Raw genomic sequence first — 60,948 nt, forward strand, 5'->3', positions numbered from 1 at the left:
TTTGTCAAAATCCTAACTATATTTGTAAGTACGGTGTCCAGTAGAGGTCAGTGTTTGAAAGCCGCTTGGAATCGGAGGAATCAAAAGAAAGCACTGGAACCACGGCAAAATCTGTGGGATCTCGCATTTTGCAACACAAGGTTTGAAAAAGCACGTGATCAAACAAAGCTTCGGATGTCATTGATTACGTACTTCTGATAAAGTGATACACGCATCGGCACACTGATTAGAAGTTAACTGCTTAGCCATTTCGACGCATGCCTCGGCGCTTTGGTATCAAACGGAACATCACTACTATCCACCAGAAATGGCTGCAAGAACTCACTCCACTTCTCCAATAACAGCACTGAAACATTTAACTTGCTTAACAACCCTGGCGTTGCAAGCGCCATACTCTACCAACTGAGCTACAGGGGACCAGGAGACGTGCAGTACTATCATAAGGAGAGTTATACTTGGAATACGGAGGAGGTATGGAAGGAAAAAGAGGCAGAGGAGGTCTAAGAGAGAGAGGGAGGGTGAGCTTGAGTCAGTTAAAAATGTCGGGAGAAAGGGAGATGGTTTGTTAAAGAAGAATGGTAGAAAGTGTAAACAGAGTGAGTTGAAGACAGGAGGAGAAATGGAAGTGAATGAGGGCGAAGTATCGGAGGTGGTAGGTGTGGTGAAGTTCTCTGAGCCTGAGGTTTGCACCGAGGGTCAGGATAAAGATGAGTCTGTGACAGTAGGAGTGAAGTTTTGGGAAAAAGTGGACCCTTGCCTTTTGGCTGATCCATTTGTGGTTTCAGGATGGTTGTTGTGAAATCGGTGAGGGTAACCAGAAGTGGTCTAGTGATAATTGTTTGTGTTTCTGCTGGTCAGAGGGAGCAGGCGCTCCGTGTTAAACGAATGGGGGCAAGAGATGTGAATTGTTTTGTTCTCAGGAAAAGGGTGCCATTGAAAGGAATGATTACTGGGGTAGCGGTAAATGTGAAAGCTGACCACTGAAGGGGAAGATTCCCGGTGTTTGTGATGCTCGTCGTTTGGTGCGACGCAGACAGGGTGGCGTGAGTGGAGAAACAGAAGAGTCATTGTCTGCTCTTTTGAGTTTTGATGTTGAGTCTTTGCCCGACAAAGTGATGTTAGGATATATAAGTTATCCTGTACGAGCTTTTGTGACGAATACATTACGTTGTTACAGGTGTCAAGCTTATGGGCATGTGGCAGCAGTGTGTAGGAGGGAGGTTCCTAGGTGTGAGAATTGTGCAGAAGGGCATGAGACAAAGGAATGTGTAGCATTGGGGAAAGTAGTGGTATGTGTTAATTGTAGGGGTGCCCATGGGGCTGGGGATCCGAAATGTCTGGTGCGAGAGAGGCAGGTTGAAGTTTCCAGGGTTAGAGTAGTGCAGAAGTTGTCATATGCTGAGGCAGTGAAGAAAGTAGAGGAAGATGGGTAAAGGGGGAGGTATCCTGAGAGGAATGGTGTGAGTAGTAGAGATGTACCAGTACAGAGGGATAAACCAACAAGTGATATATGTATCAGTAAGATTGGATTTTTGGCATTTATAGCAATGGTTATCAACTGTACTAAAGTCGCAGAAAATAGAGGTTGTGGTGGCAGCTGCAGAGAGGTATTTGGGTGTGCGAGACTTGACATCAGAAGAGTTACAGGGTGTGTTAAGTGGTGGTGTCTCATCCCTTCAGGCTGTTGGCCTGCAGTAGTAATACATCGATTTAAATAGTGGAGTATGGTAGTTATAAATATTGTGTTTTTTTTTTGTTAGTGTAGTATTAGATGGTAGGGTATTTGTTGTATTTTTTAAAAAAATGTAAGCAAAGTATAAGGGAGTTATACTCCAGTCTAGTAGGTGGCGGTAATTTAACATTTATTGGATGCCAACCGCCGTTAAACCTCATCGAAGAAGAAGCTATGATATCATAGAAGAAGTCAACGTAGATGAGGACCTGAACACGTGTGGGGAAAAAGGAATCAACGCTTGCTGAGAGGCCACACTTAAGTAGGTAAAGTTATTGTTATTTATATAATCCGATATGGCAAAAATATCTGGTGAATATTGAAACGTAGGTATATAACTATAGTTTGTATGGGTACCAGCCAGTGATCTTGGATTTTCTTAAAATGTTGGTTAGCAAACGTTACTCAATTTGGCTAGCTAGCTAAATTGCCAACGTTGGCTAACTATCTGTATGGATCGCGTAGTAATGTATTGCAATGAAACAGTTGTCATGTTTGTATGGACCATTGTAGTAATACAGCCGTCGGTAGCCACTAAATCTTATAAGAAGCTAATTTGTCAGTCTGGGCTAACTGAGACGGCTAGCTCGCTTGGCTAGTACTAGTAGAAACTATTGATAGTTAACTAACGGTAAACGTTAGCTAGTTAGGAAGTGCGTAATCTTCACATCCATTTTCTTTTGTTTAAGAAAAGTTCTGCCTCAACTGTAAAACTTCAACATGGCTGTCAGGGCATCTTTCGAGAAGAACAACGAAATAGGCTGCTTCGCCAAATTAACAAACACATACTGCCTAGTTGCAATTGGCGGGTCAGAGAACTTCTACAGGTAAGCGAGATGTGGCATCTTTTATCGAGAACAGCATCTACCATTAACGTTAGCGAAGACGGGTATCTCGTCGCGGAACGCTATATTCCAGTACTCCGCAAAATATGTTACGTTATCAGTCCTCTTAACGTTTTTCGACAGAAACCGTTTACGCCAAACGGAAAGCGGTTTGTAACGAAAACGAGAGTTTATCCCCCCATACATAAACATTTATGCACGCATGACTGTAAGTCGCTTTGGATAAAAGCGTCTGCTAAATGGCTTATTATTATTATATTGGACAAATTCAGGTATGCCCCTCTCCGTTCCGTTTGGTTCTTAAACCGTTTCAGTTTCAAGATGTAATGAATACCTGTTTCCAGTCACCTAATCCGGAAAGCTTTACCAGTCAGTACGGGTTGTAAAATGTGTAAACAACTAAAATAAACTTTTAAATCTCAATTTTCCGACGCTCACTCCCTAGGACATACTCGGTAGTAGTTGCCACGCGAGATTACCGAGTGATCCGAGATGGCGGCGGACTTTAGGGAGATACAGTATGAATTGAATTCGGTGAGCTCTGGAAAAGTTGTATTTCAATGTTTGTTCATTTTTAGTGGTTCACACATTTAACAACCTCTATTGACTGGTAAAGCATTCCGGATTATAGATGTGCCTTTGACGCGAAACGTTTTTCGGAAACAGGTAAACCAGTGGGCTGGTATATATTTTGTGGGGTATTTTTTTTAAATGTAACCTTTTATTTAACTAGTCTAAGGTATGAGGATATAGTGTTCAGCGACAGGAGACCAATATAATGGTCTACCAAGCATTGAGGCTAATCGGCACTACATTTTGAGAATGTTTATGACATGAGTAGAATGGTAGATGACTGAAGTTATGTAATACCACAAGTGTTCCTGGTGTGATTGTATGACACTAACAAAGTGGGGACTACTGGCAACTAGAGGGCTGCTGATGTCAGATCCCAGGTGCAATTGCCTACCGTTGTGCCCTTGAGTAAGGCACTTAACCCCATAACTAGCTGCATGGGTGCTGCACTGTGGCTGACCCTGTGTTCTTCTCAGTGTGTGTGTCTGATTGAAAACAGAGCATAAGAGTAAAGTTGTATTGAAAGCTTACATACTTACATACAGTAATGTCAGCCTTCTCTGGGGAGTGTTTGTTATAAAATCAGCATTGTTGTCATGGTAACATGCCATTTATGATTACAGTGTCTTTGAAGGCGAGTTGTCCGAAACCATCCCAGTTGTACATGCCTCAATAGCAGGATGTCGGATAATTGGAAGAATGTGTGTGGGTGAGTATGGCTCTGTAACAGATTAACATTGTAGGTCAAACAGCTAGAGACTGTGCAAGTGCACAAAGAAACACAAAGCAACGTCATCAGTTCAACAGGAGAATGGAATACTTAACCTTTTCACGCGTGAGTTCCAAATATCTCTAACGTTCCCCCCAGCGTGAATTATTTTCTGCTTGTGATGACCGAATGCACTCGCTGTTCCAAAATGTGATTTGTTATGCAGCAGGACAGTTACCTGAGCTGCCCTCAAACCAAGGCACGCTATTTTCTAACAACAGTTTGAATTGAGGTGTGTTCCGCCTCCTCGTTAATTCAAATAAGAAGTAGCCCATTTCACTGTTACAGACAATTTATGATTGAGGCTTTACTGAGCCGGACAAACTTCTCTCTTCGACAAGAGCCCAAGCACTTCCCCAGTGTTTCCCCAGATCAAGTATGAAGACATTTTTATTTTTTATTTTTTTTATTTCACCTTTATTTAACCAGGTAAGCCAGTTGAGAACAGGTTCTCATTTACAACTGCGACCTGGCCAAGATAAAGCATAGTAGTGCAATAAAACAACAACACAGTTACATATGGGGTAAAAAACATAAAGTCAGAAATACAACAGAAAATATATATACAGTGTGTGCAAATGTAGCAAGTTATGGAGGTAAGGCAATAAATAGGCTATAGTGCAGAATAATTACAATAGTATTAACACTGGAATGCTAGATGTGCAAGAGATTATGTGCAAATGAGCAAAATAAATAACAATATAGGGATGAGGTAGTTGGGTGGGCTAATACATTGCACATCTCTAGTCAGAATAGGCCTTTCACAAACTTTTCCCCCCTGCCGCATTGCCTTTGTTGTTTTCCTTACAAATAATAACTTTGGACATGTGTACGTTCATATCAAAGTAAGTGCCTTATTTTCTGTATATCGCGTTGTCGTTTCTACTGTAGCATACCGTATGTATGGAGCATAATGTATTTGCTGTTTTATTCAAGTTTTCAAGTACTGGTGACAAATCAAGCATTCCGATTCTTGCATAGATTGTAATGGACACATGATGTCTGTAAAATACTTTTTAGAAGGTTGTATCGATTATGACGAGCTAAGCTATTTGCCAGCTATGTGTGGCGCCATGTTTGTTGACATACAATGCATTCTGGTTGTCACGTAAGCGTCTGTCAGACCAAAGATGTTGTAAAAAGATGAGGTAGAGGGATAGTTCACTCGACTGATTTATGCTGCTTTCAAGACAACTGGGAACTCTGAAAAATACGAGGTCAAATCATGACGTCAGTGATCTTCAGGTCGGAATGTCGGAGCTCTAGAAAGAGGCCTGAGTTCCCGAGTTGGATGACCGTTCAAAGATTTTTTCCAGTCTGAGCTAGTTTTTTTCCCCCAGAGTTCCCAGTTGTCTTGAACGCTTGGAAGTCTGAGATTTCCCAGTTGTTTTGAATGCGGCATCAGATTATAACTATGGTATCTCAGGGTTGCCAGCTCAGATCCAGTGGTTTTATTTGTATTTGGCGTATAAACCTCTGCAGCGTATTTCCTGCATCATATCCCCCAACGATACCTTCCCCCATTTCTACCCTCCATGGGCGGCAGGTAGCTTAGTGGTTAAGAGCATTGTGCCAGTAACCGAAAGGTCGCTGGTTCTAATCCCCGAGCCGACTAGGTGAAAAATCTGTCTATGTGCCCTTGAGCAAGGCGCTTAACCTTAATTGCTCCTGTAAGTCGCTCTGGATAAGAGCGTCTGCTAAATGACTAATTATTATTATTTATTTGAAAATCCCCCACAAATGAAATGAACATTTTATTTGCTTTGTGATTGGTCAAACGGTAAACGACTTGTAAAGTCATGTGCTCCGGTTCATGTATACACTGTAACAAGTACATTGAAGATTTGTAATATGCTGAAAAGTGGCCAAACTAAGTTCATATTTTTCAGGCAATGAGCAAAGCCGTCTTTTACTTTGTTTATTTGCGTCTTATAGTGAATGGCATTCTGGAATTGGAGTTTTTCGCTTGTCAAACATAAACAAACATGGCTGCCATCATAAAGAATTTAGCTGCTGTTAGCTTAGCTGACACGCATCTCTTTTCTAAACAATATTACATTTTCCCCTTGTGCTCACCAGAGAGATTGTAAACAAGTCTAGCTGTTAGGTCTCTAACTTACGTTTTGTTTTGTCAGCGCAACCTGTTCTTTAGACTGGTTTATGGAATGTGTTTGGCTGTGGATGTGTTCCGTGTGATGTTTTGGATGATCAAGTTCGCATTTATCTTTTACAATAAAAGGTGAAATTGAGGAATAAAGTTGTGGACTTATTTCCCATCAGTACAAAACATTGTCTAGATGCTTTTCAGACGCGAATGTTGCATCATATGTTCTGTTGCCACTGTTCCAATCACATATTTGCGATGGTACGCTGCAGGGACCACTCAACAATGCTCATAAATGTTATCGTATGCGCCCAAGGGTTATTTACGCTTTATGCAATAGACTAGGACTGTACTTGATATTTTATGAAAATATTTTAGGTAATTGACTGTTGTGATAAATACAAATGTACAGCGAACACTCAACTACTTCTAATTGTAACTTTGCGCACCAGGGAATCGTCATGGACTCCTGGTGCCCAACAACACCACGGACCAGGAGCTGCAGCACATTAGGAATTGTCTCCCAGACACAGTCAAGATCCAGAGGGTAGAGGAGAGGCTCTCAGCACTGGGGAATGTCATTGCCTGTAATGACTATGTGGCCCTGGTGCATCCTGACCTGGACAGGGTGAGGGGAAACGATGCGTGATTGCCTGGATGTCTAAACATTGTCCTGGGCTAGTAAAAGTTATGAGTGGATAACCAGTCTGACTAGCTGCTATATACCTTAATTCGTCAGTTATATTTCCCTTGTTTGTATTCGATTACAATGAGTACTCTACATTTTCAAAAGCTAATATTTAACAGGTTAAATTTATGACAATGTCAAACCAAAAGATGTGTTTGGAGTGCAGTGCAAATATTTTATGTTTTGAGTTGTATCAGAACAGCCATTCATTGGAACATACAGCATACTCCTAACTTTGCCTTCAGCCAGCCACATTTCACATTTTTTAAATGAAATGATTTTCATGAGTACTCTTAACACAAATTATTTCAAATGCCCATCCCTAGGACATTGTCTGACATAGGGGATGTTAACACACTTCCCATGTTTGTTTAGGAGACAGAGGAGATCCTGGCAGACAGTCTGAAGGTGGAGGTGTTCCGTCAGACAGTAGCAGAGCAAGTTCTAGTGGGGAGCTACTGTGCCTTCAGCAATCAGGGGGGACTGGTACACCCCAAGACATCCATAGAAGACCAGGATGAGCTCTCCTCCCTACTCCAAGTGCCTCTGGTGGTGAGTGATAGTGGTCATGGTGCTGCTTATGGTCATTTCTACTATGTTCCTATCCCATACTACAAGGCTTTTTATGTAGATCTAAATCAATCGGATATGTATAAGCAATGTGATAATACGTCTACCTTGCCCTCTGATAGGTTAGGTGGACAGTTCTCCACATTGTTTACATTTTTAGATCTACTGAAGTGCCAAGGGGGGGGGGGCACATTGCATCAAGTTGGTGATGAGTGCTTGAGTTACTCCCAACTCTCCCTGTCCGCACTCCACAGGCAGGAACGGTGAACCGTGGTAGCGAGGTCATCGCCGCGGGGATGGTGGTAAACGACTGGTGCGCCTTCACTGGGCTGGACACCACCAGCACAGAGCTGTCTGTCATCGAGAGTGTGTTCAGACTGAGCGAGTCTCAGCCCAGCGCCATCGCTACCACAATGAGAGACTCTCTAATTGACAGGTGAGTGATCATTTCTTGACACCATGAGAAACGCACTTATTATAGGCACCATCCAGAGGTCGCTTCATTTCCTTTTCCGGTAAAAAAAAAAAAACGTAATTTTCATCAGATGACAACAGAAGTGCAACGCAATTTGGCTGGCAGCCACAGTAAATGAGGTTACAATGAAAAAGGCAAGGTTGTTTTTGCAAAAACAATGCATGGCCATCATATTTCTGTTTATCATAGAAAGAATGTAGCCAGCTACATTTCCTTAAGTTTTGCTTAAAGTTAATCTTGAATTTTACCACAGAGAAAAAAGTAAGGGAGAAAAAAGCTACATCAGTCACAGCGCTGGCTGTGATAGAATGCCCGTTTGTGAATTCTCATCCGAGTGGAGAAGCACAAAATGAATCTGATGCCGAACAGAAATTACAATAAGAAGCATTTTAGATCTGTGTTTACAAAAACGGAGCAAGATAGTTGTTAGGCGTTTATCTCTTTTTCCTGCGTAAAAATAAATTCTGGATTAACGCGACCCCAAGTCTAACTTGCTAGTTATCAAAGTAACTGAATTAATAAGGTGACAGGGCATCATATTATGTAAGCTTTGTGCCGTGTTTGAGAAGTCATAGCCCTTTGAAGGAGTTCTGTACAGCTGCCACCATCTTGATTTCCTTGCCTTTTTTCTCTCCTCTCCATTCTCGGCTGTCTGCTCCTCCTCTCCGAGCAGGCAGGCCCGTTGCCCTAGCGACTCCAGACACAGCGTTGTACACATGCTGCTTCAGAGCAGACAAGCATGCGTCAGCTTTGTTCATTTGCACAATGTCTCTCGTTCACATTCGCTTGTAAATGTCCAAACTCACCAAAAATGACATTTGGTAGCGCCTACCTATACATGTATAACTTTATGCGCTGGATTGCCTGTATTTGCAATTCGTTTGCGCTCATTAGCATATTTAGCTAGCAGCCTCCATGGAAATTGCTATTACTTGTGCTAATTTTGTTAGCATTCTGGTAAAAAGCCCAATGGTCTCATGTTTTGGCGCTCCCTTGTGTACTAAGCCGGTAATCCCGTAATGAGAAGGACGGTATGACCATCTGGAAACTGCCCAACCCTATGAAATACTGTGACTGATTTTATAAAGTAAATATTGTATGTTTATTACATCATTCTTTTCACATGGTGGGGTCGTGAGCTCAAAGTTTGGGAACCCCTGCCCTACAGGAGGAGTTATGGCCAATGACCTAGCAAATCACCTTTGTAAACCCTTTATTTTGGGGTGGATATTTTTTGAATGCGCAGAAAAGTCTGAAACCATTTTGCTCAACTTTTTTTTTTTACACTTAAGTGTGTGTACATTACTGTGTATCGTTTTTTTCAATGGGAACAGTTAAAAAAAAAAAGCGTTAAGATGCTCATGGATATTTACTGGCGCCTTTGACATACAATTACCATTGCAGATAAAAGGCTATACTGTAGCACCATTTCTAATATTACATTCTCTTTTCTAGCCTCACATAAGATGCCATTCCACCTTGAATGAAAGGTTTGAGGCACCTCTGGAAAAACTGCTGCAGAATGCAAGAAGCTGGAAATGTCTCCCATAAAACACTTCTCGTCATTTGATATGGTTAAAACCTTCAATGTTTAGCATTGGAAATGTGTATGGTATATCAATGCTAGACTTCATAATTTTGTACAATAACTATGTATAGTCTGGCAATATTAAATCAAGATTTTCCCATAAAACAGTATCAATGTTACATTTGAGTGCCATGTTTTGATTCCTAGAAAAGTTGAATGTTCCATATGTGAAGTGTACATTACATGTCTGTGTCTGCCATGCATGGCTTTACTGTATGCAATTGGTAAACACTTAACATAGTTGAGATGTGGGGATATTCTGTGCAGATTTCTGCAATGTACAATAAATGGATTACCCTTTAACACGTTGCATTTTTGTCACAATCTGTTTCTCATCAAGTTATTACATCTTACCTTGTGGTCAAACTTTTGAGTGAAGACACTGTTCTGATTTGAAAGTTATTCCTTTCTTTTACTGTCCACCTACATGGGTCTCTGGTGCCCTTTGGTAAAGTTCTTTAGACCTACTCACATCTAAATTCATTTGCAAATTCTAAATCTTGTTTACTATGCATGCATCCTTAGCAGTAATTTGTGGGTATACTTGAGTGGCAGATTGACTCTGGCTGCTCACCATACAATCCACCTGTGGTGATGGAGCTACTTTTATGCTAATTTCTACATCTGCCCAGATTATCGGTAATATGAAGGCCAATTTATTGTTCGTCCCTAATTCGTATTTAAGTGACACCTGTAAACCACTAATTGCATTCATGGCTCAAGTAAAGTCATTATTGGCAAATGCTTAAAATAAATTTGAAGCAATGCTGTGACGCTGCTTGAGTTTGTTACAATTTGAAGAATTTAAATACACATTGATTTGATTGTTTATACACACAATGTTTCAAACCAAAAGAACGTTTTTTATAAACTTACAGAAATATCTATTGTGTCAAAAACATGCAACGTATGTAGTGTATCACAAGCCCTTCATTTCAAAAGTATATTTACCAAAGGCATACGGCGAGAATATCAGACAAATATGAATGTTCTACAGTAATACATTTTTTTTATTCAATGCTGAGTCTTATTTTATTGATGTGCAAAGAAGCTTATTTCTACATATCAGTTTCCACTACTCAATTCTATGTACTAGCCTATATCACAACACATTTTCCACCACTGCCTGTCATGACTGTATGGATGTTCGTCTTGCCCATGGAACCAGTCAGCCACCCAAGACTGTTGCCATTCGAAGGTGACAGACTGAAACTACTGAATAAGCGTTCATCACAGTTATCTTATTGATTATTAAACAGTACTTGAAAATACAGGGAGAGGGGAGAACAACCTAAAATAGCCATTGCTCTAGCAGATTTAGGTACAATGATATTGATGGCTTAGCCTATGGTAGCGCAATTGCTTTCCTTGTGTAGTTTATTCAGTTGCACTGTTGGCAAACAGAGACGTAACGTCGGTAAGCTGTATCAATATTGGGGAAAACTCAAGACATTGCCTAAACCAATGGTTATGGATAAAACCTATTACCACGTTAGTAAAAAGACTGAATGAAAACCTAAAAATAAAATGTTTAGTTTTCTCTCCTGAAAAACCTATTTACAAGGACAAACGACATGTTGCTGTCTTTAAAACCAGGTCGCAGGTTGGCATTTCAGAGGACTCATGTACTAGAAGCAGCTCTGCAGTGGTCACTAGCTGGCACAGCCACCACACCGCTAACCCTACCCTAACCTTAAAGACTCCTAATATAATGTTCTTACACCAAGAATACTAGTTTTAATAAGGAGGACAAAAGGGGAAGGGGATGTTGCACAGTGTTCCTGTTTACCTACTACGGTCATGAAAAGACGCAGTTATTTTGTTATCTGTTTAATGACCCTTAAGGGGAACTCAACCATCCAGGGGGTGGGGCAAAAGAGAGAACACACAGCCGGGCGAGACCTAACTCTACCCAACCTCACCTCTCTCTGTACCCCTGTGCCTCCCTCTTGCTCACCTCTCCCCTCTTTCTCTGACCAGACTTCCCTCTCTCCCTAGCAGCCGAAGGTCTCCTGAGAGGCGTAGAGAAAGCCATCCTCGTCGCGCTCCTGCTCGTAGATCTCTGAGATGGGTGTGGAGACGCTCACCATGCTGTGCTGGTTGACCAGGAGGAAGAAGGCATGCGTGGGGTTGAGCTGCAGCTGGCGCCTGCATGGGGATTCAGGGGGTCAGGGCTGGTCACTTTACCATGGTTGCATTCATTAGGGCACACTGTAGTAAAAACATTTTCCAACTGCCTGACCCGTCTTTTAAATTGAACCACCTGGAGGTGTTGCAGGGCTTGTGTATTCTGAGGCAAGCATTTCATGCAAGCAAGTTTAAAGCACACATATACACTGAACAAAAATATAAACGCAACATGTAAAGTGCTGGTCCCACGTTTCATTTCCATCTGTAATAAAGCCCTTTTGTGGGGGGGAAAACTCATTCTGATTGGCTGGGCCTGGCTCCCCAGTGGGTGGGCCTATGCCCTCCCAAGCCCACCCATGGCTGCGCCCCTGCCCAGTCGTGAAATCCATAGATTAGGGCCTAATGCATTTATTTCAAATGACTGATTTCTTTATATGAACTGTAATATTTTAATTTGTTGCATGTTGTGTTTCTATTTTTGTTCAGTGTAGCATTACTATAATTGGCATCAGTGAGATTGAATGTCCTGAAGCGGAGGGTCATATATTAAGCATCAGGGCGTCGCTTTATTGATGATAAAAAAATTAGCAAATGGATGCACTAAATGAAATAATGGTACTGATAGGTGACACTGTTAGCTGTTGTTGGGTTGTGTACAAAGACTGAACAAACGTTATGTTCAAACAAACCAGATATTACTAGAATGTTACCTTCATAGATATAGAATATACAGCAGTGGTTCTCAAACCTCTCCTTGGGGACCCACACAGTTTAACAATTTTGTTGTAGCTTGGAACCATTTCACCTGATTCACCTATTCAAGGGCTTGATGAGTAGTTTACAAGTTGAATCAGGTGTGCTAGCTCTGGAATAGATCAAATACATGGAATGGCTGGGGATCCCAGAGGAAAGGTTTGAGAACCACTGATATAAAGTATATATCAGGTGGTTACCCTCCTCAAATTTAGACATGGAGGAGGGTGAAAGGATAGCAGCCCCATCTGTCAAAGTGAGAGGCTATTCTGGATAGGGCAGGTACTTTTGTGTAGTTCCAGTCCCTAGAAGTGAGGACGGAGATAATAGTAACATAATATTCAGTGCGGTCTAATTTGAGTGTAATGAAGTCTGTTTCTTGTGAGGTTTTCTGTCCTCAGATACAGAGAGCTGTGAAAGCCTGTTTGCATATGAAGAGGTCCCAATGAAAAGCAGTGGTTCTCAGTCCTGGTCCTGGGGACTCAAAGGAGTGCACATTTTTGTTTTTGCCTTAGCACTACACAGCTGATTCAAATGATCAAGTCATCATCAAGCTTCAAGTGGTATTTATGTATTCATTTGTGATGCTATCCTTGATATGATCCTGCTATTGTCACATGCTACACATGCACGTGTGTGCACATGCATCTATCTATCCAATGTTATCATGATTTGCTATAAGGGATATGATACTTTAGTAATCCACAATGACCTTGTGATGTAAAAGTCTAATAATGACATTCTTCCATATTCCTACAGATACCTTGCAACTGGAGATTCCTTCAAAACGATTGCCTACAGTTACCGTGTAGGGCACTGCAAGGTTGGGTGACCAGGGCCATCTGGGACTGCCTCCTGGGGGAATTCAGGCGTGTGAAGGCTACCTGTGTCTTGCATAACTTAATGAGGATGGACACGAGGACCAGGAGGGGATCTGCAGCTCACCGCCGTGTGCCAGAGGAGAGGTCTACTGCTCTGCAGGATGTTACAAGGATGGGGGCCAACAACGCAGCATGGGAGGCAATCCATGTGAGGGAGATCTTCACCTCCTACTTCTTCGAAGAGGATGCTGTTCCCTGGCAACACCATAGACTACACTATGCACAACCAAATGCTCTTTTAAGAGCCATCCACATTGCAATAAGAGTATTCTTCCATTTACTTAGCTATGTCAACTGCAGTTATTAAATTCCCAGTTTCTCTACTTCTCAGGTGAGGGTGCTGTTCAGGTAAGGGTGATGTCTGTACAAAAACAAAACAGGCTCTTTTAAGAGTCACCCATATTGAAAACATTTAAAACAATTAGACACACGATAACCTACGCCTACATACTCATGTATCAATCTGATAGATGGATTGTGTTGTGCAGTAAGCAGGCTCAGGTGTATAACTGTGGCTCCTTCCACCTTCAAAGAATAGGCAAGAGGACCAACCATGGAGAATAGTAAGACACTTCATTATTTATATTTATAGAACTACGCTATATTGTTTGTCCTCATGTGTCTGAGCATGTTTTTCAGTATAAAGTACTCTGCAGCCACTAAGTGTGGACACCAGGTGAGGCCACACACACAGATTCCTGTTGAACACTGTCTCTTTACTACCTGATTTTCTCAATAACAGTCTCTCTCCTTCACTTCATCCTTCTCCCCCCTTCTCCTTGAATCCTCTAGGTTATATCAGCGGTGTCAGTGAACCCCTCCCGCATCTGAACTGGCTGACACAGAGGGCACAGCATGATCAGAGGTGAGAGGTCACTTGGTCGGGTCAACGGGAAGTATTATTAAAGAGATGATTTACATTGAAATACAGATAGATGTAGTAGTCACAGAGTTAATGATACCAAGGTCAGTTTTGCATTTCATCTCCTGATGATGATGATGACTGAGTGTTAGAATAAAAAAAAACACGCTTAATCATGCTCTCTCTCTCAATCTGTCTCTCGTCTGCAGATATGTTTTGATGTGAGAGAGGGTGCCAACCCCCAGTCCCGTCCTCACCATCTCACCCGCTCTTAAGATAACCTTCGGGCCAACTGGGGGCCCAAGGCTGTTAGGAGACACTGCTAGAGACACTATTATGTAATTGTGATGAACTAAGAACATTTTAGGGTAGCACTGTAATTCATTAATCATATGCTGTCTTCCCTGCTCCTCTGTTCTTACCTCTTTCCCTTTGTGTTTTACACTCTTTCTTACACCTCTCTACCCACCTCCTCTTTCATAATGCACACCAGATGTGCATTGAAGTACAGATTGAACTTGTATTTAGAATATATTACAATTATAATATTTATATTGCATGTATAATTCTTTATTTTTTGTCATTTAGCAGACGCTCTTATCCAGAGCGACTTACAGTTAGTGAGTGCATACATATTTTTTTTATTTTTCATACTGGCCCCCTTTGGGAATCGAACCCACAACTCTTTGCATAAACTTAATGTAATTGTCAATAAAAGCCTTTGACACTTATGGAATGCTTGTAATTATACTTCAGTATACCATAGTAACATCTGAGAAAAATATCTCATAACACTGAAGCAGCGAACTTTGTGAAGACCAATACTTGTCATTCTCAAAACTTTTGACCACGACTGCATTCAATGTACATGCTACAACGTCGGGATCTCATGCATGGTAATAACTACATGTATATAAGACTGGCATCCTTGGCACAATAAAGTTATATTCTACTCAATCCATATGCTTCATTAATGTCATTCAAACCATTTTTAAGTTGATACAACCGGCTAAGATAGCGGAGGTTGCACAAAGTTGGGAAACGTTCAACTTTTTCACCGCCTCCAACGCAACGTTCGCGCCGCCCAACGATCCGCCGCCCTACCCGCTTCTCACCGCTTTCCTTCCATTGAAAATGAATGGGAAGCAGTGTTTCACCACGTGCTAGTGTACACAGGGCAGTGCTAGAGGCTTTACTATAGGCCCAGGTTCGATCCCAGGCTGTGTCGCAGCCGGACACGACCGGTAGACCAATGAGGCAGCACACAATTGACCCAGCATGGTCCGGGTTAGGGGAGGGTTTGGCCAGCGGGGATGTCCTTGTCCCATTGCGCTCTAATGACTCCTTGTGGCCGGCCGGGCGCATGCACGTTGACTCTTGTCGCCAGTTGTATGGTGTTTCCTCCAACACATTGTTGCGGCTGGCTTCCGTGTTAAGCGGTCCTCTGTAGCTCAATTGGTAGAGCATGGCGCTTGTAACGCCAGGGTAGTGCGTTCGATCCCCAGGACCACCCATACGTAAAAATGTATGCACACATGACTAAGTCACTTTGGATAAAAGCGTCTGCTAAATGGCATATTATTATTATTATTATTATAAGTGAGCAGTGTGTCAAGAAGCAGTGCGGCTTGGCAGGGTCGTGTTAAGGAGGACACATGGCTCTCGACCTTCGCCTCTCCCGAGTCCATACGAAAGTTGCAGTGATGGGGCAAGACTGTAACTACCAATTGGGGAGAAAAAGGGCTAAAAAAATACTAGGATGGAAGCAAATGTAAGTAATCGAGAGCATCCTGACTGGTTGCATCACCGCCTGGTATGGCAACTGCTCGGCCTCCGACCGCAAGGCACTACAGAGGGTAGTGCGTACGGCCCAGTACATCACTGGGGCCAATCTTCCTGCCATCCAGGACCTCTATACCAGGCGGTGTCAGAGGAAGGACCTAAAGGTTATCAAAGACTCCAGCCACCCTAGTCATAGACTGTTCTCTCTGCTACCGCACGGCAGTCGTGGTCAAAAGTTTTGAGAATGACACAAGTATTGGTCTTCACAAGTTCGCTGCTTCAGTGTTATGAGATATTTTTGTCAGATGTTACTATGGTATACTGAAGTATAATTACAAGCATTCCATAAGTGTCAAATACTTTTATTGACAATTACGTTAAGTTTATGCAAGGAGTCAATATTTTCAGTGTTGACCCTTCTTTTTCAAGACCTCTGCAATCCGCCCTGGCATGCTGTCAATTAACTTCTGGGCCACATCCTGACTGATGGCAGCCCATTCTTGCATAATCAATGCTTGGAGTTTATCAGAATTTGTGGGTTTTTGTTTGTCCACCCGCCTCTTGAGGATCAACCACAAGTTCTCAATGGGATTAAGGTCTGGGGAGTTTCCTGGCCATGAACCCAAAATGTTAACGTTTTGTTCCCGAGCCACTTAGTTATCACTTTTGCCTTATGGCAAGGTGCTCCATCATGCTGGAAAAGGTATTGGTCGTCACCAAACTGTTCTTGGTTGGGAGAAGTTGCTCTCGGAGGATGTGTTGGTACCATTCTTTATTCATGGCTGTGTTCTTAGGCAAAATTGTGAGTGAGCCCACTCCCTTGGCTGAGAAGCAACCCCACACATGAATGGTCTCAGGATGCTTTACTGTTGGCATGACATAGGACTGATGGTAGCGCTCACCTTGTCTTCTCCGGACAAGGTATTTTCCGGATGCCCCAAGCAATCAGAAAGGGGATTCATCAGAGAAAATGACTTTACCCCAGTCCTCAGCAGTCCAAACCCTGTACCTTTTGCAGAATATCAGTCTGTCCCTGATGTTTTTCCTGGAGAGAAGTGGCTTCTTTGCTGCCCGTCTTGACACCAGGCCATCCTCCAAATGTCTTTGCCTCACTGTGCGTGCACATGCACTCACACCTGCCTGCTGCCATTCCTGAGCAAGCTCTGCACTGGTGGTGCCCCGAGTTTATCTAGTTCTATGTTGGCCGGGTGTGTTTCCCAATCAGAGGCAGCTGTCTATCGTTGTCTCTGATTGGGGATCATACTTAGGCAGGCATTTTGCCTACCTTTAGTTGTGGGATCTTGTTTCTGGTTTGGCTTGTTTAAGTGTTGCCCATTAGAACTTCACGCTACGTTGCTTTTGTTGTTTTGTCGTGTGTTTACTTCATAATTAAACATGTACGCATACCACGCTGCACCTTGGTCCAATCCTATACTCAACGAACGTGACAGAAGATCCCACCACCAATGGACCAAGCAGCGTGGCCAGGAGGAGAAGACACCCTGGACACAGGTGGGGAAGACATTTTGGACATGGGAGGAGATATTGGCTGGAAAACGACCCTGGGCGAAAGAAGAAGCCCAGGCAGGAGAGGATCAACGGCGAAATCGGAGTTCGAGACCGCGAAGGAAGCCCGAGAGGCAACCCCAATAAATGTTTTTGGGGGGGCACTCGGGGTGGTTGGCTAAGCAGCAGGAGGCCCGGAAAGACCTGCAGATTAGCACTCTGACAGAAGAGACAACCACCTTTACGGGGGCTGATAGCGAGGAAGGAGCAGGAGTTCTCCCTTCAGAGGGAGGCGCTACAGGAGGCTCACAGGGAGAAGGAGTCAGTGGATGCACTGAGAGAGGAGTTGGCCAGGCAATTGGAGGAGCTGAGAGAGGAGATAACCCTTCAGCAGCAGAGAGCTCAGTACTTAGAGCAGAGGCTGGCGAAGCCAGTTTGCAGAGCAGAGCCAACTCCCCGCATTCGCTTTGAGGAGCGTGTGACCGTGCAGGCACCAGGCTATGCGCCGGCGTTGCGCACTGTGCCGCCAGGGCGTCTTCACAGACCTGATGTATCGACATCAAAACAGTCTGAATGGCATCAATGAAGCCTATGGATTGACTAGAATATAATATAACTTTATTGTGCCAAGGATATGTCGTATATACATGTAGTTATTACCAAGCACGAGATCCCTACATTGTAGCCTGTACATTGAATATATTCACTGATCATGTACTCTCCCTTGGCAAATAAAGGTGCGGTTCAGCTATGAATGTCTGTGAGACATTACCAGGAGTATCAAACTCCAGTCTTCATGTACAATACCAGTCAAAAGTTTGGACACACCTACTCATTCAAGGGTTTTTCTTTATTTTTACTATTTTCTACATTGTAGAATAATAGTGAAGACATCAAGAATCATGTAGTAACCAGAAAAGTGTTAAATGAAAATATATTTTAAATTTGAGATTCTTTAAATAGCCACCCTTTGCCTTGATGACAGCTTTGCACACTCTTGGTATTCTCTCAACCAGCTTCACCTGGAATGCTTTTCCAACAGTCTTGAAGGAGTTCCCACATATGCTGAGCACTTGTTGGCTGTTTTTCCTTCACTCTGCCGTCCGACTCATCCCAAACCATCTCAATTGGGTTGAGGTCAGGTCATCTGATGCAGCACTCCATCGCTCTCCTTCTTGGTAAAATAGCCCTTACACAGCCAGGAGGTGTGTTGGGTCATTGTCCTGTTGAAAAACAAATGATAGTCCCACTAAACCTAAACCAGATGGGATAGCAAATCGCTGCAGAATGCTGTGGTAGCCATGCTGGTTAAGTGTGCCTTGAATTCTAAATAAATCACAGACAGTGTCACCAGCAAAGCACCCCCACACCATACCACCTCCTCCTCCATGCTTTACGGTGGGAACTACACATAAGGAGATCATCCATTCACCCACACCGCGTCTCACAAAAGACACTCCAAAAAAAAAATCTCCAATTTGGACTCCTCTGAACAGTTGATGTTGAGATGTGTCTGTGACTTGAACTCTGTGAAGCATTTATTTGGGCTGCAATTTCTGAGGCTAATAACTCTAATGAACTTATCAGAGAGAATATAGTAGACGGTATGTGTCAAAAAGTGATTGATGGGCTATTTTTGTGTCCTGTGTTTATGCCCTATTAAGGACATCCTGTCTGGATGTTCTCATGCTATCGATTGAGTGCTTATGTAACTTGATAGTGCAGCTGTTCCTTTGAAGGAAAGCACCTGTTTGCAATAAAAAGTAATGTCCTGGTGATTGATGTGTTGTGTAGTGACCTTGTAGTGAATGGGGAGGCCTGAGTTTGAAGTGTTTGAAGAGTTGAAACAGTTGGGAATTTTTGTGGTGAACTTATGGAGTTGCTGTGTAGTGAGCTTGTGACCCCTTGTAGAATGAAAAAGTAATTTCCGGGGGGTAGGTCTGCCTGAGTATAAGTAAGTGTTAGACCTGTGAACACTACGAGTGACAAGAAACCTCAAGAGAGATAAACCCCTGAAAACTCGATGGAAAACATGGAGTTGTTACGTACTGACACACCCGTGACGACCTTAACATCGGAAGTAGGACCCAGGCTATATCATAGAGAAAGGGATGAGTATAAATCATCAATATATGATGCTCCAAAAAAGCATTCTCTAAATTTGTATAGAACCCAAATACCTCCCGTAACTGTACTGAAAGATCAATTGTTGATGTCTAATGGACAACTATGGGGGTATATGTTTGATTACCCTGCATGTAGAGTGAAACTCTATACCTTAGCCGAAGAAGAAGAATATACAGACCAAACCTTAGGAGTGGACTACAGGATTGAAGACTAGCATGTGTTTCGCAAGGTGGTGTGTCCTGAACTGAGAGCTAGCTCAAAGGGTTATAGCTTGTACACGGGGTACGAGACATGGTGGGAAGGTGCCCCTGACTCCTCAGGAATAATATTTCATAGGGTGAAAATGCAAAGAAAGAACGGACTTCCTTGTGGAGGCGAGGAGTTCTATGTCAGCAACAAGAAAATCCGCAACAGGAACCTCCGTGATGGGGGGCTGATAGGGGATTTTAGGTTACGTATGCTTATTCCATTTTTAGGTTGGGATATAATGGAATTTAAAATGTTTGAGTTAGTGGATGCTCTCGCAGGCAGAGTATTGTTAAACTAAGGAAGTGCATTATACCTATGGATACTACGGATATTGATTCAAACGAGACCCCAGAAGGGTCAACCCCTGAAAAAAACTAAGTATGCTGGTGGTACGTTAACCACGCCCCGAGCCCAAAGGAAGAATACCATCAAGGCCTCTGTAGCCGCACTTTTAGATGTGGTGATTGGACAGTATATAAGAGAAAATGCCAAGGTTGTGAGATCAATCATCCCAGCCAGCAACGACATCCTTGTTTATATAATCTACCCAAGTACTTCTTCTTCAACCACTTTGAGGAACTGGTGAAAAGACTGTGGTCCGATTGTTTTATAACATCGACGGTCAGAGCCCTGGAGTCTAAGTCTTGTACCATCTATTCCTAGGGTTTATGGTGTAACAGAGGCTTTTCTACATGAACTGAAGGAGTCGATCTTCATCCATGAGAAACTCAAAGAAATCAAACATTCACTGGTGGACGACAACAAAGACAAGGAAGCTTTGGTGGCGGATGTGGTGACTTTCTGGCTCAATAAGGCCCCAGAAAACTAAAACTTTGTATTTTATTTTATTACATATAAAGTAATGGGGAACTATTTGCATAATATGTTAACAGTTATAGACATTCTCTAAAATAGCTTTTGTAAGGGTCTTAAAAAATAAGAGTGGGTCAGAGGTGACCCGGGCCTTTGACTCTATCTTGGAGGAAGGAGGAGCACGCAAGAAAGTGCAGACTGACAGCGACTTTTCAGAAACTCATGAAGAATCACAATATAGTACATTTTGCTACAGGCTCAGATTTGAAAGCTTCAGTGGTTGAACACTTTAACAGGACTTTGAAGGAGAGGATGTGGAAATACTTTACGGCTCACAACACCCGTAGATATGTGGATATAGTTCAAGATTTAGTAAAGGGCTATTACTACAGCTACCACAGGAGTATAAGTATAAAGCCCTCTGAGGTGTCTTCGGAAAACTAGTTTCAAGTCTTTAAGAATCTGTACGGAATGTTCCCCCTTCGCCGTAATATTTTTTTCTATTTTAAACTCATGCGCCGAATACAACAGGTGTAGACATTACCGTGAAATTCTTACTTACAGCCCTTAACCAACAATGCATTTATTTTTTAATAAAAAAAAGTAAAATAAAACAACAACAACAAAACAAGTGTTGTGAAAAAAAGAGCAGAAGTAAAATAAAATAGCAGTAGGAAGACTATATGTGTACCGGTGCAGAATCAATGTGCGGGGGCACCGGCTAGTTGAGGTAATACAGTGGGGGAAAAAAAGTATTTAGTCAGCCACCAATTGTGCAAGTTCTCCCACTTAAAAAGATGAGAGAGGCCTGTAATTTTCATCATAGGTACACGTCAACTATGACAGACAAAATGAGAAGAAATCCAGAAAATCACATTGTAGGATTTTTTATGAATTTATTTGCAAATTATGGTGTAAAATAAGTATTTGGTCAATAACAAAAGTTTCTCAATACTTTGTTATATACCCTTTGTTGGCAATGACACAGGTCAAACGTTTTCTGTAAGTCTTCACAAGGTTTTCACACACTGTTGCTGGTATTTTGGCCCATTCCTCCATGCAGATCTCCTCTAGAGCAGTGATGTTTTGGGGCTGTCGCCGGGCAACACAGACTTTCAACTCCCTCCAAAGATTTTCTATGGGGTTGAGATCTGGAGACTGGCTAGGCCACTCCAGGACCTTGAAATGCTTCTTACGAAGCCACTCCTTCGTTGCCCGGGCGGTGTGTTTGGGATCATTGTCATGCTGAAAGACCCAGCCACGTTTCATCTTCAATGCCCTTGCTGATGGAAGGAGGTTTTCACTCAAAATCTCACGATACATGGCACCATTCATTCTTTCCTTTACACGGATCAGTCGTCCTGGTCCCTTTGCAGAAAAACAGCCCCAAAGCATGATGTTTCCACCCCCATGCTTCACAGTAGGTATGGTGTTCTTTGGATGCAACTCAGCAGGAGTTTGGAGTGTGACTGTTTGAGGTTGTGGACAGGTGTCTTTTATACTGATAACAAGTTCAAACAGGTGCCATTAATACAGGTAACGAGTGGAGGACAGAGGAGCCGCTTAAAGAAGAAGTTACAGGTCTGTGAGAGCCAGAAATCTTGCTTGTTTGTAGGTGACCAAATACTTACTTTCCACCATAATTTGCAAATAAATTCATTAAAAATCCTACAATGTGATTTTCTGGATTTTTTTTCCTCAATTTGTCTGTCATAGTTGACGTGTACCTATGATGAAAATTACAGGCCTCTCTCATCTTTTTAAGTGGGAGAACTTGCACCATTTTTTCCCCTCAATTTGTCTGTCATAGTTGACGTGTACCTATGATGAAAATTACAGGCCTCTATCATCTTTTTAAGTGGGAGAACTTGCACAATTGGTGACTTTGAGCTGGATTGCCTGTCTGCAATCAGTTTATTTTCGTTTGCGCTCGTTAGCATATTTAGCTAGCAGACTCAATGGAAATTCGCTATTACTTGTGCTAATTTTGTTAGCATTCTGGTAACAGATGCCCAATGGTATTTTTAGCATTTTCTTGGCGCCCCCTTGTGTACTAAGCCGGTAATACTGTAAATCCCGGGATAAGAGGACGGTATGACGATATGAAAATCTGGAAACCGCCCAACCCTAGACCTCAATGCTTAAATTGTATTTTCTATGGCTCAATTTATGGAAACGCTGTGATCACTCATAGTCTTTAATGTTGTGATTCACAGACACATGATGACCATGATTTGAATGCTGCAACATATGTTGCTCAGTCTGTATTTTTGAACAAATTGTATTTTTGTATGTAAAATGTGCCCGTTGCACCAGGAAGTAGGCAGGACTTTCATAGGGTACTATCACATAGGTCACATCCTTATGCTTGCCTTAGTTGTGGAATGCGGCCAGAATATGACTATTTGCTTTTACTAGTGCTGAGCGATTAACAGATTAATTGTTTATTGGTTATTAAACTAATAATTGATGGACGTCGGTTCAATAACTTGAATTCCATTTAGTTCGTTATTTTGTGAACACAGCGTGCCGTTTCATCAGAGAGAAATCAAATCATTCACGAAAGAAATCAAGTCGAACTATGTGGGACGCTGGGCTGGATGGAGCTGTAGTTTTCATTAAGCAAATATTCAACTTAGTTCAGCGCAGAAACATGGTAATGAACTACAATGACCATATTCCATTGCGCCTGTTCTTTATGGCTCAGACAAAGATGGATACACTTTTACCAAAGACATTTATAACTAATCCAAGATAGTTCATCTGTGTCGTTTACAGTGGGAGCAAATTAAGCATAGTAGGCAGAACAAGCAAGGAGGTGGGCAAAGCCATGCACAAGCCAGTGAGATCCCATTGGCGCATTGTAGCATGTATTTGGATATTTCCATTAGGGAACGCTTCCTCTGAAGTGCACGTGTGCAAAATTCAATTCAACCTTGCACTCCTTCAAAACAACAGTTTTTTTTCAAACTTTGGCAATGCGTAAAGTCTATAGAACTTAGTGCACTGTGTTCGTAACAGATTCTAGTTTTGGGAACAGAAAAATGTAGAGAGATCAGATGTTTCATCGATGAGATAATGTGCAGAATGTCGGCCCAGTTTCACCTAGTTCCATCCTCTCCGACTACCCGCGACTGGACTTCCTCTCACTACCATATTTGGTGGTGAGAAAACGTTCTTAACGGATGCTTCAGGTTTATGGCTGTGACGTGCTTGGGTTTCCCCTTCTGTCTGTGCTTTTACACCTGCTACGTTAGGTTAGATACACAATGACCGCATAGACGAGGAAGGTACACAACACACGATGAGAGGAATAGAGTAAGTTTGTGAAATTACACCTTATCTACCTTGAAGAACTAGTAAAATGATTTCATCAGACAGCTCTAGCTAAATAGGATGACTAAAGACAGTACAGTATGGGGAGCACAGATATAACATTGTCTGGCTGGCTGCTACAGCCTGAGCAGAGATGAGATTAGTACTTTTTAAAGGAAAGAAAAATAATAGTAATCAAATAAAAACTAAGTAATATACACAACTGAAATATTTTATAATTTCATAGTAATTTCCTATTTTTCTATTGATGTCTACCCAATGTGGGCCTGACAGAGACAATGGAATATTTTCAATGTTTTGGCAATAGAATGTTCACTATTTGGGGCTTTGGAATTTCCATTAAAAAGCTCTAAAATCATTTTAATGTCATTATTTCAATGTATTTAATGTTTAAAAAATTAATATATACAGTACCAGTCAAAGGTTTGGACACACAAATATCAGCACATATATCTACATATATACATATATACAGTGAGGGGGAAAAAGTATTTGATCCCCTGCTGATTTTGTACGTTTGCCCACTGACAAAGAAATGATCAGTCTATAATTTTAATGGTAGGTTTATTTGAACAGTGAGACAGAATAACAACAAAAACATGTCAAAAATATTATAAATTGATTTGCATTTTAATTAGGGAAATAAGTATTTGACCCCCTCTCAATCAGAAAGATTTCTGGCTCCCAGGTGTCTTTTATACAGGTAACGAGCTGAGATTAGGAGCACACTCACCTGTATAAAAGACACCTGTCCACAGAAGCAATCAATCAATAAGATTCCAAACTCTCCACCATGGCCAAGACCAAAGAGCTCTCCAAGGATGTCAGGGACAAGATTGTAGACCTACACAAGGCTGGACTGGGCTACAAGACCATCGCCAAGCAGCTTTGTGAGAAGGTGACAACAGTTGGTGCGATTATTCGCAAATGGAAGAAACACAAAATAACTGTCAATTTCCCTCGGCCTGGGGCTCCATGCAAGATCTCACCTCGTGGAGTTGCAATGATCATGAGAACGGTGAGGAATCAGCCCAGAACTACACGGGAGGATCTTGTCAATGATCTCAAGGCAGCTGGGACCATAGTCACCAAGAAAACAATTGTTAACACACTACGCCGTGAAGGACTGAAATCCTGCAGCGCCCGCAAGGTCCCCCTGCTCAAGAAAGCACATATACAGGCCCGTCTGAAGTTTGCCAATGAACATCTGAATGATTCAGAGGAGAACTGGGTGAAAGTGTTGTGGTCAGATGAGACCAAAATCGAGCTCTTTGGCATCAACTCAACTCGCCGTGTTTGGAGGAGGAGGAATGCTGCCTATGACCCCAAGAACACCATCCCCACCGTAAAACATGGAGGTGGAAACATTATGCTTTGGGGGTGTTTTTCTGCTAAGGGGACAGGACAACTTCACCGCATCAAAGGGACGATGGACGGGGCTATGTACCGTCAAATCTTGGGTGAGAACCTCCTTTCCTCAGCCAGGGCATTGAAAATGGGTCGTGGATGGGTATTCTAGCATGACAATGACCCAAAACACACGGCCAAGGCAACAAAGGAGTGGCTCAAGTAGAAGCACATTAAGGTCCTGGAGTGATCTAGCCAGTCTCCAGACCTTAATCCCATAGAAAATCTGTGGAGGGAGCTGAAGGTTCGAGTTGCCAAACGTCAGCCTCGAAACCTTAATGACTTGGAGAAGATCTGCAAAGAGGAGTGGGACAAAATCCCTCCTGAGATGTGTGCAAACCTGGTGGCCAACTACAAGAAACGTCTGACCTCTGATTGCCAACAAGGGTTTTGCCACCAAGTACTAAGTCATGTTTTACAGAGGGGTCAAATACTTATTTCCCTCATTAAAATGCAAATCAATTTATAACATTTTTTACATGCGTTTTTCTGGATTTTGTTGTTGTTATTCTGTCTCTCACCTCGTGGGGCATCAATGATCATGAGGAAGGTGAGGGATCAGCCCACAACTACACGGCAGGACCTGGTCAATGACCTGAAGAGAGCTGGGACCACAGTCTCAAAAGAAAACCATTAGTAACACACTACGCCATCATGGATTAAAATCCTGCAGCGCACGCAAGGTCCCCCTCCTCAAGCCAGCGCATGTCCAGGCCCATCTGAAGTTTGCCAATGACCATCTGGATGATCCAGAGGAGGAATGGGAGAAGGTCATGTGGTCTGATGAGACAAAAAGATAGCTTTTTGGTCTAAACTCCTCTCGCCGTGTTTGGAGGAAGAAGGATGAGTACAACCAAGAACACCATCCCAACCGTGAAGCATGGAGGTGGAAACATCATTCTTTGGGGATGCTTTTCTGCAAAGGGGACAGGACGACTGCACCGTATTGAGGGGAGGATGGATGGGGCCATGTATCGCGACAGCCCCGAAACCTGAAGGATCTGGAGAAGGTCTGTATGGAGGAGTGGGCCAAAATCCCTGCTGCTGTGTGTGCAAACCTGGTCAAGACCTACAGGAAACGTATGATCTCTGTAATTGCAAACAAAGGTTTCTGTACGAAATATTAAGTTCTGCTTTTCTGATGTATCAAATACTTATGTCATGCAATAAAATGCAAATTAATTACTTAAAAATCATACAATGTGATTTTCTGGATTTTTGTTTTAGATTCTGTCTCTCACAGTTGAAGTGTACCTATGATAAAAATTACAGACCTCTACATGCTTTGTAAGTAGGAAAACCTGCAAAATCGGCAGTGTATCAAATACTTGTTCTCCCCACTGTGTGTGTGTGTATATATATTATATATATATATATATATAAAATAAATTACCGAAACGACCGAAAAAAATCAGTCATCACTCAGCACTAGCTTTTACTTTTATAGGCCTGATAGATTGTAAGTTACCGTTTTATATCATTATATCCTCTTCGTAGTAATATATTGTTGTGATATATATATTGAAAGTAGCATTAGGCTCAAGTTCTTAGTGTATGAGAAATTTAATTATTTACATTTGACATTTTAGTCATTTAGCAGATGCTCTTATCCAGAGCGACTTACAGTTAGTGAGTGCATACATTTTCATACTGGCCCCCCGTGGGAAACGAACCCACAACCCTGGCGTTGCAAGCGCCATGCTCTACCAACTGAGCTACAGGGACTGCAGGAATGTGTCCTCCCAATAATTCAAGGCCTCTCTTGACTGATAAGTCCTGTGATATGCACAGAGGAGCACGGAGAAATCCTGGGTGATGGAAAAAGTACTGAAGTACATCTTTGTGGAAGTGCACTGTATTGAATGTATTTATTCAGCTGTACATCTTCACTGAGTAAACATTTGAAACGTCACTGAGTTTAGGCTCTTTTGTATGATAAATGTTTATTGTATATCTCTTATCAGGCCTTACAAGGTACCAACATAAAATGTTGAATCAGATGTGTTATACACTGCTCACCATTTACAAAGAATATTGTTCAAACCTATTGGTGATTGGATGTAAACAACAAAATAAATAAGTGTTACAAAGTTTCAAACGCTTTAAGGACTTTGCCCCAAAATGACAGCAACCTCCAATGACAGTCAACTATCCTTCTATAAGGTTATGTGCCAATAAAGAACCTTTCAGACAGGGGAGATGGAACTGCAATGATGATCAAACATGAACATACATAGCATATCAACCCACCCAGGATGATATGAATCAAGCTTATTGCACGAGTTATTATTTTGCTAACACAATAGAATAAACATTTGGCCATTAAATAGAAAAAAACTAATACAGCAAAGAGATGGTGGAGGTTATCCGCTCAGTCTGAGGGGTTCTGAATGACGATGAGGAAATAGTCTTTATCTGTGGGGGAAAGCAAGGAGTATTATTCCAAACAAATATACACTGAACAAAAAATATAAAACGCAACAATTTCAACGATTTTACTGAGCTACAGTTCATATAAGGAAAATCAGTCAATTGAAATAAATTCATTTTACATTTACATTTTAGTCCTTTAGCAGACGCTCTTATCCAGAGCGACTTACAGTTAGTGAGTGCACACATTTTCATACTGGCCCCCCGTGGGAAACGAACCCACAACCCTGGCGTTGCAAGCGCCATGCTCTACCAACTGAGCTACACGGGACTACATTAGGCCCTAATCTATGGATTTCACATGACTGGGAATACAGATATGAAGCGACTTCACACAGCCATTGAAGAGGAGTGGGACAACATTCCACAGGCCACAATCAACAGTCTGATCAACTCTATGCGAAGGAGATGTGTCGCGCTGCATGAGGCAAATGGTGGTCACACCAGATACTTCCTGCTTTTCTGATCCACGCACCTACCTTTTTATTTTAAGGTACTGTATTCTGTGACCAACATATGGATATCTGTATTCCCATTCATGTGAAATCCATATATTTCAATTTACTGATTTCCTTATATAATCTGTAATTCTGTAAAATCTTTGAAATGGTTGCATGTTACATTTATATTTTGTTGATTGATACTTTTTTAAAATCAACCCTTTATTTCTATTTTGATATTGACACTGCACTTTTGAGGAAGAGCTTGCAAGTAAGAATTTCACTGTACTGTATCCTGTGCACGTGACAAATAAAAGTTGATTTGAAAACCCTAATCTTAACTGTATACAGATTCTAAACACTTCTGTAGTGTCAGTGTCCTCTCTACAACAAATTACTACCACTGCAGTATTGCATTTGACACAATTCAACATCCAAGATAAATGTGGAGAGGGGACAGCGATGTTCAAAAGCCATGCTATATGTGACTGAGACAATCATTGTGAGTTACCTGGAGCAATCATAATCTCATTCTTCTTGGAGCGGACCCTGAGGAAGGTGAGGTCATTCTGGGGGTCAATATCCCTAACTGTGCTACGTGCCTTCATCACTAATTGGTGAATGAGTCCAGCATACTGCACTGTGCTGGAGTTGTCAAGGGTGGTCTTGATAGGGATGCCTGGAGAATGTCAGAGGGGAATGCAAAAGGAACCATTGTGCATTGAGTCTGTGGAAGATCATTGCGGTCTTGAAAATACATTTGAAAGAAACTTCATTGTGCCATGATTTACCATAACAAAGGATATTATTAATAAAATAGCTAACCAGTTTAAACTATGGTAATCATTGAATTAGGCTTACCTTCAGCATTGACAATGATGATTCCTTGCACCCCTTTTTGACCCTGAATTCTCTTGAGGGTTTCCTCTACCTCAGCCTAAAAGACAGCAGTTATTTTAAATATAATTAAAAAATCACACATTCCTTATAAGTTTGCTACTTTTGGAAGAAAAGCATTATCATCTAGATTGCAACAAGACAGAAGAACAAAAAAACTTTAGCTACTGTAGCTAGCTAGCCATTGACTAGTTAGCTAACATTAGCAGGCCAACTCAGCTTCAAAGTGACAAAGCACTAGACTGGTCAGTGGTGGCTAAGCAGTTAATCTACTGTTTTTAGGGTTAGTTAGCTAAGTTAATTAAAATGGTTTCCCTTCATGAAATAGCTAACAACATTCTGGTTTGGTACTAACTTAACGAGCTAGCCAGCAGCCACCGACCTGCGAAATTTCCTTTCAACAATAATAATAATTTGTTGGGTGCTTATAATTGTCCTATGAAGTGATCTACGGGACTTTAGTGAGGTCCAGCCAAACTTCTGATACAGGATGCTGTGATGAGTATTAAAACTGTCACCTATGATAAAGCGAAGGGTGCTATGGTAGAAGGTATCCAAAGGTTTAAGAGTAGTGGCTGCTGCATTCTGGTAAATGGTGTCACCATAGTCAAGAACTGGCAGGAAAGTTGACTACAATCTGATTCCTGCTGTTCATAGAGGCAAAAAAATAAGACCACTTTTAAATCTTCTCTTTTTAACTATCTCATCAGTATGTTTAAAAAAAAAACGTTAGATCTTTATCAATCCAAATGTCCAGATATTTATAGGTGGGAACCTACTCCATGAGAGAACCATTCAATGAGTGAATGTAGCCCATTTGAGAAATTTTTCTGTGAATTAGAGAACAATATATTTACAAGTTTTAAATCAACAAGGTCTTTCTGTAATGTAACAAAATCAGATTGCAGCTCTAACATAGCTTGGTCAACAGTCCGTGCAATGGCATCAATGTTTTATTTAACCTTTATTTATGCAGGTTTTTCTCATTGAGATAAAATCTATTTTTCCAAGAGAGACCTGGTCCAACAGCAGCAGGGGGAACAAAGTTTCAGACAAAACAACTTACATACACTAACGCAACATTGAACAAAACTACAGCCACACATACAGTACAACAATGACATATTACGTAAAGAAACACGAATGTCATAACTAAAAAACTGCTGTCCTAAAGACAATTACACTCTATGATATTTACATCGACTACGTGTTTAAACTCCACCAACGTGACTAGATCATCAAAAAAAGTTATGTTCTGGAGAGAATTCCAGGACCACAGAGCTGAGTAACTAAAACTATTTCTACAATGACCTGTTCTAATTCTTGGTACTGTTAAAAGCAAATGAGAATGGGACTGTAATTGATATTTATTTACTGACCTGATTTGAAAAAGAACAGAGATAAAGTGACATTTTACCCAGCATGGCCTTATAAAATCAGTGTATCCCAGTGTTTAAGCCTATGCAAGGTCAATGACGACCAGCCAACGGCGCTGTAGAGATCACAATGATGTGTTAGAAGTTTTTGATTGGTAATGAACCTGAGGACTGCATGATATACTGAATCAAGTGCTCTCAGGGTAGTGGTTGAGGCCTGCATTTATTATATTATATTATATTATATTATATATACACACACTACCATTCAGGGTCACTTAGGAATTCTTGTTTTTGTCCATTAAAATACCATCATATTGATCAGAAATACAGTGTAGACATTGTTAATGTTGTAAATGGCTATTGTAGCTGGAAACGGCTGATTTTTTATGGAATATCTACATAGGCGTACAGAGGCCCATTATCAGCAACCATCAGTCCTGTGTTCCAATGGCACGTTGTGTTTGCTAATCCAAGTTTATCATTTTAAAAAGGCTAATTGATCATTAGAAAACCCTTTTGAAATGTATGTTAGCACAGCTGAAAACAGTTGTGCTGATTAAATAACCAATAAAACTGCCCTTCTTGAGACTAGTTGAGTATCTGGAGCATCAGCAATTGTGGGTTCGATTACAGGCTCAAAATGGCCAGAAACAAATAACTTTCTTCTGAAACTCGTCAGTCTATTCTTGTTCTGAGAAATGAAGGCTATTCCATGCGAGAAATTGCCAAGAAACTGAAGATCTCGTACTACTCCCTTCACAGAACAGCGCAAACTGGCTCTAACCAGAATAGAAAGAGGAGTGGGAGGCCACGGTGCACAACTGAGCAAGAGGACAAATACATTAGTGTCTAGTTTGAGAAACAGATGCCTCACAGGTCCTCAACTGGCAGCTTTATTAAATAGTACCCGCAAAACACCAGTCTCAACGTCAACAGTGAAGAGGAGACTCCGGGATGCTGACCTTCTAGGCAGAGTTGCAAAGAAAAAGCCACATCTCAGACTGGCCAACAAAAAGAAAAGATTAAGATGGGCAGTCTGAGATATGGCTTTTTCTTTGCAACTCTGCCTAGAAGGTCAGCATCCCAGAGTCGCCTCTTCACTGTTGACGTTGAGACTGGTGTTTTGCGGGTACTATTTAACTAAGATGTTCGGTGCAGTATTTCTCAAGTGAAGATATTTCCATGAAAACAATTAGTCTATCGTTGAATGACAACATATTTAATTGAAGAATCCCTACTGTTGACCAATCTGGGCCGTACGCACAACCCTCAGTTGTGGTCGGAGGCCGAGGAGTTGCCATACCAGGCGGTGATACAACCAAATCAAATCAAATGTTATTTTTCACATGCGCCGAATACAACAGGTGTAGACCTTACAGTGAAATGCTTACTTACAAGCCCTTAACACTTATTTTTCTTAACTGCATTAATGGTTAAGTAAAAAACAGATCAGTAAAAATAAAAAATAATTAAAGAGCAGCAGTAAACCAACAGTAGCGAGGCTATATACAGGGTGTACCGGTATAGATCGGAGCTCATCCATTTTATTATCCAATGATTATACGTTGGCTAATAGGACTGATGGTAGAGGCAGATTACTCGCTCGCTGTCGGATCCTTCCAAGGCACACTGACATACGTCCCGATATCTCCGTCTCTTCTTCATGTGAATGACAGGGATTTGGGCCTTGTCGGGTGTCTGAAGTAAATCCTTCGCGTCCGACTCGTTAAAGAAAAAATATTTGTCCAGTATGAGGTAAGTAATCGCCGTCCTGATATCCAGAAGCTTTTTTCGGTCATAAGAGACGGTGGCAGAAACATTGTCTAAAATAAGTTACAAATAACGTGAAAAAACACACACAAATGGTTAGGAGCCCGTAAAACAGCAGCCATCTCCTCCGGCGCCATTATGATGTGGTGAGTAGTTGACTCAAAGAGAGAGAAAGACAATAGTTTAACAGTTTTGAACAAATTAATTTCTTCCAAAATGAAGGAGAAGCAAGAGAGAGAGCAAGAGTGTCACTTTTCACTTTCTTAGCTATTAATTGCAGCTAGCTAGTTTAGCCTACTCAAACACCCTGCTCGAACAGAGGGATGCTATGTTATCCAACACAACACTGGAACTTTTCCAAGTCAAGGTAAGCTTTTACTAATTTATTGCCACCGGGGCCCGCCGGTGTAACTGCTTACTGACTGTACACTGTAACGTTACTGCATGATTGTAGCGGGTTTACTAATGCGTTAGTTGTATTAGCTATGTTGACTATGACGTTACTTTAGCTAATATGGTGACAATGATGTAGCTGTTACGATATGGTTTGGCTTGGAAAGTTTTTTTTCACCTGGTCACATACAGCTGATGTGTTGTGCATTGAAGTCCACAAGCGAAGGGACACGGTGAGAGGAGGAGATAGCATAGATGTGAGAAGGAATACAACGTGGCTGCTATGAAAGTGAATTGTGTTTACGCCGATTCTGTTAAAATGTTTCTTAAAACGGAAGCAAACGGAACAAAATGGGGATGAACATGCCTGAATTTGTCCAATAGAAACTGTTGTTTGCAACTGTTGGACTAATGATTACACCCTATATCAGCTAGATGAAGGCAAGAGTGTGCAAGTCGGTATTGAATGTGTCACTGTGTCACCTCAAATCTTTCTCTCGACCTGTGTGCACCTACGTTATAAACTTTCATTCATAGGCTAGGTTGTAGCAATCTCATGATGGGTAAAGGGAAAGTTTTAGTATCCTGTAGTAGCCTAAACGTATCGCTGTTCCATTGAACTGGGTGAATGGAATATGAATGACAGTCATCTAATATGCTGTAATAGAAATAATCGTCCTCCCTCATCTTAAAACGGCACTGACCGCCACTGCCCCCTATGTGTTTTAATAAAAATCAACTATATGCTTGTCTGATGCTGTTTGATGAAATAAGACAAATTACTTAAGGAGGGAGCCAAAGATCAACATAACCAGAAGAGAAAAACCTTAACCTGACCGACCATCCTCCTCCCGCTGGCTTTCACAGATTCTGCCATTACTCTGCTGAAGTTATCGGTGTACACAACGAGTCTGCAACCTTTCTCATGTGGAATGCCAATTTATTTTACAATTTCTACCGATCTGCGTGCCAGTTAAGGTTTTCATATGCACATTTTCGTGGAACAGTTACATTTAATTTATATTAACGCCTTCGTATCGCAAAATCATTGTCGTGGTTAATTAATCCAAATTCTATCCAAATCTAAATGAAAATTATACAACCCTAAAAAGTAACTTCTATTGCCATTGACAACTATGTAAAAATAGCCTAGATAAAACCAACAAATAAAAACATTGCAGCCTGCAGGTAGAAAATATCCTGACAAAAATAAATATCCTATAAATCACATTGGCTTCGCATGGCCAAGGTCCAGCCTGAAGCTCGCACTAGCAAACTTGCAACGTTGTATAAAATATTCTGGGCCCTCGGTTTCCCAGCCAGTGAGCTCGGGACAGACACAGCTGTAGGCTTTTTGCGCAAGGGATAAGAGCAGATCAGGTAGACCAATTTTTTTTATGAAGTTTCCACTCGATCAGAGCATGACATGTTTCCCTTTCATGCTGAGTGGTTATCGAAAGGGAGAGAGCTGGAAAGATTTTTCAAATACATTGAGGAACTATTGTCATTCTCAATGGATGTAAAACAGACTTTGTTTGCTTGCTGTTTGAGGGGGCCTAAAAATCATTTTTTTTTCAAACTTATGGGCGATTCACGATATACAGTGCCTTCGGAAAGTATTCAGACCCCTTGACGTTTTCCACATTTTGTTAAGTTACAGCCTTATTCTAAAATTGATTCAATTGTTTTCTTTCCCTCATCAATCCACACATTCTACCCCATAATGACAAAGCAAAAACAGTTTTTTTGGAATTTTACCAAATGTATTAAAGATAAAAAACGGAAAAATAACATTTAAATAAGTATTCAGACCCTTTACTCAGTACTTTGTTGAAGCACCTTCGGCAGCGATTACAGCCTCAAGTCTTCTTGGGTATGACGCTACAAGCTCGTCACACCTGTATTTGGGGAGTTTCATTTGCCGTTAGGGGGGAGCAATTTTTATTTTATTTTTCTTATCTTTGCATTCTAAAATAATTAGAAACAGGCTTATATTTCCTATTATTTATTTTATTTCCACGATCATTGCAGAATAAATTCCTAATAGGCTACTCTTGTCACAAAATAGCCTACAACCTAAATACTGTAATGTCAAATTTCTTGTGTAGACAATATTTCATTAATAAACATAAATCATAACTAGGGCTGTTACGGTGACTATTACCGCCACACCGGCAGTCATGAGTCATGACGGCAGTCAAATTCAACGTGATCATTTAGTCACGGTAATTAGGCTTCTCCAAGTTGATGCTGCTGATGGTCATTACTAGCCTACCAAACTCGCCAACTGCCTGGTACTCCGCACTCCATTGTCCCTCTAATCACTCTGACATCAATGCAAATGTTAAATCAAGAACAATGTGATGTTTTTTTTTCTCCAGTGTGATGGGTGACAATATTAGCCTATCACTTGTGAATTATATTTTATCATTGTGAATGATGCCCAGCTTAAGGCAAACAGCACATGCTTTTTTTTGCGACTTTTTTAAATCATAGGTTGCACACCTCATGTAGCCTATCCCTTAGGCATATACAGTACCAGTCAAAAGTTTGGACACCTACTCATTCAAGGGTTTTTATTTGTACTATTTTCTACATTGTAGAAAAATAGTGAATACATTAAATCTATGAAATAACACATGAAATCATGTAGTAACCAAAAAAGTGTTAAACAAATCAAAATATATTATATATTTGAGAATCTTCAAAGTAGCCACCCTTTGCCTTGATGACAGCTTTGCACACTCTTGGCATTCTCTCAACCAGCTTCACCTGGAATGTTTTTCCAACAGTCTTGAAGGAGTTCCCACATATGCTGAGCACTTGTTGGCTGCTTCTCCTTCACTCCGTGGTCCAACTAATTCCAAACCATCTCAATTGGGTTGAGGTCTGGTGATTGTGGAGGTCAGGTCATCTGATGCAGCACTCCATCACTCTCCTTCTTGGTCAAATAGCCCTGACACAGCCTGGAGTTGTGTTGGGTCATTGTCCTATTGAAAAGCAAATGATAGTCCCACTATGCGCAAACCAGATGGGATGGCGTATCGCTACAGAATGCTGTGGTAGCCATGCTGGTTAAGTGTGCCTTGAATTCTAAATAAATCACGATAATGTCACCAGCAAAGCACCCCCACACCACCTCCTCCATGCTTCACAGTGGGAACCACACATGCGGATATCATCCATTCACCTACTCTGCGTCTCACAAAGACACGGCGGTTGGAATCAAAAATCTCAAATTTGGACCCTTCAGACCAAAGGACAGATTTCCACCGGTCTAATGTCCATTGCTCGTGTTTCTTGGCCCAAGCAAGTCTCTTTTTCTTATTGGTGGATTCTTTGCAGCAATTCGACCATGAAGGCCTGATTCACGCAGTCTCCTCTTAACAGTTGATGTTGAGATGTGTCTGTTACTTGAATTCTGTGAAGCATTTATTTGGGCTGCAATCTGAGGTGCAGTTAACTCTATTGAACTTATCCTCTGCAGCAGAGGTAACTCTGGGTCTTCCTTTCCTGTGGCGGTCCTCATGAGAGCCAGTTTCATCATAGCGCTTGATGGTTTTTGCGACTGCACTTGAAGAAACTTTCTTAACTTTTACGGATTGACTGACCTCTTTGCTTATTTGAGCTGTTCTTGCCATAATATGGACTTGGTATTTTACCAAATAGGGCTATCTTCTGTATACCAACCCTACCTTGTCACAACACAACTGATTGGCTCAAACGCATTAAGAAGGAAAGAAATTCCACAAATTAACTTTTAACAAGGCACACCTGCTAACTGAAATGCATTCCAGGTGACTACCTCCTGAAGCTGGTTGAGAGAATGCCAAGAGCGTACAAACCTGTCAAGGCAAAGGGTGGCTACTTTGAAGAATCTCAAATATAAAATATTTTGATTTGTTTAACACTTTTCTGGTTACTGCATGATTCCATATGTGTTATTTCATATTTTATGTCTTCACTATTATTCTAGAATGTAGAAAATAGTAAAAAATAAAGAAAAACCCTGGAATGAGTAGGTGTCCAAACTTTTGACTGGTACTGTATGTTCTGATAAGGTTTGTATCACAACTAAAAAGTGTTCAAACACATTAATCCACTTTACAACTGGTGTACAGCCTAACTGGCGTGAGTTTCAAGTTTGGGGAAGATACTTTTCACTATAAAAATGCACCTTTTATAATAAAAGCACCCATGCATAATCGCATTTGCGGTCACTTTTAATAATGGTGTTTTCCTGCTAATGGAACATTCGCGCTTATAGCCTACTGCCGTGTTCGCATTGCTGCGCATATAATGTAAAGAAATAGCCTAATAGTTTATCAACATTTTAAACTAAACTAAACTTTCTCATCTGTTGCATCAGGCTAATTGCTTAAAACAGTTTTTTTGATGCTAGTGGTTGTATTAATTTGGGATCTATCAAATCCCACAACTGTCCCAGACTATGTTTGAATTTTTATTTATCGTACAGAATAGGTCAACTTTTGTACTGCGGGGGATATTAGATTAGCGTTTGCTGTTCGTTAGGCCTACTCATCTTGTTGGCTGATGAAAAGTAAATGTGGACATTTCTTCCAATATCTTCAATATGCGCCTCGGGAATTGGATAAGGACGCGCGCAGTTGAGTCCCCGATGTGTCTGTCTTCACTTGTAGCCTGTGAGAAAGACCCGATCATGTGACTGAAAGCCATGTGAGTGAGGTGCTTCGGCACGCAGCCGGTAGAAGGGAATAATAATTATTAAATTCAGCCTAAGGGCACAACAGCCACAAAAGGCATGGATTATTTTAGGGGGCAATACGGCCAAACAAGGCAGCAGCTAATAGGGATCCCAAATAAATACAAATCCTGTTTACATGGACATCTGAAATCAGGCTACCTGGTGGAACTTAAATAAATGCAGAAAAGTTTGTATGTGAACTATTTCTAAGATGCATACTTTCAGTTTTTCCAAACTCACTTCACTTGTGCATGCTTCCCATCCGAAACAGTTTGGAACAGTTTGTGCATATATTACGACATTTTGTGATGTTTTTGTTCGTTTACTATGTTTTCGGCTGTTCGTGCACAAGCCAAAAATCGGTAGCCGAAGTCTATGCCACTTCGTCGTGATTGGTCAACAGTATAGATTCTTCAATTAAATGTTTGTTGTCATTCAACGAGAGACTAATTGTTTTCTTGCAAATATTTTCACTTGAGAAATACTGCACCAAACATCTTAGTTAGATGTAAAATTGTGCGACTCAGATCTCCTCAGCAAATACATAAAGATGAATTACATTTCTTGAGTTATCTTAGATTAATTCTGACTTTTGAGGAAGTGTATCCTGGCTACAGTGTCTCAAGATGGACAAAGTATTAACAGCCATATAAAGTCAGAAGAAGAAGACTGAAGGAGGAGAGATTACTACAAACAAACTAGGTTTACCCTTTTATCTGTGGATTAATTGTCGGAGTAGAGGACCTTGTGCATTTCAGGTAAAATAACAACCCAACTTTATATCCCAGAAAATATTTGCTAGCTAAATTGCCATGAATGTTTCATGCGTTTCGACCTGTCCCCTAATTAATATAGTTGGTTCAGAGTTCATTTTGATATTTCAACCTGCATGTTCTGATCGCGTCTGGTGTGGGTGGAAAAATCAACATGCGCGCGAAGGCGGACGCACGCGCGTGCCCGGTCTAGTCAGCATGTTAGGTATTTTGAGGGAGAGTGCGAGCACACTCCTTCGGTTCTCGGCTAGGTGCCAGCCAAACCAAATCAAATACACCTAATAATTCAAAAGATTGCTCAGAAAACCAGGTGTTTTAATCGGTGTATGCTTACTTCGATTTTGACCGGACGCTGATTTAAAATGAGCAGAGTAAAGTGTTTACATCAGGGCTTGACATTTACTTTTTTAGCCAGGACTGTAGGACTGTTTTTTTTTTTTTTTTTTTTTTTACTTGTCCAAAAGCTCAAATCACTTGTCCCAAAAACTAAATCAATAAAAACAGTTCTGTAAAACCATGGGCCACAAAGGTGACTGAAAATTGTGTTGATGCAAGGAACCACTTCACAAAATAACATTCATTATTAATCACTGGTATTGACAATGGAAGCCTGCTGATCCCCAAGAACAGAGGGAGCCTTGATGAAAACCTGAACCCGCTCGAACATCTCTGGAGAGACCTGAAAATAGCTGTGCAGCGACGCTCCCCATCCAACCTGACAGAGCTTGAGAGGATCTGCAGAGAAGAAACTCCCCAAATACAGGTCTGCCAAGCTTGTAGCGTCATACTCAAGGCTGTAATCGCTGCCAAAGGTGCTTCAACAAAGTACTGAGTAAAGGTCTGAATACTTATGTAAATGTGATATTTCAGTTTTATTATATTTCATATATTTGCTAACATTTCTAAAAACCTGTTTTTGCTTTGTCATTATGGGGTTGTGTGTGTAGATTGATGAGGGGAAAAAACCTATTTAATCCATTTTAGAATAAGGCTGTAACGTAACAAAATGTGGATAAAGTGAAGGGGTCTGAATACTTATCAACCAGGTCACCCGTGATACAAGTCAGTATTCGACGTCCATCCATGTCTGAGGACATCGGGAGATGACGTGGAAACCAGCCACTAGGGGCAACCGTGAGCGCTGTTACCTTCAAGTAGGTTTCGGTTTTGCTAGGGTGTTGTAGACAGGGATGGCGGCTGGGCGTAAACATCTGCCTCTGATTCCAAAGGTTGCAAGTTTCAAATCCAGCGATAGAAAGTAGTTTGATATTTTTGTTTTAAGCCTATCCCAAACCTTAACCATTCAGAGTTGATGCCTAGCCTTAAGAATTTGGAGTGAATGGCTGAACTTAACCTTCAAAATTCAGAGTTAAGTTTACCTTAAACACTTAGAAATGAGAGACACATGGATGAACGTCTAATTCTGATGCAAGACTGTGAGAGCTGGTTGACAAACAGTATATACAGTGCATTAGGAAAGTATTCAGACCCCTTGACTTTTTCCACTTTGTTACATTACAGCCTTATTCTAAAATTGATTGAATAAAACATTTTCCTCAGCAATCTACACACAATAGCCCATAATGACAAAGCGAAAACAGGTTTAGACATTTTTGCAAATTTATCAAAAATAAAAACCATAATTATTCAGACCCTCTGCTATGAGACATGAAATTGAGCTCAGGTGCATCCTGTTTCCATTGATGATCCATGAGATTTTTCTACAACTTGACTGGAGTCCACCTGTGGTAAATTAAATTGATTGGACATTATTTGGAAAGGCACACACCTGTCTTTATAAGGCCCCACCGTTGACAGTGCATGTCAGAGCAAAAACCAAGCTATGAGGTCGAAGGAATTGTCCGTAGAGCGCCGAGACAGGATTGTGTCGAGGCACAGATCTGGGGAAGGGTACCAAATTTTTTTTAAATGGAATGGAAGAAGTTTGGAACCACCAAGACTCCTAGATCTGTCTGCCCGGCCAAACTGAGCAATCGGGGGAGAAGGGCCTTGGTCAGGGAGGTGACAAAGAACCCGATGGTCACTATGACAGAGCTATAGAGTTCCTCTGTGGAGATGGGAAAACCTTCCAGAAAGACAACAATCTCTGCAGCACTCCACCAATCAGGCCTTTATGGTAGAGTGGCCAGACGGAAGCCACTCCTCAGTAAAAGGCACATGACAGCCCCGCTTGGAGTTTGCCAAAAGGCACCTAAAGGACTCTCAGACCATGAGAAACAAGATTCTCTGGTCTGAAGAAACCAAGATTGAACTCTTTGGCCTGAATGCCAAGCTTCACGTCTGAGGAAACCTGGCACCATCCCTACGGTGAAGCATGGTAGTGGCAGCATCATGCTGTGGGGATGTTCTTCAATGGCAGGCACTGGGAGACTAGTCAGGATCGAGGGAAAGATGAAAGGAGGAAAGTACAGAGAGATCCTTAATGAAAACCTGCTCCAGAGCGCTCAGGTCCTCAGATTGGGGTGAAGGTTCACCTTCCAACAGGACAACGACCCTAAGCACACAGCCAAAACAACGCAGGAGTGGCTTCGGGACACGTCTCTGAATGTCCTTGAGTGGCCCAGCCAGAGACCAGACTTGAACACGATCGAACATCTCTGGAGAGACCTGAAAATAGCTGTCCAGCAACACTCCCCATCCAACCTGACAGAGCTTGAGAGGATCTGCAGAGAAAAATGGGAGAAACTCCCAAAATACAGCTGTGCCAAGCTTGTAGCGTCATTCCCACGAAGACTGGATTCTGTAATCGCTGCCAAAGGTGCTTCAAAGTACTGAGTAAAGGGTCTGAATAGTTATGTAAATGTGATATTTCAGTTTAATTTTAATAAATTTGCAAACATTTCTAAAAACCTGTCTTTGCTTCGTCATTATGGGGTATTGTGTGTAGATTGATGTCAAAAATGTTATAAATTGATTTGCATTTTAATGAGGGAAATAAGTATTTGACCCCTCTGCAAAACATGACTTAGTACTTGGTGGCAAAACCCTTGTTGGCAATCAGAGGTCAGACGTTTCTTGTAGTTGGCCACCAGGTTTGCACACATCTCAGGAGGGATTTTGTCCCACTCGTCTTTGCAGATCTTCTCCAAGTCATTAAGGTTTCGAGGCTGACGTTTGGCAACTCGAACCTTCAGCTCCCTCCACAGATTTTCTATGGGATTAAGGTCTGGAGACTGGCTAGGCCACTCCAGGACCTTAATGTGCTTCTTCTTGAGTCACTCCTTTGTTGCCTTGGCCGTATGTTTTGGGTCATTGTCATGCTGGAATACCCATCCACGACCCATTTTCAATGCCCTGGCTGAGGAAAGGAGGTTCTCACCCAAGATTTGACGGTACATTGCCCCATCCAGCATCCCTTTGATGCGGTGAAGTTGTCCTGTCCCCTTAGCAGAAAAACACCCCCAAAGCATAATGTTTCCACCTCCATGTTTGACGATGGGGATGGTGTTCTTGGGATCATAGGCAGCATTCCTCCTCCTCCAAACACGGCGAGTTGAGTTGATGCCAAAGAGCTCGATTTTGGTCTCATCTGACCACAACACTTTCACCCAGTTCTCCTCTGAATCATTCAGATGTTCATTGGCTGGACAATAGAACGAGTCAAAATTCACCCAAGGCTGAAAAACGGCCAATGAACATTGGCTGAGCTGGAACACTAGCGCGAGGCCATAGCAAATTAATTTAAACAAACCTTTGCTGAGCCTCTTCTGACTGGAGTGATGCTCAGAATTCCATTTCCCCTAAACGTATAAATGCCTCATGAGCTTAGTTCAACTGTCATTCTCTATCAGAACCCAAATACAAGCTTGTTTTACTCCCATGTTTGTAAATTAAAAGAAAAAACACTAAAGCCTCAAAACATGGTTAAAACTATCACTTTTATACCATGGATGGTCAGTCCTTGCATCCATAACTCTGTCTATAAAAAAAAAAATCGTACTTTTTACCCCTTTTTCCTCCCCAATTGGTAGTTAGGCTTGTCCAATCGCTGCAACTCCGTACAGACTCGGAAGAGGCGAAGGTCAAGAGCCATGCGTCCTCGAAACACAACCCCGCCAAGCCGCATTGCTTGCTTAACCCGGAAGCCAGCCGCACCAATGTGTCGGAGGTAAAACACCGTTCAGCTGGCGACCGGAGTCAGCATGCATGCGCCCTGCCCGCCACAAGAAGTCACTAGAGCGCGATGGGACAAGGACATCCCAGCCGGCCAAACCCTCCCTTAACCTGGACGACACTGGGCCAATTGTGCGCCGCCTCATGGGTCTCCCGGTCGCGGACGGCTGCAACACAGCCTGGGATCGAACCCGGGTCTGTAGTGACGCCTCTTGCACTGCGATGCAGTGCCTTAGACTGCTGCACCACTCGGGAGGCCAGTCTATTAATTTTTGTGGTTAAATTTCTCCAGCCCTATCCCAGCTTTTTACCAAAACAGTGTCGGGAGAGCACTTTTATTATTGTTTCAACTGCTGATTGGCACTTTAAGGGGGTGTTACTTTGGCAGATAACGTTACCCATCTTAAGAAAGTAATATAATTAGCTAAATGTATGGTGTTTTTTTGCATTTTGCATTGTTCATTGTTATGCTGTAAATAGCTATTTTATGGTTGTAAGCGATAAAACTAACGAACAAATATATTTTGCAATTCTGAGTAATTACTACTTCAATAAGGATTACTATACACGTACTCAGTGACCTTGGCTATAGAAACGTGTTGATTGTACTGCTAAATATTTCCAATAGATGGCAGTATAAGACCACGAATGAAAGGGACAGAAAGAAACGTGCGCAGGCGTTTTCCTGTGAGGGTGAAGGGAACTTCACCCTCACAGGAAAACGCCTGCGCACGTTTCTTTCTGTCCCTTTCCACACTGCTAACGCAAGAGTAAGGACTGAAACATAATTTTAGCAGATTTAGCAGACTGTGAATTACTGTAATGATGATTCATCTTTATTATTACCTCTTTATGCTCATGTTTTCAAATTATACTTCATTACTATATCTAACTATTATCAATAATCCTGAACATTAATTCAGTCACCTCTGTTCGATTAAAAACATATTTTCCTAGTACAGTCATTGTCAAATTAATCAACCAGCATCGAGCCGCTCTGCCTTGTCGCACAAGTAGCCAACTCAACAAGCCCCGCCAAAAGCTTGTGCTGTCAGCGAGCACTCTGCCTTGTTGGCATGTTGAGGTAAATTTGCTAACCGCGAGGGTTGCATGATGTAATCTCTTGGCGGGCTGTGGAAGATGCACTCTCTTGTCTTTTCTATTCCGAGGCTGTTTACTCGGACTGTCATATGAGATATTAAGATGATTTTATAGTGCATGTATACTCGGGTTGAGGTTAGCGCATCTGACTGGTGATTATTTGGATGGGGTTCAATATATGCTATAGTTATTATTTTTTTCCTCTCCCAAAAGCAACACAGGCCTAATAAATACGAGATATAAAACTGTAAAGTAATGAGTGACCATTTTAGAAAATCATGGGACATAGTCTTTGGTTGCATGCTATTTTATGTCAATCATATTGCTGCTTGTAGCCTATAACTGATGCTTCGTGGTCTTATGCTGCCATCTATTGGAAATATTTAGCAATTAAAAGTTATTCATTCACCTAAAGACATTGGTGAGGAAGCTGAGAAATAAAGTGTATTTTTCTTTTCACATTTACTGAAACTATGGCTGTGGCAATTTTGATTAATTCCTGAGATCAGTCTCAAACCTGCCCCATACCAATTGCTGGACTTTCACATAGAGGTTACTTGGCCACACCCAGTTCAAACCACATTTGAAAAATAAAACAAATGTGGCTTGTTTATCAAGTGTTCTGCCTTGCAATAATAAATGTAATAAAATAACTAATAACAAAAAAAATGCAACATAATGCTTAGGTTTAGATTTTTTTATTTTTTTTTATATAAATGCTATTTAGTACTATAATGGTATTTACTAACATAATAATATTATTAATAAAATATTTTCTAAAAGTGTTCCAGGCTATCCTACCCTACATTTACGTCATTCTACTTACAGTAGTGAGTGCATACATTTTCATACTAGTCTAGAATTAGGGTTAGGGTTAAGGCTTAGGTTATACTTAGGGTTAGGGTTTCTGTATAGCACTTTGTGACATTTGCTGATGTAAAAAGGGCTTTATAAATAAATGGGATTGGTTATTTTTACAGTTAAGGCAAAAAACTGTATGGGTTTATGCTCTCTTGCTCCTCCCTGTAGCCTTTGTGGGTACTATATACCTCATTCGCGACACTTGCAAGGCTCATCATCTGAGGTAGCAACTGCGTCAGATCTACAAATCAATGAGCTAGACCTATCCATTCAGTTTGCAAGTCAGTGAACCTGCGCAGCATTTGCTCAATTCGATGCCTATGAATGAACAGATTTCCACGCATATCAAATTACCCAGCAGCCATTTAGAAACAACAAATCCTCAACAAAAAAAAGTTCTCTTGATTAAAAAAATTATTCTGGTTGTTTAAATCGGCCACATCTTGAAAAAGAGGCCAGGGACATGGGTTTTGTTTAGGTTATACACCTTTTTTTGAAGAAAAAAAGATGGTTACCAAGACCAGAAAATGTTTAACGTTTGATGGCTATGCGCCAACCATCGCCTACACAGGCGAAGTGAGGCGTAGCCGTGACCTTGTTAATAGTAAGTTACCTGAGGTAAGCCTACAAGGTAAACGCAGGCAGGTCTCATTGCCAGCAATAGCGAAACTGGCATTGTGACGCAAAACAATAGAATATAACTTTCGGAAGGCGAATTGGTGCCACAGTGGTCAATAGAACTAATAGGAGCTGGCAGGGTGAAAAATGCCCTAAAATAAGGCCTGTTTTTTTGTGATTACTTCAAAACTACGGCAAGCAGCTGGGACATATGGTAATATTATGAAACTGGGCTCCGTGGCGGATACAATTAACTCGTTTTTATTAGAAAAAAGCGTTGTTAAAAATGTCATATGTCCAGCCTACGGAGGTGACAAACATTGCAGCTAAGTAACAAGCCCTCCACGGCGACAATGTTATTGGGATGCGGGAATATTAGGGGTGTGTTAGTACATTCAATCTGGAGTGCCAGAGTGCGCTCTGGATGTTCGTTGTCAAATTGGGAACTTGGGGAAAAAACGAGGCCAAATCATGACGACAGTTATCTTTGAATCGGAAAGTCTGAGCTATAGAAAGATACGAGTAGGAGGACATTTTTTCCGAGTTCCCAGTTGTTTTGAACGCGGTATTTGCCTTCCATTTGCTATCCTACGAAAGGAATTTTCGACACCGGCGTCGAAGCCGAGCTAACTAGCTATGGCAACGCCCAGCATCATGTAGCTATAGCTAGTCGCTAGCTACCTACCGTTATAGTTAGCAAGATATTAACTAAACAGAGCATGTAAAGGACACGAATGCAAATCAAGGTATTCACATAATATACAATGCACTTGCCATTTTGGGGGCGAGGGTGTGACTTGCGTCCAAGAAATGTAGTTATTTAGCCGGAATTCAGCTAACTGCCAAAACTGTAGGGAGTCGTGACGTCAGACAATTCCACAACCGGTCATGCGCACTTATTCTACTGCTGTGGAGTTTTTTGGCGCTAGGCATCCAATGTTATGGTGCAGCATTACCGCCACCTATTGCACTGGAGTGTGGGCCAAAGACAGGGAGGAACTAAATCCTACAGTACCTGCCAGGCCCGTTTCTCTTAAAAATATAAAATATTTGAGACTGTATCTAATGTTCTACTCAGTATGCTCGTTCAACTCAATTCCTGTATCCCCTTCTCCCTCATACTGTTGGCCCAGCGTCGTCCGGGTTTGGCCGGTGTAGGCTGTCATTGTAAATAAGAATTTGTTCTTAACTGACTTGCCTAGTTAAATAAAGGTAAAATAAATAAAAATTAAAAAAAATACTGGATCTGTCTCTCTCTTTCCCTATGATACTGCCCACACTGTATCAGTACATGCTCCACTGTCTCTGTTTCCTGGTAGTAATCACACCTTTCTGTTGGATGATTTCCAATCACATTTAATATCTTGTTCAAATGGCTGTGTCCCACCCTTGTAAAGATGGCCTCCTCTCTTCTGTCTCTTCCTTCCATCCTCCCTGACTTTACTCTGTAGTTGGAATAGATGCCTGCCCTTAGTGTCTCTGTTCCACTGCTCCTGCCATCTCTGCACCACCACTGTCCATATCATTCCCTTAGCCTCCGCCTTGCTCATTGGCACATCCACCTCCTCTCTCCTAAGGGCCTGTTTAGCTAGCATATCTAGTCGTCCCCCCCCGTCCCCGTCCCCCGTCCCCCCCGTCCCCGTCCCCCCCGTCCTGGGCATGAATTTGGAGTACCTCATATAGCATATATTGTCTCCTCCGTGAACTAAAAGACTTCAGACTCATCCATACAGCACACGCATCAGAACACACAACAATCCTGTCCAGCTTAATTTCGTCCACCCACTGCAAGACCAACAGTACTGCCATCAGCTCTGCTGTGTACAGCCACTCTACATGACCAAAAGTATGTGGACCTGCTCGTCAAACATCTCATTCCAAAATCATGGGCATTAATATGCAGTTGGTCCCACCTTTGTGGCTATAACAGCCTCCACTCTTCTGTGAAAGCTTTCCACTTGATGTTGGAACATTGCTGCGGGGACTTGGTTCCATTCAGCCACAAGAGTATTAGTGAGGTCGGGCACTGATGTTGGGCGATTAGGCCTGGCTCGCAGTCGGCATTCCAATTCATCCCAAAGGTGTTCGATTGGGTTGAGGTCAGGGCTCTGTGCAGGCCAGTCAAGTTTTTCCACACCGATCTCGACAAACCATTTGTGTACGGACCTCGCTTTGTGCACGGGGGCATTGTCATGATGAAACAGGAAAGGGCCTACCCAAACTGTTGCCACAAAGTTGGAAGCACAGAATAGTCTAAAATGTCATTGTATGCTGTAGCATTAAGATTTCCCTTCTATGGCCTAGCCAAAACCAGGAAAAACAACCCCGACCATTATTCCTCCTCCACCAAACTTTACAGTTGGCACTATGCATTCGGACAGGTAGCCTTCTCCTGGTATCCACCAAACCCAGATTTGTCACTCCAGAGAACGCGTTTCCACTGCTGCAGAGTCCAACAGTCGAGACAATAGCATACATAATGGTATCATCCGCATATACAGTGAGGGAAAAATGTATTTGATCCCCTGATGATTTTGTACGTTTGCCCACTGACAAAGACATGATCAGTCTATAATTTTAATGGTAGGTTTATTTGAACAGTGAGAGACAGAATAACAACAAAAAAATCCAGAAAAACGCATGTCAAAAATGTTTTAAATTGATTTGCATTTTAATGAGGGAAATAAGTATTTGACCCCTCTGCAAAACATGACTTAGTACTTGGTGGCAAAACACTTGTTGGCAATCACAGAGGTCAGACGTTTCTTGTAGTTGGCCACCAGGTTTGCTCACATCTCAGGAGGGATTTTGTTCCACTCCTCTTTGCAGATCTTCTCCAAGTCATTAAGGTTTTGAGGCTGATGTTTGGCAACTCAAACCTTCAGCTCCCTCCACAGATTTTCTATGGGATTAAGGTCTGGAGACTGGCTAGGCCACTCCAGGACCTTAATGTGCTTCTTCTTGAGCCACTCCTTTGTTGCCTTGGCCGTGTGTTTTGGGTCATTGTCATGCTGGAATACCCATCCACGACCCATTTTCAATGCCGTGGCTGAGGGAAGGAGGTTCTCACCCAAGATTTGACGGCACATGGCCCTGTCCATCGTCCCTTTGATGCGGTGAAGTTGTCCTGTCCCCTTAGCAGAAAAACACCCCCAAAGCATAATGTTTCCACCTCCATGTTTGACGGTGGGGATGGTGTTCTTGGGGTCATAGGCAGCATTCCTCCTCCTCCAAACACGGTGAGTTGAGTTGATGCCAAAGAGCTCTATTTTGGTCTCATCTGACCACAACACTTTCACCCAGTTCTCCTCTGAATCATTCAGATGTTCATTGGCAAACTTCAGACGGCCATGTCTATGTGCTTTCTTGAGCAGGGGGACCTTGCGGGTGCTGCAGGATTTCAGTCCTTCACGGCGTAGTGTGTTACCAATTGTTTTCTTGGTGACTATGGTCCCAGCTGCCTTGAGGTCATTGACAAGATCCTCCCGTGTAGTTCTGGGCTGATTCCTCACCGTTCTCATGATCATTGCAACTCCACGAGGTGAGATCTTGCATGGAGCCCCAGGCCGAGAGAGATTGACAGTACTTTTGTGTTTCTTCCATTTGCGAATAATCGCTCCAACTGTTGTCACCTTCTCACCAAGCTGCTTGGCGATGGTCTTGTAGCCCATTCCAGCCTTGTGTAGGTCTACAATCTTGTCCCTGACATCCTTGGAGAGCTCTTTGGTCTTGGCCATGGTGGAGAGTTTGGAATCTGATTGATTGATTGCTTCTGTGGACAGGTGTCTTTTATACAGGTAACAAACTGAGATTAGGAGCACACCCTTTAAGAGTATAAAAGACACCTGGGAGCCAGAAATCTTTCTGATTGAGAGGGGGTCAAATACTTATTTCCCTCATTAAAATGCAAATCAATTTATAACATTTTTGACATGCGTTTTTCTTTGTTGTTATTCTATCTCTCACTGTTCAAATAAACCTACCATTAAAATGATAGACTGATCATTTCTTTGTCAGTGGGCAAACGTATAAAATCAGCAGGGGATGAAATACTTTTTTCCCTCACTGTAGATTAAGTTGACAATTTTTAACAGATTGACCAATGGTGTTTCTATAAATAGTGAAGAGAACAGGTCCCACCTTTATGCACTTCAAGAAATTCAGACTTAACCCCACAATCACGAAGGCCTGAGTTCTGTCACTAAGATATTCATAAAACCATTAACAGGTGTCAGAGATCATGCCTATCGAGGACAACTTATTCAATGAAATAGCATGATCAACAGTATCAAATGCTTTTGACAAGTCCACATACAAAGCAGCACATTTCATTTTAGTGTCCCGTGTACGGGACGGTTGAGCTAACGTGCGCTAATGTGATTAGCATGACTGTTGTAAGTAACAGCAAACTTTCCAGGACATAGACGTCTTATATGGGCAGAAAGCTTAAATTATTGTTAATCTAACTGCACTGTCCAATTTACAGTAGCTATTACAGTGAAAAAATACCATGCTATTGTTTGAGGAGAGTGCACAAAAACAAAACACTTATCAAGGCAACTGGTTTGATACATTCACCTCTGAAGGTAAATAATGTACTTACGTTCAGTAATCTTGCTCTGATTTGTCATCCTAAGGGTCCCAGAGATAAAATGTAGCATAGTTTTGTTTGATAAAATCCATTTTTATATTCAAATGTAGGAACTGGGTCTCTGGCTCCACACTCACCCTGCCCGGCCATCTAGATGTGTGAAAGTTAGTGTATAATCTAATGATCCGTCATGTATGACATTCCTGGGAGTGTGTAAACTTAAATTTTTGTATGTTCTCTATAGTTATGTACTTGAAAATGTATCGATTGACCAATTCGGCACATTTGGGCAGACTTGATACAAAATAGTCCAGTATTGCAACGCTTCACTGGATCAATCTGAAACTTTGCACACACACTGCTGCCATCTAGTGGCCAAAATCTAAATTGTGCCTAAACTGCAATATTATATTGTGGCCAAAGATGATGGAACAAAAAAATAAATAGAAAACAAATGTTTTTTTGTTTGTATTATCTTTTACCAGATCTAATGTGTTATATTCTCCTACATAAATTTCACATTTCCACAAACTTCAGTGTTTCTTTTCAAATGGTATCAAGAATATGCATATCATTTTAGGCGAAAATTGAAAAAAAGGTTCTGATCCTTAAGAGGTTTTAACAACAAAAATGGTTGCTGTAATAGGGCTATGCCAGGCCTAAACCCTGATTTGGTTTACATTCAAAATACAATTATCAAATAAAAAAGAGCAAAGTTGTACATTTACCAAGGATTCAAGAATCTTAGCTAGACGAGGAAGCCTTGAAATGGGCCGATAATTATTAAGATCACTACTATCCCGCCCATATGGAGCTGATTTCCCTACTTTTTGAATATTTTCTGATAACAATGTTAAATAAAGAATGTGGGTTATCGAGTCAACAATGCTGGGCGCTGCACACTTAAGCAGACCAGGATCCAATTGATCGGCCCCTGTGGATTTCTTGTTGTCTATTGCTAGCAAAGCATCCAGGACTTATTTTTCTTTAAATAGCCTAAAAGAAAGCTTTGAATATAATTTCTCTGATCATTCAGCAAGTTTCCCCTATCAGCATCCAGCCCAATATCATTGTGAATAGGCTTAGAAGTTATTTCAAAGAGATAGCCCGCTGAAATAAAATAGTGATTAAATGCATTTGGCATTTTTTTCAGTAATGAGGCCAGTGTCTGAATTAATTTGTTGTGGCAGAGAAGAGGAAGTAGAAGACTTCAGGGATTTGACAGTTTTCCAGAATTTAGCCGGGTTCCCATTAAAATCAGAGTGCTTACATACAGTGTATTCGGAAAGTATTTAGACCCCTTCTCTTTTTCCACATTGTTACATTACAGCCGTATTCTAAAATGGATTCAATAAAAATGTTTCCATATCAATCTACACACAATACCCCATAATGACAAAGCGAAACCAGGTTTTTAGAAATGTTGTATTAAAAATTAAAAACAGAAATACCTTATTTACATAAGTATTCAGACCCTTTGCTATGAGACTCACAGGTGAGCTCAGGTGCATCCTGTTTCCATTGATCATCCTTGAGATGTTTTACAACTTGATTAGAGTCCACCTGTGGTAAATTGAATTGATTGGACATGATTTGGAAAGGCGCACACCTGTCTATATAAGGTCCCATAGTTGACAGTGCATGTCAGAGCAAACACCAAGCCATGAGGTCGAAGGAATTGTCCGTAGAGCTCCAAGACAGGATTGTGTCGAGGCACAAATCTGGCGATGGGTACCAAAACAATTCTGCAGCATAGAAGGTCCCCAAGAACACAGTGGCCTCCATCATTCTTAAATGGAATAAGTTTGGAACCACTAAGACTCTTCCTAGAGCTGGCCGCCCGGCCAAACCGAGCAATCGGGGCAGAAGAGCCTTGGTCAGGGAGGTGACCAAGAACCCAATGGTCACTCTGCCAGAGCTCCAGAGTTCCTCTGTGGAGATGGGAGAACGTTCTCCCAGAAGGAGAACCATCTCTGCAACACTCCACCAATTAGGCCTTTATGATAGAGTGGTCAGACGGAAGCAACTCCTCAGTAAAAGGCACATGACAGCCCTCTTGGAGTTTGCCAAAAGGCACCTAAAGGACTCTCAGACCATGAGAAACAAGATTCTCTGGTCTGATGAAACCAAGATTGAACTCTTTGGCCTGAATGCCAAGCGTCACGTCTGGAGGAAACCTGGCACCATCCCTACTCTGAAGCATGGTGGTGGCATTATCATGCTGTGGGGATGTTTTTCAGCGACAGGGACTGGGAAACTAGTCAGGATCGAGGGAAAGATGAACGGAGCAAAGTACAGAGAGATCCTTGTGAAAAGCTGCTCCAGAACGCTCAGGACCTCAGACTGGGGCGAAGGTTCACCTTCCAAAAGGACAAGAACCCTAAGCTTACAGCCAAGACAATGCAGGAGTAGCTTCGGGACAAGTCTCTGAATGTCCTTGAGTAACCCAACGAGAGCCCGGATCAAATATTTCTGGAGAGACCTGAAAATAGCTGTGCAGCGACGCTCCCCATCCAATCTGACAAAGCTTGAGAGGATCTGCTGAAGAATGGCGCAAGAAGACTGGAGGCTGTAATCGCTGCCAAAGGTGCTTTAACAAAGTACTGAGTAAAGGGTCTGAATACCTACAGTGAGGGAAAAAAGTATTTGATCCCCTGCTGATTTTGTACGTTTGCCCACTGACAAAGAAATGATCAGTCTATAATTTTAATGGTAGGTTTATTTGAACAGTGAGAGACAGAATAACATTTAAAAAATCCAGAAAAACGCATGTCAAAAATGTTATAAATTGATTTGCATTTTAATGAGGGAAATAAGTATTTGACCCCTCTCAATCAGAAAGATGTATGGCTCCCAGGTGTCTTTTATACAGGTAACGAGCTGAGATTAGGAGCACACTCATAAAGGGAATGCTCCTAATCTCAGCGTGTTACCTGTATAAAAGACACCTGTCCACAGAAGCAATCAATCAATCAGATTCCAAACTCTCCACCATGGCCAAGACGAAAGAGCTCTCCAAGGATGTCAGGGACAAGATTGTAGACCTACACAAGGCTGGAATGGCCTACAAGACCATCGCCAAGCAGCTTGGTGAGAAGGTGACAACAGTTGGTGCGATTATTCGCAAATGGGGAAGAAACACAAAATAACTGTCAATCTCCCTCGGCCTGGGGCTCCATGCAAGATCTCACCTCGTGGAGTTGCAATGATCATGAGAACGGTGAGGAATCAGCCCAGAACTACACGGGAGGATCTTGTCAATGATCTCAAGGCAGCTGGGACCATAGTCACCAAGAAAACAATTGGTAACACACTACGCCGTGAAGGACTGAAATCCTGCAACGCCCGCAAGGTCCCCCTGCTCAAGAAAGCACATATACAGGGCCGTCTGAAGTTTGCCAATGAACATCTGAATTATTCAGAGGAGAACTGGGTGAAAGTGTTGTGGTCAGATGAGACCAAAATCGAGCTCTTTGGCATCAACTCAACCTGCCGTGTTTGGAGGAGGAGGAATGCTGCCTATGACCCCGATAACACCATCCCCACCATCAAACATGGAGGTGGAAACATTATGCTTTGGGGGTGTTTTTCTGCTAAGGGGACAGGACAACTTCACCGCTTCAAAGGGACGATGGACGGGGCCATGTACCGTCAAATCTTGGGTCAGAACCTCCTTCCCTCAGCCAAGGCATTGAAAATGGGTCGTGGATGGGTATTCCAGCATGACAATGACCCAAAACACACGGCCAAGGCAACAAAGGAGTGGCTCAAGAAGAAGCACATTAAGGTCCTGGAGTGGCCTAGCCAGTCTCCAGACCTTAATCCCATAGAAAATCTGTGGAGGGAGCTGAAGGTTCGAGTTGACAAACATCAGCCTCGAAACCTTAATGACTTGGAGAAGATCTGCAAAGAGGAGTGGGACAAAATCCCTCCTGAGATGTGTGCAAACCTGGTGGCCAACTACAAGAAACATCTGACCTCTGTGATTGCCAACAAGGGTTTTGCCACCAAGTACTAAGTAATGTTTTGCAGAGGGGTCAAATACTTATTTCCCTCATTAAAATGCAAATCAACTTATAACATTTTTGACATGCGTCTTTCTTGATTTTTTTGTTGTTATTCTGTCTATCACTGTTCAAATAAACCTACCATTAAAATTATAGACTGATCATGTCTTTGTCAGTGGGCAAACGTACAAAATCAGCAGGGGATCAAATACTTTTTCCCTCACTGTATGTAAATGGGATATTTCTGTATTTCTTTTTTTATACATTTGCAAAAATTTCTAAAAACCTGTTTTTGCTTTGTCATTATGGGGTATTGTGTGTAGATTGATGATGGGGGAAAAACAATTTAATCCATTTTAGAATAACGTACCGTAACAAAATGTGGAAAAAGTCAAGGGGTCTGAATACTTTCCGAATGCACTCTAATAATCAGATTTAGCCGTTCTGATTTGTCTAACACAATGATTCCTCAGTTGCTTAAAAGCTTGCCAGTCCAAGCCTAAGCCTGTGTTCCTGCCCTTGACCCAAGCATCATCTCTTTTATGAATGACTTCTGATAATTCCAGAGTGTACCAGGCATTCGACCTACCTTTAACCCTTCGTTTTTTGAAGGGAGCATGATTATCCACAATAGTACTGAAGACATCTGCAAAAAGGCTGAAAGCAAAATCTGGTTTTGGTATAGCTGAAATACATTCAAGGTCAGTCAAATAAAGATCATGTAAAAAAGACTGTTCACTTTAGTTTTTAAAGTTCCTCTTTGAGATGACACGAGGCTTTGAATTTTGTATTCTCACAAGGTTAGCCGAGGGTGGACGGTAGGCCCCTATAACAGTTATGGATACATTTTTCCAAGACAAAGGCTCAAATAGTTTGGCAAGGGAAATGGATTTCAGTAAAGAGACAGAGACATTAAAAAAAGAAAAAAAGAATTGCCACTCCACCACCTCTACCCTGTCTGTCAGCTCTGATGAAGGCAGTCCTCACTTTGCCTGAAATAAGCACATATTTTCCCAGCAAACATGTCCACATTGGCACAATGTGGGCTGCCCACATTGAGCCAATGCGCCTTTGTTATTTAATAGGAATGTATTTATTTATAATGTATTTATTAAAGTTAGATTCAATGCATAAATTGCATAATTCTCAAACCTTAAAAGGTATTTAGGGAACATTATATGTTGTATCAGAAAGACAACCAAGTTTTTACTATCATATATATATATTTTTAATAGAAACTGAAGTTTCTCATATGTCATATGCACTTAAGTATTTTTAAAGACTTCATCATCGGCAATGTACAAGAACCCAAAAATGTGGGCATCACACAACAGCACATTTAAACTAAAATGACACTCAGTAACGGTTGCACAAAAAATAACTGTGTGCAAACCACAACCCCAATATTCTAATGTGCCCCCGCCTCTAGCTGGGTTTGGTGTGGGCTAGCCCCTGCTGTTGTAGGCTAGACCATGTCTGGCTAGTGTGGGCTTGGTGTGGGCTAGCACGTGTTGGGCTGGTGTGGGCAAGCCTGTGTTGGGCTGTTGTTGGCTAGCCCTTGTCTGGCTGGTGTGGGCTTGGTGTGGGCTAGCCCTTGATGGGCTTGGTGTGGGCTGGCCCGTGTTGGGCTGGTGTGGGCTAGCATGTGTTGGGCTGTTGTAGGCTAGCCCTTGTCAGGCTGGTGTGGGCTTGATGTGGGCTAGCCCTTAATGGGCTTGGTGTGGGCTGGCCTGTCTTGGGCTAATGTGGGCTAGCCTGTGTGGGGCGGGTGTAGGCTAGCCCATGTTGGGCTGGCGTGGGCTTGGTGTGGGCTGGCCCATGTTAAGCTGGTGTGGCCTAGTCTATGTTGGGCTGGTGTAGGCTAGCCCATATTGGGCTGGCATGGGCTTGGTGTGGGCTATCCCGTGTTGGGCTTGGTGTGGGCTGGCCCATGTTAAGCTGGTGTAGGCTAGCCCATGTTGGGCTGATGTGGGATTGGTGTGGTCTAGCTTGTGTTGGGCTGGTGTAGGCTAGCACATGTTGGGCTGGCGTGGGCTTGGTGTGGGCTAGCCCATGTTGGGCTTGGTGTGGGCAGGACCATGTTAAGCTGGTGTGGCCTAGCCTGTGTTGGGCTTTATGTGGGCTAGCCCATGTTGGGCTGGTGTGGTGTTGGCTAGCCCGTGCCCACCTTGCCCATTGAATACCCACATGGGGTTCAATGGGGTCATGTTTGCTGGGTAAGGGTTACTGTTGTAAAATCAAATTCCCTCAGGACAAACACTCATGTTTTCTTGCCCTCTTCCATGTTGAGAATCTTAGGTTCTCCCTGGTCCAATTAATGATTGTGTCACCCTTGAAAATACTTTCAAATCTCCATCACAGTTTGTAAAGTGGGAAAGACCATGGACTTTTTGATGAGGAAACATAATTTTTTCCACACCCATCAACAGAGGAATTCTCGTTTGGGAGAGGAGTTATATCAGTTGTAGTGTTCAACCTTTGAGCTCTTGGCTAGGGTACCTTCCGTCCCACACGTGGCAAAAACACCACATAGCATTCCTCGTTAAAGCAGAGGTCCCTCCTTGAAACCTCCTCACTCCTTCCAACTCCTCTGGAGAGCATTTTACAGTTGTCTGGGTTACATTAGTCCTTCCAAAATTTGAGAGAACAATGACAGTCATGGTTGATCTGAAGACATGGAACCAATGGGCAACTGTACACTGTATAAGAAGGAAGACAATAAAGGTCAGAGTCAATTAAAGTTGCTGATGTAAAGTCAACATCACACCCTAATGTTTGCCTCAGGTTTTTCTGTTCAATAATTACAGAGATGGTATACAATGCTTCACATCCATGTACAGTATGCTTCACATCCTGGATATTAACATGTTCTGAATAATTGTAGCTTATGGGTTTTAGGTGGTATATACCCTTTTTCATTGGAAGAAAATAAACAAGCAGTAAATCAGCATGGCAATGAAGTTTTACGAACTTATACCAATGTGTTATGAATCATTCATCGCCCTTGTTGTACATCTCTGTTGTACATTCCTTTAAGAACATAGAAAGGTTTCCTGCGTGCTCTATGGGATGAGTTATGAGGAATTCACCCAATCCTTATTATCATCAATTTAAGGACACATTACCAGACATAATGTATAATCCCAATTCCTAATGGTTATGCAACTGGAAGCCAGGATTTGTCGAAACCTGTCGATGTTTGTTTACTAGAAACTGATTTTACAGCTCATATGTGAAAAGCTCTTTGTTGGCCACACCAGAAGTTTCACAAACTAGACACACGCACGCACGTGCACACACACACCCGGGAACTCATAGATCATGGCACGTGAAGACATCCCTCTCTGGATTGGGGGTGGGTCTTTGCATTCTGACCAAAAAATTAATCTTGACTGAAAAATGATAAGCCTAAGTGTTGAGCAAGTTAGTTTTTCTTATGGTCAATGCCAATCCTCAATATGCCAGAGTGGAGAGAGCATGTCAAGACTCCATGGATCTGGAGGGAACGAAAGAGCAGGATGAAAGTCATGTGATGTGACTGACAGACGTATCGCATCGACACAGACATGGCTGTACATGTTGCCGTCTCTCCAAACAAAAGAACAACAAATCTTACCCATAACCACTGTAGTACCATCTTCCATTGGCAAATCCTAAAACTCTGCACCAAAACACCTTGGCACCATGGGCATTTAAGTTTGAAACTAATATATTCTATGTTGCTATGTGTCTTGTATGTACCGATTTGTCACCACACTTGAAGTTCCCTCCCAGGAAATAAAAGGTATTTGAATATTGTGGCTAAAGTGAGGGCCTGCTTTGTTCACCCATTCATCATGTCTGTCAGTTCATAAAGTGCCCAGGCAAATACTGTCTCTGTCGACCCCCACCTCCAACCATTCCCTATGTTTGGGCACTAAAACTGATACAGTATGACTGAGAGGCTGTTGCTCCTCTTTACCCAGTTTATCATACAGCCTTCACAGCTGGCCTCTCACAAAAACACAGTAATTGCTGTAGATGATTTACCCAATTGCACAATTCTAAACCAAATTAGAAGAGAAAAGTGATTACTGATGAAAAGTAATCGTTGATTACTGTTACATGAATAAATCATTATTGTATACTTTTATTTTTATTTTAAGAGCAAAATGTTGTTTTCATCACCTCTTTTGAATCTTGGTTCTACAGTGTCAGTCTTTCATTAGGAAATGAGTTCAGAGGCACTGCTAGTGACTACAAAAGCAATGCGTTCAGTGACCAAGTTGATGACATTGACAAATTGTAAGAACCAAATGACTATGACTGGGAAGTGCATTAGTCTTTTGAAAGTGAACTAAAAGTGGATGGAAAAAACTCTGCTCCACCTCTTTGGATAGAAAAAAAGGGCCTCTCACATACTGACGCCCCCTGACGTCATAATCTAAACCATCTTGTGCAGATGACACGCCAGTGCAAGGAATGGGGCATAAAGCCAGACTGGAGCTACAGCCAGGACTCCCTTTCTCAGGCTTCAACAAGTAACCATCCCACTGGGCACAGACGTCAGTTCAACTTCTAGTTTTGATTTACATTTGGTTGAGTTGTCAACAAAAAATGTCACCATGCCATTGGATTTAGGTTAAACGTTTGACTTTTTTATTTACTCAACATCATCACATTGGATTTTTTGGTAGAAATTATGTGGAAACAACTTTGATTTACCCAGTTTTTTTTTGTGGGTTGGCTCTCTTTCTCCCTCCCTCTAAATTTTTGCTAATTTATTAAAATTCAAAAACCTGAAGAATAACATTTACATAAGTATTCAGACTCAGTACTTTGTTGAAGCACCTTTGGCAGCGATTACAGCCTCGAGTCTTCTTGGGTATGATGCTACAAGCTTGGCACACCTGTATTTGGGGAGTTTCTTCTCTGCAGATCCTCTCAAGCTCTGTCAGGTTGGATGGGGAGCATCGCTGCACAGCTATTTTCAGGTCTCTCCAGAGATGTTAGATCGGATTCAAGTCCGGGCTCTGGAGCAGGTTTTCATCAAGGATCCTGACTAGTCTCCCAGTCCCTGCCGCTGAAAAACATCCCCACCACCATGCTTCACTCTAGGGATGGTGCCAGGTTTCCTACAGACGTGACACTTGGCATTCAGGCCAAAGAGTTCAATCTTGGTTTCATCAGACCAGATAATCTTGTTTCTCATAGTCTAAGAGTCCTTTAGGTGCCTTTTTGCACACTCCAAGTGGGCTGTCATGTGCCTTTTACTGAGGAGTGGCTTCCATCTGGCCACTCTACCATAAAGGCCTGATTGGTGGAGTGCTGCAGAGATGGTTGTCCTTCTGGAAGGTTTTCCCATCTCCACAGAGGAACTCTGGAGCTCTGTGAGAGTGACCATCGGTTCTTGGTCACCTCCCTGACCAAGGCTCTTCTCCCCCGATTGCTCAGTTTGGCCCGGCGGCCAGCTCTAGGAAAAGCATTGGTGGTTCCAAACTTCTTCCATTTAAGAATGATGGAGGCCACTGTGTTCTTGGGGACCTTCAATGCTGCAGAAATGTTTTGGTAACGTTCCCCAGATCTGTGCCTCTACACAGTCCTGTCTTGGAGCTCTACGGACAATTCCTTTAACCTCATTGCGTGGTTTTTGCTCTGAAATGCTCTGTCAACTGTGGGACCTTATATAGACAGGTGTGTGCCTTTCCAAATAATGTCCAATCAATTGAATTGACCACATGTAGACTCCAATCAAGTTGTAGAAACATCTCAAGGATGATCAATGGAAACAGGATGCACCTGAGCTCAATTTCGAGTCTCATAGCAAAGGCTCTGAATACTTATGTAAATAAAGGTATTCGTTTTTTTATTTTTATACATTAGCAAACATTTCTAAAAAAAACTGTTTTTGCTTTGTCATTATGGGTTATTGTGTGTAGATTGAGGATTATTTATTTATTTAAACCATTTTAGGATAAGGCTGTAATTTACAAAATGTGGAAAAAGTCAAGGGGTCTGAATACTTTCCGAATGCACTGTAGATGTAATACAGTGGTCCGAACGTATGCATAAATAAATGTCCCGCAATGCAGATACGAAAGGCTCCACATCTCTGGACTACTTATTAGTAGATCAATTCCGTGCAAAACGTGAACAAAATAAACGTCAGCGTAGGGAACATAAACTGAGACAGGAACTAAACCCACAGAAAAAGAAAGACGCTGTGCCGAAATTGTCAAGCTGTTAGCTCTCCCACCACATCACCCCCTGACTATTCTCCCCCAGCAACAGAGGATCTTATGGCAAGACAGAGATCTCGTTCCAATAGGAATCTGTTTCTACACCAAGCTCAGCTCCAGTCCCACAAGGCAGTAGGAGGAGAGGAAATCCCATCAGTCTACTCAAAACTAGATCTACTAAAAGATCCCCAGCCAAACTATGACGACATTCAGAACTCATAAGAACAACTCAAAGAACATCTGGAAGAAGTTAAAACACAAATAGGTAGCACTAAAAACACACCCAGACCATATAATACTAGATCTAGCCAATCCCCAGACAAGGAAAAACTGTCTCAACACCCACAGCGAATAGTACCAGTTGTCACAGCTATCCAGCAAGCGGATGGAACTTATATAGATAAAGATACTCACGAGAGTGACATTATCACAGTCCCAACTAAAGTAGCGAATAATGGTCACAAGGCCTCCAAAAAGAACTGGATGATCTCGCTGGACAAGAGGCGACTCACACCCTAGACAGCTAGAGTATAGTAGAGATTGTAGAGGGAAAGAAGTATTAGAGTGGACGAGAGATGTAGGTGATGGTGATTGAGGGCTTTCTTGTTGGAAAGGGATGGAAGAGTCGGAGTTGAAGTAAACAGAAATGTAGACTAGTGAAAGTGAGAAAGAAAGGAAATGGAAAGTTAAATATAACGTTAAAATGGAAAGTAAGAATTAAAATTTGGACATTTTAGGACTGATTAATATTTTGCATAGTGAAAACTAACAATGTTTATTTTATTTTCCAGTAGAGGAGTGGGTGTCACTTACCAAATATTCTGATGAGTTTATCAATGATTCTGTATCTCTCCCTTTGAAATGCATCCTGAGGCTGGTGCCTTGGGAGAGCAGTTAGTGAAATTCTGCAGTTCTATTGTGATGCGTGATTTGAAGGAGTCAGGCGCAGGAGGGTAAATCACAGTATACAGAGTTTATTCCGTAATACAGTGTAACCAGTCCAGTGCGCAAAACAGGCGCACTGGAACAAACATGCACACAGGGAAAATACCCTGGCAATACAAAATACTGAGCTCAACCGAGCTACTAATCCTCACAAAGAACAATCACCCACAAGGACAAGGGGGCAGAGGGAACACTTAAACACGTTCTAATGAGGGGAATATGAACCAGGTGTGTGTAATTGACAAGACAAATGGAATGATGAGATATGGAGCGGCAGTGGCTAGAAGGCCGATGACGACGAACGCCGAAGCCTGCCCGAACAAGGAGGGGAGGACGCTTTGGAGGAAGTCATGACAGTCTCCCCCCCTTGACCCGCAGCTCCAGCAGCACGCCAAACCCGGCCTCGGGGACGGCCAGGAGGACGTGGAGCAGGGCGAGCCGGATGGCGACGGTGGAAATCCCGCAACAGGGAGGG

General features: G+C 42.0%; 2 protein-coding genes across 5 annotated transcripts; one reads left to right on the forward strand and one right to left on the reverse strand.

Annotated features, from left to right (window-relative positions):
• Nucleotides 1-1,888: 1,888 nt before the first annotated feature.
• Nucleotides 1,889-9,647, forward strand: eif6 (eukaryotic translation initiation factor 6). Of its 4 annotated transcripts, none has more exons than XM_045223126.1 (7): nt 1,889-1,994; nt 2,422-2,559; nt 3,774-3,859; nt 6,476-6,651; nt 7,087-7,263; nt 7,536-7,717; nt 9,212-9,647. In XM_045223126.1, exons 2-7 carry the CDS (start codon nt 2,453-2,455, stop codon nt 9,219-9,221), a joined length of 738 nt encoding a protein of 245 aa, XP_045079061.1. In that variant the 5' UTR covers nt 1,889-1,994; nt 2,422-2,452; the 3' UTR covers nt 9,222-9,647. The 4 variants fall into 4 exon arrangements, with proteins under 4 accessions (XP_045079061.1, XP_045079064.1, XP_045079063.1 ...); XM_045223129.1 differs by having other exon boundaries at nt 1,893-1,994; nt 2,427-2,559; XM_045223128.1 differs by having other exon boundaries at nt 1,900-1,998; nt 2,427-2,559.
• Nucleotides 9,648-27,114: 17,467 nt separating this feature from the next.
• Nucleotides 27,115-45,606, reverse strand: dynlrb1 (dynein, light chain, roadblock-type 1). Its single transcript, XM_041888852.2, has 4 exons — nt 45,487-45,606; nt 28,922-28,997; nt 28,572-28,739; nt 27,115-27,605 (listed from the first exon to the last, which is right to left on the reverse strand). Exons 1-4 carry the CDS (start codon nt 45,487-45,489, stop codon nt 27,562-27,564), a joined length of 291 nt encoding a protein of 96 aa, XP_041744786.1. The 5' UTR covers nt 45,490-45,606; the 3' UTR covers nt 27,115-27,561.
• Between the last annotated feature and the right edge of the window lie 15,342 nt (nt 45,607-60,948).

The sequence above is a fragment of the Coregonus clupeaformis genome, chromosome 10, assembly GCF_020615455.1.
Source record: "Coregonus clupeaformis isolate EN_2021a chromosome 10, ASM2061545v1, whole genome shotgun sequence".
Classification (NCBI taxonomy): Eukaryota; Metazoa; Chordata; class Actinopteri; order Salmoniformes; family Salmonidae; genus Coregonus; species Coregonus clupeaformis.

Excerpts from the sequence above, each read along its gene's own strand:
- eif6 (XM_045223126.1), top strand. The coding sequence starts at position 2,453 with ATGGCTGTCAGGGCATCTTTCGAGAAGAACAACGAAATAGGCTGCTTC. Across the intron at positions 3,860-6,475 it reads AATTGGAAGAATGTGTGTGG|GGAATCGTCATGGACTCCTG; the intron begins GTGAGTATGGCT and ends TTTGCGCACCAG. Across the intron at positions 6,652-7,086 it reads TGCATCCTGACCTGGACAGG|GAGACAGAGGAGATCCTGGC; the intron begins GTGAGGGGAAAC and ends ATGTTTGTTTAG.
- dynlrb1 (XM_041888852.2), bottom strand. Across the intron at positions 28,740-28,921 it reads CATCATTGTCAATGCTGAAG|GCATCCCTATCAAGACCACC; the intron begins GTAAGCCTAATT and ends GACATTCTCCAG. Across the intron at positions 27,606-28,571 it reads TGAGATTATGATTGCTCCAG|ATAAAGACTATTTCCTCATC; the intron begins GTAACTCACAAT and ends TTTCCCCCACAG.